Source organism: Anopheles ziemanni, chromosome 2, assembly GCF_943734765.1.
Source record: "Anopheles ziemanni chromosome 2, idAnoZiCoDA_A2_x.2, whole genome shotgun sequence".
In the NCBI taxonomy this organism is placed as follows: Eukaryota; Metazoa; Arthropoda; class Insecta; order Diptera; family Culicidae; genus Anopheles; species Anopheles ziemanni.
The window spans coordinates 26979971-27047630 of NC_080705.1; the positions used below are offsets into that span (position 1 = coordinate 26979971).

General features: G+C 45.7%; 11 protein-coding genes across 13 annotated transcripts; 5 read left to right on the forward strand and 6 right to left on the reverse strand.

Annotated features, from left to right (window-relative positions):
* Positions 1–264: 264 nt before the first annotated feature.
* Positions 265–18637, forward strand: LOC131281313 (protein obstructor-E). Its single transcript, XM_058310643.1, has 4 exons — positions 265–352; positions 17569–17943; positions 18023–18416; positions 18484–18637. Exons 1-4 carry the CDS (start codon positions 265–267, stop codon positions 18635–18637), a joined length of 1011 nt encoding a protein of 336 aa, XP_058166626.1.
* Positions 3551–7932, reverse strand: LOC131281210 (neprilysin-1). Its single transcript, XM_058310513.1, has 9 exons — positions 7239–7932; positions 6600–6727; positions 6332–6449; positions 6064–6269; positions 5649–5939; positions 5059–5562; positions 4822–4984; positions 3904–4220; positions 3551–3823 (listed from the first exon to the last, which is right to left on the reverse strand). Exons 1-9 carry the CDS (start codon positions 7930–7932, stop codon positions 3551–3553), a joined length of 2694 nt encoding a protein of 897 aa, XP_058166496.1.
* Positions 18638–19897: 1260 nt separating the features above from the next.
* Positions 19898–23090, forward strand: LOC131293305 (sodium channel protein Nach). The gene is made up of 10 exons (XM_058321385.1): positions 19898–20091; positions 20186–20383; positions 20498–20612; positions 20690–20895; positions 20977–21109; positions 21207–21325; positions 21442–21596; positions 21681–21850; positions 22705–22819; positions 22978–23090. The coding sequence occupies exons 1-10, from the start codon at positions 19898–19900 to the stop codon at positions 23088–23090; spliced, it is 1518 nt and encodes a 505-aa protein (XP_058177368.1).
* A 1453-nt stretch (positions 23091–24543) lies between these two features.
* LOC131293307 (dnaJ homolog subfamily C member 28) lies at positions 24544–30604 on the forward strand. Its single transcript, XM_058321386.1, has 3 exons — positions 24544–24602; positions 29465–29525; positions 29590–30604. The coding sequence occupies exons 1-3, from the start codon at positions 24544–24546 to the stop codon at positions 30595–30597; spliced, it is 1128 nt and encodes a 375-aa protein (XP_058177369.1). The 3' UTR covers positions 30598–30604.
* LOC131282824 (translocation protein SEC62) lies at positions 25401–28566 on the reverse strand. The gene is made up of 5 exons (XM_058312365.1): positions 28333–28566; positions 27479–27617; positions 26646–27316; positions 26289–26578; positions 25401–25540 (listed from the first exon to the last, which is right to left on the reverse strand). Exons 1-5 carry the CDS (start codon positions 28366–28368, stop codon positions 25441–25443), a joined length of 1236 nt encoding a protein of 411 aa, XP_058168348.1. The 5' UTR covers positions 28369–28566; the 3' UTR covers positions 25401–25440.
* Positions 30605–30740: 136 nt separating the features above from the next.
* Positions 30741–36561, reverse strand: LOC131282629 (trifunctional purine biosynthetic protein adenosine-3). 2 transcript variants are annotated; one of them, XM_058312146.1, is made up of 7 exons: positions 36170–36561; positions 35446–36088; positions 34486–34740; positions 34193–34415; positions 33845–33992; positions 32462–33485; positions 30741–32377 (listed from the first exon to the last, which is right to left on the reverse strand). In XM_058312146.1, the coding sequence occupies exons 1-7, from the start codon at positions 36362–36364 to the stop codon at positions 30795–30797; spliced, it is 4071 nt and encodes a 1356-aa protein (XP_058168129.1). In that variant the 5' UTR covers positions 36365–36561; the 3' UTR covers positions 30741–30794. The 2 variants fall into 2 exon arrangements, with proteins under 2 accessions (XP_058168129.1, XP_058168128.1); XM_058312145.1 differs by having other exon boundaries at positions 30741–33515.
* Positions 36562–37401: 840 nt separating this feature from the next.
* LOC131288779 (myb-like protein J) lies at positions 37402–39827 on the reverse strand. Its single transcript, XM_058317959.1, has 3 exons — positions 39465–39827; positions 38985–39307; positions 37402–38896 (listed from the first exon to the last, which is right to left on the reverse strand). The coding sequence occupies exons 1-3, from the start codon at positions 39519–39521 to the stop codon at positions 38125–38127; spliced, it is 1152 nt and encodes a 383-aa protein (XP_058173942.1). The 5' UTR covers positions 39522–39827; the 3' UTR covers positions 37402–38124.
* A 577-nt stretch (positions 39828–40404) lies between these two features.
* Positions 40405–43519, forward strand: LOC131288891 (ovarian-specific serine/threonine-protein kinase Lok). Of its 2 annotated transcripts, none has more exons than XM_058318106.1 (5): positions 40405–40665; positions 40894–41057; positions 41128–41496; positions 41568–41748; positions 42117–43519. In XM_058318106.1, exons 1-5 carry the CDS (start codon positions 40473–40475, stop codon positions 42716–42718), a joined length of 1509 nt encoding a protein of 502 aa, XP_058174089.1. In that variant the 5' UTR covers positions 40405–40472; the 3' UTR covers positions 42719–43519. The 2 variants fall into 2 exon arrangements, with proteins under 2 accessions (XP_058174089.1, XP_058174163.1); XM_058318180.1 differs by having other exon boundaries at positions 40405–40614.
* A 2366-nt stretch (positions 43520–45885) lies between these two features.
* On the forward strand, positions 45886–47586 carry LOC131287115 (short/branched chain specific acyl-CoA dehydrogenase, mitochondrial). Its single transcript, XM_058316172.1, has one exon. The coding sequence runs from the start codon at positions 45990–45992 to the stop codon at positions 47268–47270; it is 1281 nt and encodes a 426-aa protein (XP_058172155.1). The 5' UTR covers positions 45886–45989; the 3' UTR covers positions 47271–47586.
* A 976-nt stretch (positions 47587–48562) lies between these two features.
* LOC131294956 (protein valois) lies at positions 48563–50023 on the reverse strand. Its single transcript, XM_058323011.1, has 3 exons — positions 49590–50023; positions 48972–49516; positions 48563–48901 (listed from the first exon to the last, which is right to left on the reverse strand). The coding sequence occupies exons 1-3, from the start codon at positions 49953–49955 to the stop codon at positions 48694–48696; spliced, it is 1119 nt and encodes a 372-aa protein (XP_058178994.1). The 5' UTR covers positions 49956–50023; the 3' UTR covers positions 48563–48693.
* A 2635-nt stretch (positions 50024–52658) lies between these two features.
* LOC131289855 (RISC-loading complex subunit tarbp2-like) lies at positions 52659–54177 on the reverse strand. Its single transcript, XM_058319195.1, has 5 exons — positions 53936–54177; positions 53718–53838; positions 53320–53638; positions 52983–53126; positions 52659–52911 (listed from the first exon to the last, which is right to left on the reverse strand). Exons 1-5 carry the CDS (start codon positions 54090–54092, stop codon positions 52663–52665), a joined length of 990 nt encoding a protein of 329 aa, XP_058175178.1. The 5' UTR covers positions 54093–54177; the 3' UTR covers positions 52659–52662.
* Positions 54178–67660: the final 13483 nt, after the last annotated feature.

Consider the following 67660-nt stretch of genomic DNA (forward strand, 5'->3'; position numbering starts at 1 on the left):
AACCCTTACGGACGCGGGCAACGAAAGACTTCAACGACAAAACAAGCGACGAACCACCGACGCCACCTCAACTTCCACCTCCAGGAGCGCGTCCCAGATCGTGCGGACCGGTCGGTGGTATAACCACCACCGTCCCAACAGCCACCCCCAGACCACATCCCCTCCTCCCCTCCCCCCACCCTACTGGGCGAAGGTCCCCCACCGCAGCGCGTTCCTTCGACGAACTAGGGCCCCGGCTGTTGATATTTCAAACAATTTATTTTAATGCTTATTAGTCGTGAGGCGACCGTCAAGATGAAAGCAGTGGCCAAGTTCAGTTTCAGTTTCCTAGTGCTCGTCAGTGTGATCTTCGGTGAGTTTTTCGTTTTCAATTTTCACTACATTTGTGAAGACTTTGGCAGACGCAATACCTAGCGTCCGCAAGTGACCATTATATGTTTCCGATGTTGTGCAAAAAGCGACTCAAAACAAACCCAAACCAATTATGAAAAGCAGCACCAGTGGATCTTCTCTTCTGCGCTACTTTCACGGATGTGGCAATTGCTAGTGGAGCCCCTTCGATCGACAGACTATTACTTCTCGCGTTTGCGATAAGTGGTTTGAAATTGCAAAGAAACAATTGTGAATGCTTTCTCCAAAGGGGTAGAAAGAAACATAAGAAGAGTTATTTTTCGAGTTCAACGTGTGAAAATATGTAGAAAAACTTTAAATCTTTTATTAGTAAAATCATATCTCATTTGGTGTTTAATCATCGTTGTGAAACTAGTGTGAGGCAAGAGTATCTAAATTACAACTCAACGCTAAATGAAATGTTACATAAAATTACCGTCTGTATTACCAATTTCATGATTAAGTCAAACTTCAAAATTATTTTTTCGAAAGCAAAACGAACCACAAAACTCGCCACGAAATGCAACGAACACTAAACACAATGCAATCAGTTTGCTTGCATCCACCTCGAATCGCATATGGTTCCGCAAGGCGCTCCCAATGGGCTTTGTGTGCTTTAGAAAGTGAACTCACGGTTGCCGTGTGTAGCGATCACGGGCTGTGACTGTTAGCACCACGGTTATAAACCACCGTCACCAACACCTAGCACTGGCCCGCTGTCGGCATCTGGCGACGAAAAAGATGTTGTAAGAAAAAACACATAAACCCATAGCCGAAAAACGCGCAAACGGATCCTCGCGAATCTAGGGGAAGGGGTGGGGACAGGAAGAGATTGCCAGAAGAGTGGTAGATCTGTGGTAAATGCATCTAATTCCTTCCGGTCCCCTTACCGCACCCTTTCGCCTTTCTTAGCTCGTGCACTTATTTGTACAGACTAATGGATCCTTTAAGACACCCACCCAGAGAATGGGCCCCCTATTGGACTCCATTTTCGTGCACGATTGGTTTCAGTATTGCGACAAAGCACTTTGCACCCAACAAAGGTGCAAACACAACTCACACACACACACACACACACCCATGCCCATACATTGGCTCTAATGGACCCAAGTCATTCGTGAGGCTACCATTTGGAACGGGGCGATCGCGAGCGTTCGATAAGCAATAGTTTGCCCAAGCAAAACAAAAACATTCCCCAACCAGTAAGCCCACCAGTGTACCGAAGTCGCAAGGTGTCGATGGTATGGCTTAAACGACCTGTACACTTCCCGTGTTTCGAAGGCCGGCTCTAAGGTGCGAGGTGGCTGTAGGCTTTGGCGAGCAAGAAGAGCAAAGCCATTTGAGCGCAAACCATCACAAGGACAACCTCCCAGGGCGGCCAGATTTCCTGCCTGCGTAACCTTGAGCGCGTGTCTGACACACACACACACACGCGCGCGCGCCCGCCATCCAAGTGGATACACTTTCGCTTTATCACGGGCGGTTTGCGCGAAAGGTTAACGCACCGCACCGCGTTGGCTACAATTATTTTCCGGCTTGCGCACACCGCCATAACTACCAGCCTCCAACCGCCCAGGCTCTCCCGCTCCCTCGCCACCAGGGCTCGCGGTGCCACGATTCAGTCGGTCAGTCATGAAACCGGCCGGTTTTCTTAGCCACGTTTTGCTTCAATGCTTCGCGCAAAGCGCCGCGAGAGCTGGAAGATGGAAAATTCCGAGAAGGTGGTCGTCGAGAAGGTGGAAGGGTGTTGGTTTATCTTCTTCTTGCATCCGAAAACCGGCAATTACCGCTCGGTGGAAAATGGCACGACCTTGATAGTGATGATGGGAGTTTTGCTTTCGGGGAAGTGTCTGAACAAAAAAAATATCTTCTTACTTCGCACCACAACCGGTTCAGAACATATAAAACAATTCTCGTCTGTCAAGTTAGGCGGTGTCCAATATTTTTCATAACAGTACGTCGGATTTTCTTAGTCTTAGTTTTGATTGAAAGTTGTATTTTATTGATCAAGCACAGCCGGAAAATACTGGTAGCCATTTTTTTTGACCAGCTTCAAATGTTTCTCAGAATTTTTTTTTTAATTTTCGTCGAGTTCGTTCTATGGCGGCTTGAATCATTCGTTCAGGACTAACCGAACGGCTTAGACAGGATCTATTCTGATCCTCAAACCAGTTAATCTAACTGTGTTTCTAGTCTTCCGATACAACAATTACGTTAAGTTCCCAGAATCAGAAAACATTCTTCAAAATAGTGTATGGAGTTGCTCCTTCTAAGATTATTTTTTCCATCTCCACCCAAAACTTTCTCAGCTTTTATCATAGCTGAACAATGAATGAAATGAATAATTAAACAAAATGGCTTTCAGTTGCATGTATGAACATAGTAAAATGTTGGAAAAATATGTTGACGCTTTTCAAACCTGGTTTCCCATTGAGGAATAATTAGTTTTCTCAAATACTTTTCCATCGACGTCCAGTAGGTAACACATTCTAGCTTAACTTCACTTTACTATCTTTGCAAATAATTTATAGTACAGATGAGTGTATGCGTGTGTGATTGTGCATGTGAGTGTATGTGTTTGTGTGTGCTTGTTTTGTCGCTTCATAGATATTACAATCAGGCCCCCGGGCCGGAACAGTCGAGATTGTGAGTTTAATGACGGCCCGACGCCTCCCACGGTTCACATAAACATCATCTGTGCGCTAGCCTAAACCGTGCGTGATATGGATATGGCACACCTTACTCCAACGGAAATTCTAAACCTTGTCTAAAGCTTGCCGGCACTGCCCATCAGGTAACAGGGTTTGTGATAATGATTACTTGCGCGTTCTTAACCTACATTCCTATCTACGTACCGCAATGCAAAGCTAAACCTTCCTTCCCTTCGGGATGATGGCGCTCCAACTGCTCGGACTTCAGGGGAGGGGGGGACGCATTTTCCGTCCGCACTTACCTAACTCGACACACTCGGATCACTGAGAACAAACATAGCTCAACTAGTCAACTGTTGATATGTGCCTTCCGTACGAACTAATGATAATAATAGTTACCGAATAATAATATTAATACACAATTAATAATAATTATCATAATGTTATTACAATCAAAACTACACCTAAAGACCAGCTTTTGATTTTCATTTTTCTTGCGGTGATCTGCTTTACCACACGCTACATTTGCTAACCGGGTTCATCGGTGAGCCCAGGGGACAGTTGTACGCTTCGGCAAAGTCCCGCGAGTTCGAGAGCGGTCCGATCACGCGGATAATCCCGGGCGAATGAACCGACGAGCGGATCTTGGTCAGGGCGTCCTCGGGCCGCATCGAACCGCACCAGATCTGGGCGTAGTTCAGGAAGAACAGTTGATCGTGTGTCATGTTCAGTCCGGGCAGGTCCGGTTCCGAGCCATGGTGACCGACCCACTTGCGGTAGGCCTAAAAGCGAAAACATGCCATAAGAATTACTGATCATGATCATGCCAGGAAACGATCCGGGCCTGTCGAAGGATACTGACCCGATACGACTGCTTCAGGCCACCGTTGTCCGCAATGTTCTCGCCCTGCGTCATCCGGCCGTCCATGTACAGGCCAACCTCGTCTATCTTGTACCGCGAATACTGATCGATGATGCACTGAGCCCGCTCGCGGAAGGTCTTGATCGTCGCATTGTTCCACCATTGCATCATGTTGCCGTCTTTGTCGAACTGGCGGCCCTTGTCGTCGAATCCGTGCGTGATTTCATGCCCGATCACTACCCCGATGCCCCCGTAGTTGAGCGACTTCGGGAAGTTCTGGCTGTAGAACAGTGGCTGCAGGATACCGGCTGGGAACACTGGGGAAGAAATATTCAGAACCACATAAAAAGCTGATAAGAAAGCTATCGCTAACCAACGATAATATCGACGCTAAAAGACTGCTAAAGTTTTAAAGGATACCAACGAAATGTTGGAGAGGATAATCAACGTGTTAGCTAGAGTTGGGTATTCAACAATAAGATGCGTAAAACAGAATGACTCTTTAACGTGAGTTAACGATTCTGAATCACTAAACGAAGGCTTCTTTAAACTTTTTTGTCGAAAGACACTGTTAACTTTTGAGTCATACGAATCGTGAAGCAATTGAAGCGCATCTCCGGTAAAATATTACCATGAATGTATCTCGTCGAACAGTTTACTGCTATCGCTGCAGCTCAATGGCCTATCCTTTTCCGTACTTATATGATACTGTAGTCTTCTATGAACATCAAGCCGCTGCAGTTAATTCAAATGCATTATCGTTGACGAGTTAGTCCAAAGGCTATGTATTACAACAACGCCAAGAATCATATTTAGAGAGCGATTGATTGCTAACTAACGTTAAGCCTACCAGGTGCTCCACAAAACCCTGTAGTACCAGATGCTGCTTTGACTAAAGCCTTCCTTACGTGTCCTTACCGATATCGTTCTTGTTGGGGTTGTAAAAAGCATTTACAACTGCCGGCTCGGTGGCCCATTTGTTCTTGTCTACTGGTTTGCGTAATAGCTGCAGATTTCGTTCGGCTTCCCACTTCAGGATGCTCAAGATATTTTCCAAAAACAATCCACCGTGGATGGTGAGCTAAAAATAAATTGTTTCCCAAATTAATTCCGTAAGTGACATTAGGGTATCTTCCTCGCTTCCGCCTCGCTTACGTTAACATACTCCTTCTCCAGCTCGTCCGCGTTCGTTAGGATGTTTGGGTAGCCGATGCGTTCGTTCATCGCATCCGCCTTTTCCTTCGCGACCGCCCGCGTCTCGTCGTCCATCCAGTCGATGTCGGCCAGCAGCTCGTTGAACGCCTCCCGGATCGTGTGGATCATCGTGAGGGCCGTCTCCTTGCTCTCCTGATTGAAGTTGTCCCGTATGAAGAGGGCCCCGACGGCCATGCCGAGCTTTTTGTTTGTCCACTCGACGCACTGTGACCATCGGTTCCGCTCCGACTGGATCCCGAGCAGCTTCCGGCGGAACTCGACACGCTCCTTCTGATAGTCGTCGATCATGTGCGTCATTATCGACATCACCAGCCGCCAGATGGCGTAGTTGTGCACGATGCGCCGGTCCGTCGCGTACAGTATCTTGCCGAGCTCGACCAGGTACGGCATCGCGTAGCTCACGATCCGCTCGTTCGGATCCAAGTGCACCGTGCCGAGAGTTGTCTGCGGATGGAATGGAGGGGGAAAACAAGAGGCGTACGATAACAGAACAGCCACGCAAAACCTGATTTCCCACGCGGCACACGCACCTGAAGGTACTCCTTCCAGTCGATCTGCGGCACCCGTCGCTGCAGCTCGGGCAGGGTGATCTTCGTGTAAATGGCACTTGTATCGTGTCGATCGGCCTCCGGCAGCGTCGCGTTGGCCAGCCGCACCTCGAACTCCACGATCCGCTGCAGCTCCTCGGCCGCCTTGTCCTTGTCGGCGCCCATCAGGATGGCGATCTGTGTCATGTACCGGTGGTACGCCTTCATGTCGCCCTCGCTGCTCTCCTTCAGATAGTAATCGCGCGACGGCAGCGCCAGCAGTAGTTGATCAATCTGGCAGGCGACAAGAAAAAAAAAACACACACACACGCACCAGGATAAATAATGGGCACCGGTTACTTGATTGCCATAAATTACACCAACTCAAGTTCGGGGACCGAACTCGTGGGTCTACTACCTGTATGATATTCATCGAAGAGTTCTTATCGTCCGCACCGACGTACAGCTCGACCAGTCCCGGCTCGTCGTACTCGCCGGTCAGCTTACCGAGCAGATACTCGATACTACTCTCCGGGACGGTCCAGTTCTTCTCTATCACCGGCCAACCGCCCAGCTTTCGCAAGGACTTCCTCAGTGCCGTCACGTCCAGTGCACGGATTTGCTCTGGAGTAATAAAAAAAGGGCCATAAAGAAATTCAGTAGCACTATGAGGGACACTCACTTACCCAAGTTCATACAACTTTTGTAGAACGCTTTCGCTTTCTTGGTCGCCCGGTTGTCCTCCTTGTTGACCGGTTCCTCCAGGACGCCCTTCAAAATCGCCTGCTGCTGATCTGCAAGCACCTTTGGTCGTGCACGGGAGCAACCGGAATAACGTGGTGGTTACAACGTACAGCAGGTAAATGCGTTCCGAAGGAGGCAGGGCAGAAGCAAAAAAGGAAATCACTTTAACAATCATCAATCATTCGCGACCGATCCCGCGACAAAACCCACCTCGAACGTGCTGATAGAGCTCCGGTCCTCCGGTATCACATGCATTTTGTTCCACGTGCCACAGGCAAACTGGAAAAAGTCCTTGCACGGATCGGCCGTCCGGTCCATGGCGGCCAGCAGGGACGACGCTGGAACAAGAGAAAAAGGGGGATATGAACAAAAACGGACAACCACTACCACTGCTGGTGACCTCTAAAAACTGTGAGCTACTGTTGGTTCATCACTCAAACATTTCGCGCACCAGCAAATCCCATCACGGGGACCATAACATTTTCTCATCTAGATCCTCCCTAATTTCATCAAAAAGCGATTCAATTATGGAGGTTATTTTCCATTCCAAGCTCCAAGTCCTATGGTGCAACCTTGGGGTGCATCATAACATCGGAACCAAGTTATGGCATATCCAGACATTAAGGGATTCTTCCTTCATCCGATGTGCAATGCAATAAACCACCACTACCGGTCTCTAGACGCATCGCTGTGATTAATGACTTATTTAACGATCCAACCCGGGACTCCATTACATGGACGCCTTGCACTCTGGCAAGCGAATGCTGCACACCGGATGCAGTTCGTTCATTTATCTTCCATTAGGGCCGACTCCCAATAACCCTCCCATAGTATGAAATGTATCCTCACCTGTCCTGACGCACTCGTCCGTGAGGCAAATGTTGCTACCAGCGCTGGCGCCACTTCCGGATGATGCATCCGTCCGTTGGCAGTCCGGTCCTCCGAATGCTCCAAACCCGCCGCACCCACCCGCACCCTCCATCTGTCGGAAGCGGCCAATGAGATACACCAACAGAATGCCGAGCAGCACTCCGACCACCAGCATTGTCCCACCAAGGACCACCGGCCGTCCGAAGACCTTCGAAAGTCGCGGCCCAAACAGACCCCGACCAGGTGTTATACTCCGCGGAGGTTTCTGACCACCGACACCACCGGCCCCCGTCCTTGCCTGCCGACTATTCCGCTCAACGCCACCTGTAGTGTGTGTCCCCTTCGGGAGGGTGCTAGTTTTCGTGGCCACACCTGGCCCACTGAAGTTCACCACCACCGGCACCGGAACGCGATTGTTCGCGCCCGTGTCCTTGGCCGCCATCATCGTCGTACCGGTGGGATCGCGGGTTGCGATGGTGTTGGCATGACGCAGGAGTAACGGTCCGGACGCCTCCAGATCACCACCGGCCGGAGAGTGGACCAACTCAGAGGCCACCAGTCCTCCCTCTTCCACATCTGTCCTTAGCAGGTACCCGTTCACCGGATCCGCCGTAACGGTTGCCGATTTATCGCCATTTCTCCCGCCCACATGCAGCTCCTTGAGGGCCGCCATTGTCCCCAAGACTACCCTCCTTCTGCTTCTTCACACTGGCTATTATCACTACGAGGACCCTGGCTCCCGAACAGCGCTAGCCTCGCACCACTATACACTATACTACACTTTGTGCCGTGCTGACGGCGGAACGCGAAATGGTACCACACGCGAAACTGATACTGCTCGACGTGCTCGAACGTGCTCGACTCAGCTCGCGTTGCTCGCTCACTGCTCGCTCACTGCTCGCTCACTGCTCTCCCGTTTTCTCTCTCGCGAGCTCGCCGGAACGAGCGAACTCACGATCTCACGCAGCGTTTTCTCGCGCTCCGTATCGCTGTTGTTGTTGTTGTTGTTGGTGTTGTTGGTGTTGCTGCATCATGCTGGTTCCCGCGCTTTAAACGCCAAAACATCGGCGTTCGATATCAAAACACCAAGCGTGACCACACAGCATACGGATTCACTTACACTTTATCACACACAGCGTAAAATCCCGGACTACTTTAATCCCTCACTGCAACACACGTGTTCCACAAACCAGCGATACTCTTTTCGGCCATACGACCACCACCTTGGCCGCCAAAGAACATGGTTTCGTAACCACGCGGTACGATGTTTTTGGCTGATGATGATTTAGCTTTGCCTTAGTTAAGAGAGTTAAAGCCGTTCAGTCCACTTCTCGCCCAGCTTCCGAGCACAATGTACACGAAGTACACCGGAACGCACACCCGACGGCCTGTTGACACACTGGAGAACACAATCCGAGCCTTTCGAAGCAGCTGATCAAACTCCGCGACCAACCAGATCCAGACTGCTCAGCAAGACGGCCAGCGTCGTAGCCACCATTCGGGTGGCAGACGGCCACAGACGGGACGTGTAAACGGGGAGGCGAAGGAGAACGAGGAGTAGTAGACAATCGTTCTTATCGTTACGTCCCGTTCAACGTCCAACCCGACCGTGGGGGCCCGTCAGAAGGCGGCTAGCACTCCGGGATTGTACCGATCTGTCTGAAGTGGAGCGGGGAGGGGGGAAGAAAAAAATGGTGATTTAGGTGATTGCAACATGCGTCATTCTAATGATACGGTTCCAATCCATAACCCGCTACCCCCAGACAACGTGTATCAATATGGAGTGGATAAAGAGTTCGATGAGACTGTTATCCGACCGGGCGAATCGGAGCTTCCATCGGCTTATCGCCTGATGAGATTTTACACCCGTTTTTTTTATGATCTCGAAAAACCGGTTTCTCATAGAACTGGAAAAATGATACTTTAAAAAACACACACACAAAACCGTGGCCACCGTGAAGGCTCCACTCCCTCTCCATCCGGTGAGGTATCAAGGACAAACAGTGTGGAAAAAATAAAAATGTATGAGCCTCTGTCATTTATCAACCTGTTGCTCATTCATCGGAAAATCATCCTTTCAGTGCTGTTCAGTAACATTTAATTTTTACTTTTCCGTGCTCCATATGGCAGAAGCAGAAGAACCCACCGTCGGAAATTGTGCACGTCACACGGCTCTTCAAACAAAAAAAAAAAAACATCCATCATAAAGCCACAAACGACACGGCCATAAAGCGTGACGTTTTAGATAGTGAATTCAATTTCCTTGAGGGCCTCGTTTCCTGTTGCCTCTAACATGACCACCTGAAATAGCGCACACTTTTGCGCTTCCTTTCCCTAGTGCCGTCAAAAGAGCCGTTTCCGGCGGGCGGAAATTTAACGTCAGCGCATTTTCCACGTTTTTTTTTTCGTTTTGGCAAACGGTATCACTAGGTCACTGGAACAGGTGCCGGGCGGAACTGATTGGAAAACTCGTTCTTAGGATTTCCAGTTCCATCCCACTCCCGGAGGATAGGACTGGGTTTTTTCGTGCTTTGGATACTCTCTACGAGGACGTTGCACAGCACCGCAGGCAAACTCATCAACTTTTGTCGACAACCACGCCACACTGAACCACTTTGGCACAGAACCGTTCTGGTTCTGAACGTTCGCGTGTTAGCGAATGCTCGACCTAACCTAACTTGTGTTCACTTCCGCGAACGTCGAAAATGACATTTCGTTGGAAGCTCGTGTGAATACCTCGGGATACTCGGGAGTCCTTGCTTTCTCACAGCATACTGTTCACTTCTAGCGCCATCCTTATCCTCACACACACTCACTTCGAGCGACCAAAACATGCAAGCTTTAGTACTCGTCCCTCCGGTCGATATTGTTTCAACCTGTTGAATTCCCAACGAAAACCCCAATCACCGAGACGAGCCTTTTTGCCCGCTGGAGGCTCGCCGCACACGGACACTACGAAGGGAAGGAAAATTCCTTTATTTTCACCACCCCAAAATACGCCAACTGTCACGGCGGGCGTGTTGTGGATGTAGTGGTCTTCGCATACCACCAACACATTCTTCCGCGAGACGATGTGCGTTTTGGGAGGGAGGTGGAGGGCACTACGCACAACGTGCTTCTCCTAACGAACGAACTTCTTAATTGAGCCCTTCCGCTGGAGGGCAACTTCTGAAGGGTATGGAGCGCCTGGCGATACCGCGTGAGACAACTTGCCGACAAGGCAAACACTTCACGGCCAGTGAACGCAAACACGATGGGTGTTTGAAGAGTCGTCCAGACGCGCACCAGTTCTCTAACGAGCGGAACCAGCGTGTGTTATCCGAGGCGTTATCCCGAATTCGCCCTCTGGTGGGTGTCCTCCTAGAGCGCGTTGTTTACACACGCCACACGCCGTCAAACAGTGCTGAGAGGACGACGACTGCAGTGCACATACCGCGGCCACCGGATGATGACAAAGTACCACTCTCGTTTTCATCCCGAAACGCGACCATGCGCACTAGTGAGGACCTATAGCTGCCATCGTTCGCACAGCATAATCGCTGGCCCAACTCGTTAGGACACAACACAACACGGATTAGAATCTTGCGTTTGGTCTGCTGCCCTCTGGCGAACGTCGGTACACAAGCGTTAAATAAGTTAGTAGGTGCTACGAGTCTGTGGAGCCGAGTTTGAAGCATACAGTGTGGATTCCTAGCGACTGTTTGAACTTCTTTCCCCGGTACGAGCTGAAGAAGTAGCCACAAGGGTCGAACAATTTGTCTAGGGTTAGTAACAAAGACCTCCAAAAGGGTCCACTCAGGTCAGGCCGGCCTGGGCTCGGTTGGGATTAAAGTGAGTCAATCACATAACAACGCCATCTCACAAATGCCCCTAAACTACATAACAATACCCCCCGTCACTTCGGGTACAGCACACGTACGTACGCAATCGACATCAAACGGAATATGGCAACTATGGGAATCACCGCCAATAATGGACGAAAGCGAGCCGGCCGCTCCGTTCACTGGCCAGATTTTAGCACCCGACGCCATTATCACACACCATCCCTTTAGCACGTCCGATTAGCAACTTATGGCCGGGGGGCTTGACACTAAGCTAGTGTCATCGCGGCACACAATGCCACGCGCGGCTGCCATCGCCTCCTCGTCAGTGATTGAGTGCTCGGCGTGCCCCCATTGTCCGCCTGTCACTCTTCGGCTGGTCTCACATTCTTGAGAATCAAGGAAATTTCCGGTAGGAGAACTGAGATGAAGACGTACTTGGCGTTGTTCTTGGCTTATGCTAGCTAATTCACACACGGTAGCGAATGTAACGTCTTACACGTCGTCACCTCAGCAGCATCGATCCAAGGCCATGCGTTCCAACGTGCAAATGGTTTGGACATGCGAAACTAAGCAGCGGTTAAATAAATTTCCGGACAAAGTGTCCTTTGGTGGCTGCAAAAAAACAGAAGGGGATCTTCGCACATTCACCTCGACTTTCTGTCAACAAGAGAGGACACTAATGAGCTGTCAGGATATAGCCTCGCAGGAGTTTGGTAGCACAACCACACCACTTTTTTTAATGATCACACACGATATGCACTATAAATTCTTTTTCCCACCGCTGAAAACGACCAAGAAGATGCACCACTTACTCACTTTTTCCACACGAAGGACGAAAAGAAGGTGAACGGCTCTTTGTTAGCTCTGGTCGTTAGGTGACATTAGACGCCCAAGCAAACAAGACGACGATAGAAATTGGGGCTTTCGGGGGTGGTGGGGGGCTACGAGAAAAACGCAAACATTCGCACAACTCGATTTGGTTTCACGGGGGAGGTCTGCACTGGTATTTCACCCTCGTATGATTTCCACACGAGCACCAAACACGTCCCAAAAACGACCCGATCGAAAACTGCGTTCTCTTGCAAGCCACCAGAAAACTAGAACATACAAGCTACCGAACACAGCCGCTTGGACGAAACACAACCAGCACGGCGCAACGTCCGAACACGACAGGCAAACAAAATTTGTACTTCTCGGGATGTCGTTGTCGTCGTCGTCGTCGACGTTGTCGCCGTCTTTCGCGATTCAGAAGAAAACGTTCACCGCGGCCTCCACCAAATATAAAAACGCACCCCATCATTTAACGCGCACGCTTGTATTAGAGTATTGGTGTTGGTGTATGTGTGTGTGTCTGTGTTTGCACACCCGGTGGGTATATCCTTTGGCAACATCGTACCGCTCGAAAATTGTAGTAGTGGTGGTACTAGTAGAAGCTGTCGAACGCGTGTCCGACGGCATCAGGTCCACTACTCACGGCTCATTAATCTTCACGCGAGTCCACCTCGGAGAGGCAGCATTCCGGTTTTATCCCCCAGTTGTCTCACTCGCTCGCCTCTTATCACTATGTTTACCTATCCTTGTCTCTTTCCATCACTGCCCCACACTGGTACTATTTCTCCACCGTTCGTTAAGTAATCACACATTTTCCTTGTCTTACTCATCTCACTGGCTCTCACCTCACTAACACTCTCTTTAGCTACTTCGCGTTTTTTAAAGTCATCTAAGAGAGTTTGTTTCTTAAACCGGCTGTTCACAGAAAGGAGATGTTTTCTAATATGCCAAAAACCAACATACATGCAATCTAACGCTTTGCTTGGAAAGCATTCATATCGTGCCGAATTTATTCAAACCCCGTTGAAATTCACAGCATGAAGCAGTGGGTTGCTAGGCGACCATTTTTATTCGAACACCAATGTTCTGTTGGATTGTATAGCGACTATGCAATGCGGTTAGGCAGTTTTCCCTGTTTTCTAAGGATCTTGCAAACAATTGATTTGAATAGAAATCGAAATACTCTTCTAGCGGTAGACTCTCGAATGATGACGCCCCGGCAAGCAAAGAGAGTGTACTTTCGTAGGCGAAGGGTACGTTGCGGTAGGCTGAAACGTGGGGAAGCGCGGTGAGGTGAGCAAAAGTTTGCCTACACGAGAGAGAATCGAAAGATGAGTTGAATTGTGCAGGAGAAATACAGATGAACAGCGTACTTTTGGCCGATCGGCGCGAGTAAAAAACTGCCAAAGCAGGCTTTGCCGCGCAGTCTAATTTTCTAACTTGTCCAGTCTGTGAACTTACAGTTCGGTCGCGCGTTTTAAACAGTAAAAATTGTGATTTTGTGTTGGTGTTTTCAGAAAGAAGAACAAATGACCATCTTCAGGTTGACTTACGAAGCCCCAGCACGTTCGATTCAAGATCCGTATTGGAATTTACTCCAGCGGAAGTGGTGGAAAAAATAAAGTGTTGGTGTTTTACGCCAGAAGCAACTAGCATCAACCCCGTGGAATGTGCATTTCCAAATGAGTTTTTGCTATCCGATTGAATAAACGGATAACAATTCAAAACAAAAAGTATCCTTTTGTGTTTTTTTTTGTCTACTGGCATACCCAAAATAACGAAAGAAACGACCGCGCAAAGCGCGAACCGGTAGAAAGAGCGTAAGCAAGCGAGAGAGTATTTCCAGAGAGCACGCTGTAAAAGCTCACTCTAGCCCGAAAAAGTAGTACTTTCGTAAGTTGGAACTTTCTCTCCCGTTTTTTTGCAAGCCGGGGCTCCACACGTTTTACGCATTAAAATTTGTATTGAAACATTCCCACCCAAATGGTCGAGTACTCCCTCCCTCCACACCCGACCGGTTCTCACAAAGGCATGATTTTATGAAAATCTACACCTTTAATGATCGGACCCGATGGCGAAGCAATGAATGCGGTACCAATAGGGACACACACGTTTTACTACAATGGGGGAAAAAATAACGATTTCCCTCCATGTTTGCACGGTCCCTTTCTTCTGCTCTAAGAACATGACTCATACCGTACCAGCATTAGATCCATTTTTCCAACATTGCACCCGGCTCGTACTTTACATTTCACATGTGCGTATTTATGTTTTACAACCCCAGCTCCAGCTTTTACAACCGATCGGAAATAAGATGTCCTCAGTATCAAAGGATGCCTGACATGGGACGCAGACGGGCCATCGGGACTGTGGAGTGCAAATATTAAAGATCGTTGCTTGTCGAGCATGGAAACGGTGTGAGCCCCTGGTTACGACGTGGCAGCCGGTCAGGGGTTAAGGGGGAGCGAGGGAGAGTGTGTTTGGGAATAAAATGTTTCATGGGGTGCCGAACAGGAACGACGCACATACCATATTGGCCTTAAGCGGCCAGGGGTTGTACGGCGCGCCGGGAGGGCAAAAACAACGATGAAAGGGTATGGTTGCGCCTCAAGGAGCCCTCGCCATTCGACGACAGTGATTTCTTTTGAGTGAAGGTAAAGAAATTACACAATGGAGTCCATTCAGGGCGGCTTGCTGTTTCATCCTTTGTGAAGGATTACTTTTTAAATATTTGTTTTCCGAACCATTCCGTCTGTAGCGATACGAAAAAATATGAAAAGGCTATCTTTAAAAAAAAAAGAATTCGTTTTACAAACATTACACGCTCGTTACAACGTCAGCTGCATTAAACAAACCCCCGAAATATCAACTGAACAGCAGGTTCCGGTCGCTTGACCACCGCTGCCACGTGTTACTGATAATCGTAAGGTCACTGTCACGGTTAAAACATGTTCTCGTCACACAACAGCGATGACACTTTTTCGTATATACGACCAACGATGTCCACTGCGTTCGCGCCTTCTAGCATCCAATGGACGGTGGTTTGGCTATTTCACGACCCGCAACCTGCACCACCAGAACAGAATGTGAAGGAATCGCTGGCTACGCTGAAAATCATCTGTCCCTCTGTCACAGAGTTACCACAGAGTCTTGATCTGCTTGAAAGTTATTTTCGACCGAACAGCATCACAAATAATTGGCAATGAATTATGTATCGATGTTGTGCACGGTACAGGTCGATCCAAGACCATGAACTTGCAACAGGTTTGACAGGAAGAAAGATTAATTTAAAAATAAATTCAAACATGTATTACACTGAAACAAAATGGGGGTGGGTTAATTCGGAATATTGTTGCCCAAGCACCAAATGATTTCAAAAATTCGCCTTCATCGAAAAATTCGCCTAATTTATTATTCAGTCTTCATTTGCTAGCAAAACCCAAAGCGAACGGGTCACGCTCGTGGCAGTGCCAGCGTTGGTTATCAAATAGATTTTCGTGAATTAAAAATCAGTGAACCGGTAAAACGATGCCCAAAACCGGTATTTTACTCGTAAACTCGCGCTTGCCCGTAACGTTGCATCATTCACACACATGGCCATCAAAGGCTTAAAACACGGATTTCTGTGATTTGCTGAACTGCTGCCGCTTCGAGGAGGTCTGTATTGAAAAAACCGATACGTTCCAAACCAGGGCCAACAGCGTCGTCTTGTGTCCTTCATCATTGCGGTGATTATTTACAACTCACAGAAAAGAATGGTAAAACTGCAATCTTTCATCTTTTTTATTTAACTTGCTATAGACATGAAGGGCAGTTAAATAACAAAAAAAAAGCAAGAGTGTTTACTCCAGATCCAACAAAACAACGTCATCATTAGCAAAACGAACGACCATTACTCAAGGAAGACGTCTTTGCTCTCTGACTGACCACAACCGGTTGACCTTTTTTACGATCATTTGCAATTTCAGCAGAGCGCCTTAAATGTGTCACAAGGTATGGGCGGGAAGGGGATCCGGCCAAACCACATGCTTGCCATACTCCGACACGAGGCAACGGTGTGCATCTGCACATTTCGTGGTGCATCGAACTACAGGCAAAAATGAATGACAAAAAATTTACTTACAATTTGCCTGTCATCGTCAAATCTGAGGATGGCCGAAATGGACACGAACCGCGGCGATGAGTTGCCCATTTTTTACGACGATTTTATGGGACATGTTTTATTTGCTGATACCTGTCACTTGTAGCAGCAAAAGAAAAATAAATTTGTCAGCTATAATGAACGGTTAATTGGAATGTTCCCACAACGTGCTTCTTGAGTGTATCAAATGTGTGCAATAATGAGCGTGTCGTATGGCTTCCTTGAGTTTGTTGTGAATGAACTTATCGTAAAAAAGTTAACGATCTTTTTATGAAAAATAATAAAAAAATGTCACACAAATTTTGAAGTATTTTCATTCACAAGAACGCTAAAAAAATAACACATTGCAAATCAAAAGAACACTTCACGATCTCGGACGCTCGTTCACTTTAATGGTTGGGTTGGTGATAAAGATTAGTAATTTCATTTTATACGACACTAAACAATTTAAATTATTTTTCTTTTTTCCATTTTCGGTACCTTTTAGTCACAAGTAGATATATTGAAAGGTCACTTTTGCTTCTATTTCGGTACCTGTGTGATCCACTTCCTATATACTTATAACATAAATACGAGTATATATTAGAAAACACTACGTTGGAACACGAACCTTTTGAAATGCTGAAAATGCACCGAATTTCACTGCTGCAGTTCGATGATCATCTGCGACCAGTTTTTGTCAACCACTTCCGAGCACGATTGCACCGTAATTGTCGGTCACCCCATGGTGACCAGGGGGCGTAATGGCCATCCCCAATGGGCATGGCTATTTATTTTTACCACTACATCCAGTGAACAGGCGCTCCACACATCTGTGAAACCGCGGAAATAAGGACTCACGTGGTGCGGCGTGTACAGATCGTTTAACGATGCCGTCGCAAAACACGAAAATGATTGAAAGTGAAATTTTGTAACATCGTCATAACCCGGGGCTGGCAACAGTCGGCGACGGGGGAAATATTTTTCTATTAATTAAGTTTTCTTTTTTCATTTTAAACCCGTTGGCACACCCGTGTTCTCGAACGAACACGCAAAAGAACCGCAACCGGTTGCCAATCGGTGGTCGGTTGGCTGGACGGAGGCCAAGTCTGGAGCGCACCGACCGCATGGTCCTGTTTCACCGTCAGTTAAGATTGACATATTTTTAGAAAAACCTCTCGAACACGCTGAAATTGTTTTTCTTCTTTTCCCGCACCGATGTCTGGGGCGGAAAGCGATTATTTAGATTTATTACAGCAGCACCGTGAAGCGGCGGCACTCTTTTAAATATATTTCCACTTTATTGGCAGTTATCTGCAGCAGAGACGACTTTATAAATGAGTGATGGTTTGATAGCACAGAAAAAAACGTCTTTGAAGGGCAACGTTTCTTCCGCCAACGGTTATCAATGTTTTTAATGATAATTTGATTTCAAATTCATTTTTCCACCTAACTTGCGCACGGCCGTTGTAAAAATTGAAACATATTAATTAATTAATTGCATCCATTTCTCCCGGTCGGTTTTAATTGACAGGGCTCGCCACGGCACAGACGCAACTCCGAAGGCAGTATGAGTTGAACCGGCGAACTCCCGGCAGTGCGCCGGCCGTCCGCAATCGGGAGCCGGTCTCGGACGCTCCGGCTCGCAGCCCGGTTCGCCAGCAGGGCCCGGTACAGCCGGCTGCCTCGGGCACGTCGGAAGAAACGGACCCCGAACTGTCGGAGAACTGCCCGGAACCGAACGGTTACTTTGCCGACGCGGAGCAGTGCGACAAGTACTACCAGTGCCGCGACGGCCAGATCACGGAGAAGCTCTGCCCGGACGGTATGGTGTTCAACGATTACGATCTCGAGCAGGAAAAGTGTGACCTGCCGTTCAACATCGACTGCAGCAAGCGCCCGAAGTTGCGTAAGTAGACCGCTCGCTTCCGCTTTTATTTATAGAAAAAATAGACCTCACTGGATCGTTTTGCTTCATCCTATTTTAGAAACGCCCATTCCATCACTGCACTGTCCACGCCAGAACGGCTATTTCGCCAGCGAGACGGGTGCGTGCGATAAGTTCTACTACTGCGTGGACGGCATGTTCAACATGATTACCTGTCCGGAGGGGCTGGTGTTCAACCCGCGCACCGGCATCTGTACCTGGCCGGATGAGGCCCAGCGCACGAGCTGCACCTCGGAGGACGTGTTCAAGTTCAGCTGCCCGAAGGTAAACGAGAGCGAGGCGGCCACCCATCCACGGTACGCCGATCCCGACGATTGCCAGTTCTTCTACGTGTGCATTAACGGCGAGACGCCGCGCCGTAACGGTTGCCGGCTGGGGCAGGCCTTCGACGACGTGGCCAAGCACTGCGAATGGGCCCGCAAGGTGCCGGATTGGTAAGAACAACCACAGCACAGAAACCCCGGCTAGGACAAACAATAACCATTTAACTCCCTCACGCAGTGCGGATTGGTACAAGGATCGCCTAACCGACAAGCAGCTGGACGAGCTGGAGAACCCACCGACACCGAAGCCGAAGCCAGCCAACAGCCCATCGAAGGTATCCCGACGACGTCCGTCCAAGCGACCGAAGCAACCGGAAGCCGACGTGGAGTAGGGCCGGGACAGTTGAAAAGGGGTAAAATGGGGGTTTTCGTGAACCGAGAATCTTTCCTTCCAGGGCCCCTCCAAGGGGACAGACCAGCGGGGGAAGGGCTGGCGGGGGAGGGTTGCTGTGACTTGTGGTAAATTATTACTCCCGAGCAGGAACAGAAAAGGAGGCGCGAACAAAACAAAGAACACTCTCGGGGTGACATGTTTGAAATTGCGAAATGTTTTAATAAAGTGTTTGTTTTTAAAATCCCTTACCGGACGAGGAGACAACATTGTATCACGTTGAGGAACGAAAAAAAAACGAAAACCTCACAACGGATTGAGGAAATGAATCGTGCCGTTGAGACATCGATGCGCTTGAACGCAACCCATGGATAGGTAAGTATTAATGAATGGGCCTTATTACATGGATTTCCACTCAAACGCAGACAAAGTGAATCACGAACCACACTCCATGACGAAAAATGAGCTTGGTAGAGAACTTGTTTTTTTATAAAACTTATGCGTCATTTCCGGTCAATTCGATTCATGTCAAGCACGTACAATTTTTAAAAGTTGTAATTCAGAATAGGGTTGGTTTAGCTGAATGTTTTATTATTTATATGATGCCAATTCGTTGGTTCTTGAGAATTTGTCACAATTCGATCTAATTTCTGTCAAAATTCAGACAGGATAAAGATATCTATGTTATGAAACATCCACTCCATTGCTTGATTGTCGATTTGCTGAACCTGGAGCATATTAAAGGGCAAAAAGGATTTGCTTTATTTTGGTAACAAATAATCAATTGTCATTTTTTACCATAAATATGTCCAAGTATCTAAATAAAATTACAGCAAATCTGCTGAACATATTTCCTTAACTCTTTCGTTCGAAGAATTGCGTAAACAGTGTCCCACACTGTACGCAAACATAAGTTACAACCAATAGTCATTGGACCACTGTATGTTACAAGATTGTGAATCATATCTATGGTTTGTCAACCGTTTCGTAAATATTTTACATTTTTCCGTAAAATGCAGTCAACATACGTGTCCATTATATTGCCTGCTCCATTTCATGGTTGAACATGTGCGCATAAGTTTTTTATTGAAATTTCGCCGTGAAAGACCGTGCGTCTCCATAACGTATCTAAGCACATCAAACATCATCTTTCTACAAGTAAAAGAAGTGAAAGTTGTTTCGATCTAAACATCATCCGAAAACGAAGAGTTTTCCAACGTTTTCTACAAAGCATAAGTCCTACAAAACAAAAAGAATCACCATGCGCCAAACGCTAGGGTCGAGTGTCACGGAGGAATACGGCCGCAACGTGCAGCAGACTGCCCCCAAGGGACCGTTGGGATGGCTTGTGCGGCTTTTCAAATCCATTAGCACATTCGTGCTGATCTTCCTCGAGCAAGGGGCCGTCCACGGTGTTGCACACTTGGGAAAACCCTTCCTGCACATTGTGGAAAAGTGAGTACGGGATGAGAAAACTGGGAAAAGGCCACGGAGGTTGGTGTGAAGTGAGGCTATGACGTCACTACAATTCCTTCCGTTTTTGGGACAGAATTTTCTGGTTCTCGCTGGTCGTCATCGCCCTGTACTTCTCCGTTGTGCTGAGCTTCGTGTCCTGGGAACGCTACCAGAGCCATGCAACGGTCGTTGCCATCGAGAAGGACCACTACTACTGGAACACGTCCATGCCCAGTTTGACGATCTGCCCCATGAGACGCATTTACAAACCGTATCTGCAAAGTTACTGCAAGTATGTTATTCAAACACCGCACTGGTGTTTGTCTTTACACTGAGTTACAATACAATTTTTCAAAATATTTTCGTGGAAAAAACCACAAAAAACCCCCCGCTTATCAAACGGAAGTAAGAATGGTATAACAGATCAGGACGAACAGGCGGAACTGTTCGAGTTCCTCGAATCGTTGGCCAACTCGTCATTCTTCAACTTTGAGGACATCAAGCACAGTGAAAAAGTCGATGTAAGTTAATACCCTGGCGAGGGGATTTTTCCCAGATTATATAGCCTGTTTTTGCCACTCACTTCGCCGTGTGATAGAGCCTTTTGGAGATGCTACAAATACGGCCGGAGAACTACATGAACCTGATCTATAATCTGACCCGTGACCTGACCCGCATAGACGACACAGAGTTGCGTGTCCGGACCCAGAGTAACCTTGAGTTTCTTCGGACCTACCAGACGCTGACTGAGTACGGTATCTGCTACACCACCAACAGCTTTATTTCGTCCAACTTAACGGCTAGGTAGGTTTGTGCCAGTACTTATGTGAAATTCGTGTTTCCTTGTTCTTAGTTTGTTCTCAAACTAACGGAAGTTTATTCAAGCTTACTATTAACCGGAAAACAGCTCCCAGAGGATGAATTCTACTCGACACGAATCGTGCACACCGTACGCTTTGGCAACCTTTTCGACGGAGATATTACGTACAGTTTTATCGGCTTTGAACCACCCATTTCGGTAATTAGTTACTTTTGCATATGTTTGCAGGAAAAAGGGGGTCTTTTAAAACCTCCGATTTTACCCGTTTATACCTTTTACCTAAACCCTTTTATAGATTTTTTATCACAGCCCCTACGAAACGCTCAACATAGCCAAGTTTCAGCCGATGACGTCCGAAGCGCACGAGTACGAAACGTTTTCCATCGAAATTGTCACAACGAAGGATTTCAAAGAGTATGAAACTGCTATCGGCCAACTCTTTGCCGGCCTGAGATTGGAAGCTTGTTACAGTAAAGCACCCACAAACTGGTTTTCATATCTGTCACATTTCTTCCTTGTTTTCTACGCAGAGATACCACCATCTCCCAGCGCGGCTGCCGGTTCACCTACGAGTCCAACCTGACGCACTACTCGATCTACACCAAGGACATCTGCCTGCAGGAATGCCGGATCCAGATGGCCTACAAACTGTGCGGATGCATACCACATTTCTATCCTAATCCCGGTTAGTGATTCCTTCCGGCACTCAGTGGCTTGCAGTGCTTTCGGCAACGCATACATTCATTGCAATCTTTTTCCTCCCTCCCAGCTGGCTCCAATATGAAGAAAGTGTGTCACTACCGGCAGTTGATGAAATGCTTCCCACGCTACCAAAAACTGTTCCTGGAGTTTCAGGAGGATAACAACGACAACAAGGGCATTCCCTGCTATTGCGAGCAGAACTGTGTCGGTTCGAAGGTTATCATCGAAAACAAACAGGTACAGCTTAAACTACGTGTTGTTAATTTTATAAATTTAGTTTTTTTTTTTTAAGAAAGAACAGAAGACGGCCTGGCCGTATTGCTTAAATTTAGTTTTTGATATTAACGAAATTCATCAAAATATTACGTTTACAATTATATTAGGATGTGTAATTGTAGCTAAGTGCCAGGAAATAAAACGACGTTTTTCATATTCTCTTTAAAATCCATACATCCATAACTGCACTAATTGTACGATTAGAAAAACATAAAAAATTTAACGGAAAACAATTACAACATACTGAAAAGTATGTTCTATAACGGTTTTCCCGGACCGCAACATAAAAATTTGAAGAAATGAAGCTTAGAATTTACACTGAAATAATAAATAAATTTAGTTTTTTAGATATAAATTCTTTGTGCAATCACGAAATCAAACTCATTGGAATCTGATGTTTCGCAACAATGTATCTTTAAGGGTTCACACAACACGTTGCTGCTCGGTCAGAGTACTTGCAATTCATTAGGGAAATCAAGTACCTCGTGCCGCGCAGTGGACGCATTTGTCGCTTCCTGAAAATAACTCGCCAGTGAAAATATGCATTTGAATCTGTGAACAGGAAAGTGCATAACGAGATGTAACTCGATGAGCTCAGAAAACCTCCCGCACGCTATCGCGACTAACAAACTAAAATGGCACGAAAAGCACGTTCCGGTAGGATTTATCTCGTGCACTTCACCATCGGGAGATAATGCAACCACTCAAACACCCATCGCCAAACTCACGTCCTTCACACTGTTGTTTAACACCCCCTCGTATATGCTATTGCAATTGGTTTTTCATTTTTTCTTTTTCATTGTTTTTCTTTGCAGGTCCTCAAACAAACGCAAAAGCTCATCGGAAGCATCGGTGGACTGGTCGTCATGAAGCGGTATCCGTTGGTGCGCTTCAGCCGCCAGCTACTATTTACCTTCACCGACCTACTCGGTCAGTAGAGCTTGCTGTCTCGTTTGCTTTTCCTATAATCGACACCCACGTGTCGGATGTCCGCTCCGCAAACCGGATAACCGCACGGAAGTGAAATTGATTTTCAGCTTTTAATTCAGATTTTCTCCCCTTCTGTCCTTTTTTTCCTCCATTTCCAGTGTCCATCGGGGGGACGGCAGGCTTTTTCCTCGGTTTCAGTGTGCTCGGAATGGTGGAGATACTTTACTTTTTCACTCTACGCCTACTGTGGTACATTGTTGGGCGCCGTTAAAATGAAGTTTGGTTTAAACTCAAACGAACCGGCCCCGGGGAGTGATACCCACTCGAACTTTTACCATCCGCACACCGCCCTGCCATCGTTGGGGCACTGACCAATGCTACACATGACATGCGTTTTGAAATAAAACTCTTATCTCGGTCTGCCATTGCGAGCTAACCATTGAAAAATACTCACGCGTTTTTTTTTTCTTTCGTTCTGGATGCTGTGACACTAGCGAGCACCGTTTCCCATTCTCATCTTTTTCCCGCTCGATTCACGCTTTACAAAACATCCCCCGAACTACCATCGCGATCGAAAAGCCTCCTGTGGGTAGTTTTCATACCATAAAGTTTATTGAATATAACCGTATCTAAACTTGCACACTACGAAAAACTAAAGATTTCCGTATAATTATTCTTGTCGTTTGCACTTCCGTTTACGTTTCTCTCTGTTACACCTCTGTTTGATTATTTGTTTATTGGTTACTTTCCCATACCCACATGAAATCACTCGAGTGCCTGCTTTTAAGCCCCCGCGGGAGGTCGGGTTCTACAAAGGGGGACTATGTTCTCTAAGAGGGATGATTTGTGTTTGTCTTCACTCGGGGAGAGGGATATTGACTACGGACAATAAATTAATAATTTGTTTCGTTTGTTTCAACGCGGATTCTTATGGATGGATTCTAGCTTCCGGGTATACTCTTTCCAGAGTGCCGGTAGTAGAAAATAACTTTAAACCGTTTATTAACACAAGCACACACACACACATCCGGGACGAGGATGCGTGCGATTCACGTAAGATTAACGTTCAGCATCTCCATCGGTCAGTTGTGTGTCCACCGTTTCGCGGTTTGTCTATCACTGTCTCGAACTTGGTGGCGAAGAGGATCGCCAATCGATTCGCGAGTGTCGGCTGTGTTCAAACTTTTTTTTGTTTTCAGTTTTAGATTGTTTGGATGGGTTTTTTTGTAGTTGTAACCCCTAGCACGACGTCTCCTAACCTTTCCGACTTTACAAAAATGCACAAATGGTTCGATTGAAGAAAGAAAAAAAGGCAGTTACAAAGGCACCAAAAAATCAACCAAAGCGCGGAAGTGAGGTCGTGATAAGCGGACGCACATAACTCACTGCTAGATGGGGGGAATTGTGGGGTTGGCGAGTGATAATGCGGAGCCGGGCCGTCGCCGGGACGCTCTCGGGTGGATTTTGAGTCGACTTTTTGCTGTTTTGTTTCGGATTCGCTAATGCATTTTTGATGGATTACGGTAATAGAGGCGAAGCCGTTTAGAGCTATTGAAAACGTTTCACAATTTGGGACTGATCGTATCGATTGAATGTGTGATCTAGCTTTTCCTGTTCTACACTAACATTTTAACTTCGTCCGGCTTTACACACTATGATCATTATAATTTACTCGCTAAATATACACTCATCCCTACCAAACACAACATCAGTTGCATAAAATAATGTCTCTCCTAGCTGCCTCGGTAGCAAATGCCATAGTGTGTCCAGATCTTCAACTCATGTGACAAGTATAAAGGTAAGATTTCAGCCTGTAATAGTGTTAAGGACGTCACGTCATCAAATTAGTGTTCATTAGTTTTTCTGTTCAAATCCAGCACCGAACGCATCATCTGCTTTGGCGAACGGCAGTACAAACCACATGCCACAGTCCAGTGCACTTGTGGCCACAAGTTTGGCAAAATTCTAGTTACCACATCCCAACAAAAACACACAATCACTCCACGCGCTGCCAAGATCGTATTCTACCAACGATCATTCTTAAACCTCGCCTCGCCTGAAACTCAGCTGCTGATAGGAAGCAGTAGCCGAAGCACACAGACACAGCGGGCCCCTCCTGCTGTTGATACCGCGTGTGCCAGCGCCGGGGGGACCATTATCAAATGTTCGGTAATAACTTTAGCCCAGCGCGTGCTGGACCAATCGCTTCACCGGAGCCGGCTGCAGCTAGCAGCCTACCGACTAATCGGCCCCGGTGCCGGCTGCAATCCGCGCTCGCGCTAGAAAACAGGGCGTCTGGGTAGTCGTCAGGCATACACCGAAGCGGCCGAACATTTAGTATTTTTAATTCCAGTTATGAGCCCGTTCATAGTTTGTATAAAGATCCCAAAAACGGTTGTGATGATGATGATGATGATGATGACAATGATAGCGATGTTGGTGATCATGTTGAAGTGTGCCTCAGTGTGTGTGTTTCTTCGTTTTGTTTCTGTTTTCCGGCGCAAAGTAAATACTACCACGTGGCCTGTTTTTTGAGTTATTTGATTTTTAATGTTTTCAACAGAAAATCGTCTATGAGAGCGTGAGAGAACGATCAGTAGGTCTATTGTGTTGATGTTTATTTAGGAGGTGTCAACCTCGTCCGGTTCCACCATTTCGAAGTCTTTCCCCGTCGAGGAGCGTTGCGAACCTTCGGAATCGCTCTCTGATGGTGTAGCGGAGCTAGAACGGTTACAGGAAAGAGGAAAACATTGATTGCAGACCAGTAATTTTGTTTAACACATAATGCATTTTGCTGAACAAAGGACGGAAAGCATCAAAAATTTTGCAAGACTTTTCCCAACGGAAAGCACATATGTAGAATTATATGAAAAGGAAATATCAATTAATGATTTGGAAACTATGCCATGCCATTAAACATATTGGTTGTTTAGACATTTTTCTAAGAATGTGGGATGAATTCTATAATTTTTACTAATTGTATTCAATTGTTCAAAATATATTAATAGAAACTTTGAATCGTTTGAAGCAGAATAAAACATATCTGACACAGCTCATAGATACGCAGACGATATATATAAGCTCTTGTGGATCAGATTGTTCTGTGAGTTGCAAATTATATTGCAATATAGAAAAATAAGTTTAAGAAATAAAATAATGGTAGCAATAAGCTATAAATATGGTAAGAAAACGTTTCCTCGCTGCGAAAGCAAACCCAAAGGGTTGCAAATATAAGCGAAAAGCAATAAAAAACAACAAATAGAACCTCAAAAATGAAATCAAAAACCCATTAAAGATTAGATTTAAAATTTCAAAAATACACCTAATACCAATGATGGTTTAGTTTTACTTTTATGCAGTGAAACAAGATTACCATTTGTACAGAAACAAATCAGCACAAGATGAACAAGACAACAAACAGTTTCGTTTTTCACCACCCTCTCCCGCTCATTGCATTCCACAAACTCACTTTTTCTCTTCATAGATCGTCTCTTCCACGGTTACGACTGGCGGGGCAGGAGGAGCAGGAACCGGTGGTGGCTCTTTACCGGCTCGTCTTCGTAGGCCTTCGGTTTCCGCCTTCGGCGTCTTTTTGCTGGCGCTTTCCGCGTCTGTGTCACGTTCCTTCACCTCGTCGATCGTCGGCGGGATGCTGGTTCCGGTGGGTTCCTCCTCGTCACCGCTGTTCTTATCGCGTTTTCGACTTTTTTTCGACTTTTTACCCTTATCGCTGCCCAGTTGGCCATCTTTGTACTCGTGCTAGAAATTGTAAGAAGTTGTCAGCTGTTGCGCAAACATTTCTCGGGAGTAAATCGTCTAGACTCACATTGTACAATGGCCAGAAGGAGGCGAAAAAGCCGACGTCCTCGGTTAGGTTTGGCAGAAGCCAGAAATGATGCTTTCCTCCGGTAGCTACCCAGATTAGACAGAAGATAATGCAACGCAGTACGACCAGGCCGAGGATGAACACCAAAAACCCGGCCGCCGCTATGCTCAGATAGTAGACACCCTTTCGCAACAGCGGTGGCCATAGCGGAAACAGACAGATCACGATAGCGCCCACCACCAGCAGCGCCCCGAAGATCCAGTAGTGCATGGGAATCGGATCGTACAGCCAAACGTACGCCTCGTGTCCATCGATGAACAGCTGTTCCGGGTGCATCTCTAGCCGGATCTTACGCTTTCTCTTTTCTGCCACCTCCGCTGTTACCTTCTCCACCTTGCTGCCCTCGGCATGGCTGCTCTCAGCATCGGTGGCGCGCTCGTCCTTTACAGATGCTGCTCCCTTACCACCTCCAGCGTCCTTGCCGTCCACTGCCTTCTTACTACCCTTCCCGCGCAGCTCCTGCTCGCTAACCGGGACCTTTCGGGCGCGGTGGAAAAATTTGTGAAACAGCATATCCCCCATAAAATCGATTACGGCTTGCCGGTGAGGGAAGAGACAGTTGTCTCCCTGAGCAAACTTTGACGCAAGCAGTGCATCGACAGCTTTGATGGCTAAAAGTAAAAAAAAAAAAGATAAAATACGTCAACAACGAAATGCGACAAGATGGGTGATGGAAACAAAACAAAGCAATTATCGTACGGCACACTACGACGCCATTTGACTGTTCGCGTACTTGAGACAACAAAGTACTAAGCGGAAGGGGATTCACCTACCAGAGAAATATTCCACGTTGTGATTCAAAAATTTGGTCTTTTTCGTCGGTACGTTCGATTTGAGCCATTTCGCCACCTTGTACTCCTCTTTGGAGGCTTTCTCGATATCCTGCTCTGATCCTCCGGGTCCGGTGTACTCCTGAAGGGATGAAAAATAGTAAACAAAATATGTGCATCAACGTCAACGACACGACAGCACCAATTGGAAGTAATTGAGCAAACGATTATCGTCGTCATGGAGCGCAACAATTGGATAGTGTAGCATAAAAACGCTTCCACGATGCTGCCACGAAAATAATATCAAGAGCAAATGCGGCACGCGCGCCCGAGATAAGTATTTGTTCAGGTGATGCACTGGCCTCCTTCTTCTTCTACTTCCCAACAGTTCTCGCACCATCACTCAACCGAATCCGAGCCAGTGACCTCTTTTTATTCTTCTGCGTAGCAAAAAAAAACCCTCGGAGCGACCAACGGCGTCTGGAGAGGCCCCGTACAAATCCACACCCATCTCGATTTGTTCACGATCAATCAGCTTACCAGCCGACGTAGTAGGCCAAATCAATTAGTGTAATAATCGGGCGGGTTTGACGTAGTATAGGCGATCGGCGACAAGAAAAGGGGACGTAAACAGAAAAGTAAAAGGGGTTAAACGATGGAGAAAACTTTCTCCACAAGTCCTATCTGACACGTTGACCCACTGTACCACTCTACGGGTTGATGGCTGGCCAAAGAACACGTTTGGAATTTACACAACATTACGCGCTTATCAATCCGCCAAGCAAAACACTAAATAAAGCCTTGACCTTTCGTCGCACAAGCGTTTGGGGAGGGTGAAGACGATCCAAGCCACTTACATCCTTCCGCTTCTTGGCACGTCGCTTTTCTGCCATCGTGTCACGAGAACCGACGTCTGTTTGCTAACACGAATCTGATATCGCTTTCCGATAAACCTCCTGCCCTATAAAATTGTTTTGTAAACTGTGTTGCTGTAGCCACTTTCCACGTCTACTTCCACGAAACGGCCAGCTCGCGCAGACCGAAAGTTTTCTTTCACTCCGACGTAGAAAGTACTGTTCCGTCGTCGTCACTTCTTTTTTGCCAATTATCAAGGTGGAATGTTCGTGCAGGTAAATGTATACTCTCAACTTCAATTGACAGTGCGGATTGTTTACCACGCCATTAAGGTCCAAAAAGAATGAATGCCACAAAAAAACAACTTATTTGTGATACTTAAAATACCAATAACTACCTTTTTTAAGTAACTATAGCGTCTCCAATAATTCTAGATAACTTTAAATTCCGATCAATTCAAATGTTTTTGTAAATATCGTTACCGTACCAACTGATGTCAATGTAAGAAGAAAGAAATAACCTGCAAATATGTGCGATCCTTTTTATTCACTGTCAACTTGTCATTTTGCATTCGAATCGAACCGGTTCGTAAAAAAGAAACTCGTTCGAATAATTCGAATTAAAAGTTTGAGAACATTTACAGCATTTATCGAAAAAGTCACCAATTTAATACGCAAATCTTTCGGTTTAGCAAACAATTTTCACAATTTTCTTGTAAGTAAGTATTCCAGTAAAAATAGTGGAAAACAGCACAGAAAAGGACCCTTCGTGAATTCGAACCGATTCACTAGCGAATTGTCAGCTGTTTTTTGTTATTGTTTGAAACTTCTTGCAAATCAGTCTTTTTGGACTTTAGTTGGTCCTTAAACTGGGATTGTTAGTGTTACGGCTATTGGAATTCTTGGTTCGTTATCAATTCTAGTAAAACTAAATTGTAACTTTACATTTTTTTTTAACAAAAACACGTCACTCAATAAACCAGCTTTCAAGGTCACAGCGCCGGTCTGTTTGTTTGTTTTGATGTTGTTATTTTTTTGGTTTTTCAACAATTCCTATCGTTTTCCTTCCATTAGGGTTCACAAAACGGTCGCTGTATCGCTATACAATGTATGCTTACCGACTATTGCCCGGTAGTGTTCGATGCAAAATATGTTTCGTTCGAATGTTCCACACGCGCCGAGGTGAATTATATAACGTGAGTAATACGAACTTTACTTCATAGTCATCACAATCTATTCAATCTTGCTTTTGCCTTGCAGAAATGCTATCGCCTTCTTGGCGTTTCCGAGCAGTCCGATCAGAACACGGTCCGCCAGGCTTATCTGACGCTGGTGAAAAAGCTTCACCCGGACAGTGGCCACCCGGAAGCGAGTGCAGAAAAGTTCCAAGAGGTAGATTCAGCCTTCCGTGTACTGCAGGAGAAGTTCGCCAAAGCTCGCCGCGGAATCGTTGAGGACCTGCAGGAACAGGTCAAAATCTTCGACATCAAACACACGGCCCCCCAGCACCGGCAGTACCTTAGCTTCGATGGCATTGGTTTCGGTACGCCGGCACAACGCCAGAAGCAATACCAAGCGGTCCGTGCGGTGAAGGCACAGGAGCGCGTCCTTGAACATCGGCTCTCAAAGGCGCAGGCATCGGAAACTGCTCTAATGAAGAAGGGGGACTACTTTAAGAAGCATGAAATCAAAACCAAATACGGCTACGACCGGGTCATAGAGGACCTGATACAGGAGGCGATGTCACGCGGCGACTTTAGTAATCTTTCTGGTTTCGGCAAACCTTTGCCGGATCATCAATCGCAGAATCCTTACGTCGATTTTACCACGCACAAAATTAATAAAATTCTGCTGGACAATGGCTTCACGCCGGAGTGGATTACACTGCACAAGGATATTCGAGAGGCGATCGGTGGCCTGAGGGACGATCTACAGCGAGCACGCGCTAAACTTGGTCCCGTTCCTCTTACTGTGAATGAGGAACAGCAGTGGGAAAAGGTACTCGAGGAGCAGCAAGACGCCGTCTTGCGTGTGAATAAAATGATCGACAAGTTCAACCTGATCGTACCGATGCTAAGCAAGCAGATGATCCGCCTCAATCTGGAACGGATGAGTGAGGAGTTGCTCCAACAAGGGCCACAGAAACTCCCTTCATCTAGATCGGCGATAAAAGAGCCACCGACGAATCGCTATGACGTGAAAAAGGATGATAACGAGCCAACAACTGCGTCCAGTTTAGCAGGATTTATTAGTTCATTGTTTCGGTAGAAATATAATATAGTATTTAAAAAAAGGATAACAAACGTTTCAACAAAGGTGTTGCAGTCCGCCTAGAACGGTCCTCCTTTGAGAGTTTCTAATTTCGGGAAATTCATCACTCATCTTTCAATTTGACAAATTCTTTGCTTACACGCTACCTGTTCAGTTGGTCATTTTGCTAATCGTCAACATTGGTTATGGTTGTCCTAATTCCATACCACCTGACCTTCCCCGCTGAGAGTTACTGTTTGATTCGCTACCAAACGAAGTGCCTCCGGATACGCACGATGCTCCGCCCGGTGAATCCGTTCCGTAAGCGTTTCCTCCGTATCGTTCCGTAGAATGGGCACGCGGTGTTGCAGAATGATAGCACCGGTGTCGACTCCTTCGTCGACAAAGTGTACCGTGCAGCCAGACTCCAGGTCACCGGCCGCGAGTGCCTGCCGTTGCGCATGGGTACCCTTGTGTTTAGGCAGCAGGGCCGGATGGATGTTGATCAGCTTTCCTTTCCACCGCTTAACGAACGCTTCCGAGAGGATTCGCATAAACCCGGCCAGACAAACCAGTTCGATACGCGCTTCGACCAGCGCTTTCGAGACGGCTTCGTCGAAAAGTTCCCTCGTCGCGTAGTTCTTGTGTAGGATCACCTTCGATGGGATGCCCGCCTTGGCGGCACGTTCAAGGCCAAAGACGCCATCCTTGTTGGAAACCACCAGCACGATCTCACCCCGAATGCCGAAAGCGGTGTTGCGCGTTGCATCGATCAACGCCTGCAGGTTACTTCCGGAGCCGGAAATCAGTACGGCGATACGTTTCTTCGGCAGGGTGCAGGTAACCTTTGCCTGCTGGAGCGTCTCCTCGAACCCGTGCACAATCACCCGCCCACCGAGAGGATCAGTTCGCCTCACGATTGTACCAAGCATTCGACCTCCGAACGGTTCCAGGCGCTCCAGTACCGTGTCTCTATGTTCCGTGGGCACAACGAGCATCATCCCGATGCCGCAGTTGAACGTGCGCAGCATTTCCTCCGCCGTAACATTACCCGCACGTGCCAGCCATCCGAAAATGGGAAGCACATGCATTTCGGCCAGATCGAGAAAGGCGGCAACGTCGGCCGGTAGTACTCGGGGAATATTCTCCGTAAACCCACCGCCGGTAATGTGCGCCAAAGCTTTCACAAGGCCATCCTCAGCGAGAAGTGGTTGCAATTCCCGAACGTAGATCTTCGTGGGAACGAGCAGTTCCTCGGCGAACGTTTTACCGGTCGCACTAAACGGGGCCACATCGTTCAGGGTAAGTCCGTTGAACTCGAGGATCTTATGCACCAGGCTGAATCCATTGCTGTGTACTCCACTCGATGGAAGCCCGATGATCACATCCCCCGGGCAAACGGTGTCCACTTTCGGCAGCATCCGGCTTTGTTCGACAATCCCGAGTGAAAACCCGGCCAAATCATACACACCGGGGGCGTACATACCCGGCATTTCTGCAGTTTCTCCACCGAGCAGCGCACTTCCGCCCTGCCGACAACCCTCTGCGATTCCTTCGATCACCTGTGCGGCCACCGGGACATTCAGTTTCCCGCAGGCGTAGTAGTCAAGGAAGTTTACCGGATCCGCACCGTTACAGATGATATCGTTGACGCACATGGCCACCAAATCGATTCCGACCGTTCCATGTCTATGCGAGTCCTGGGCGATCTTCAACTTCGTCCCGACACCGTCCGTACCGAGCACGAGAATGGGATCGTTCAGCTCCCTCAGTGCAGCATCACGCAATCGGTACAACCCTCCAAAGCCACCCAACCCTCCCATCACACCAGGGCGATTGGTAGACTTGGCGAATGGTTTGATCTTCTGCACCAGATCGTCACCGGCCGTTATGTCAACGCCACTGTCCTTGTACGAAATCGATGACGCTGTTTTCGCTGATCCACTCGATGGTTTGACCGGGAACTTGTTACGATACGGTGCAGCCGAACGCTCGATCGCTACAGAGAAATTGTGCACCACAACCTGCTGTTCGGTAGCGCTCTTCCTGGGGGTTACTTTTCCCAAAAGCACCGCCCCTTGTCCAGCCAGCTTTTCCTTCCACGTTCCATCGGTTCCATCGACGATCAACACCATTCCAATGCCGCAGTTGAACGTACGCAACATTTCGCACTCGGTTACGTTTCCGGCGGCTGCTAGCCAACCGAAGATCGGTGGAATTACCACCTCACTGAAGTCCACCTCCACTGCGAGCTCTTTCGACAGGACACGGGGAACGTTTTCCACCAGCCCACCACCGGTAATGTGCGCCAGTGCACGCACCGTATCCGTCTGCCTTAGCAACGGTAGCACCGGGGCCACGTAGAGCCGCGTCGGGGTAAGCAGTTCATCGCCAAAGCTCGAACAATCATCCTCACCGAACGGAGCACGATCGGTCAACTTTGTGCCAGTCGTTTCGAGGATTTTATTCACTAAACTAAACCCATTACTATGGACGCCGCTCGACGGGAGTCCGATTACGAGATCGCCGGCCTTAATCCGATCCACTCGGGGAAGAATCTGGTCCGCTTCAACCACTCCCACGCAATATCCGGCCAGATCGTACTTTCCCGGTGCATACATTGATGGCATTTCGGCCGTTTCTCCACCGAGCAGGGCACAGTTTGTCTCCCGACAACCCTCCGCGATGCCCTTCACGATGAGGGCCGCCGTTGGAACCTCCAGCCGACCGCACGCTATGTAGTCGAGGAAGGCAAGTGGTTCCGCACCGGCACAAAGGACATCGTTCGCACACATCGCCACCAGATCGATACCGATCGTGTCCCAACAGTTCAGCGCCTCGGCAATCTTCAGCTTTGTTCCAACACCGTCCGTGCCTTGGACGAGAACGGGATCTTTGTACCGGACCTGTTTTCCATTTCGATCCTTGTAGGTAACCTGCCGAAATCGAGATTGGATATCATATGTCGCTTTAGTAGTAATTCATTGTAAAACAGTCATAATATACGGGTATGTCATTGTAACGCAGCGTGTAACGCATTCAATAAATTAATTTTTACAAAAAGTGAAATCTTTACGAATATCCGTTTACTGCCTTGGAGAGTTCATCTTTATCGATTAATATTTTTTCACCAATTAAATTTGTTTAATGAAAAATTGGCGATAAATCAGAAACTGGGACGCAATAATTATTTTAAAAAAACTAATTCGGCCTTTGCTTCACTACTGCAGAATTTGTTTTCATTGCTCTGTTTTTATCTACTTACATCATTTAGACGAAACAGTCCCCCGAAACCTCCAAGCCCTCCAATAACGCCGGGCCGGTTCGTTCCACGGGCGAGCGGCTTAATCCGTTGTACAAGTGCATCGCCGGCATCGATATCGACGCCGCTGGATTTGTATGAAAGACTCAGACTGCAACGAAAGAGACCGTGCGTGAATTACCTGGCCACAAACCCAACCACCTGTCTGTACACTAATGGCAATGAATGAATCTGTTTTTTTTTTGTAAGTACACGAGTACATGTTCCAATTATTATTCCCTGTGAACGTAAGGGAGTTTATTTTCGCAATGGGTCAACACACACACACGAAACTAAACCGGATGAAATTACTGTTTGAAAGCTTTCTGCGCAATGTCCAACCGATGCTGCGAACCCTCAAAGTTGATCGTGCTGCAGGCTGCCGTGGCGAGCGCTGCCGCCTGTTTGAGGTCACTGTGGAGGACCACTCCGATCAGCACCCTGCCGCCGTTGGTAACGAACTCGTCGCGATCATTTTTCGCCACACCGGAGTGAAAGACCAAATGTTCGGGACGTGCCGCGACAGTATCAAGGCCTGATTTAAGCGGGGAAAAATGGTACGTTAAATAACACGGAAAAAATCAACACAATTAGAGGGCTCTTACCTTTAATAACGCAACCCTTGGTGGATGTTTCCGGATAGCCTTTGCTTGCCATCACCACACCGACCGCGGACAGACCGGCCCGGAACTTTAGGTTGATCTCGTGCAATCGATTATCGCACGTTGCATCCATGACTTCGTACAGGTCGGTCTCGAGGAGCGGAAGGATGACCTGCGTTTCCGGATCGCCGAAGCGGCAGTTGAATTCGAGCGTTTTCGGTCCGTTCGGGGTAAGCATCATACCGGCATACAGGACACCTAAAGGTGAAGCAATAGAGTCGGAAAACAGTAAAGTAATTGTGTTGGAGATATTCGTGCAGTATGAGATGAATTTCAAAATTGTTACCAACGTATCAAAATGCATGGGGAACCATGGCAACCGGTATGAAAATGGTCGAAATGCTGCAAAATACTGCTTATGGATGAATGAATGAACCTAAAGAATTATTTTGTCATTGAAAAAAAGCTTGTTGATGCATTTGCTTACAAAACAATCTAATCTCCAGGGATACGACATAATAAACAGATTTAAGAACGAAACAGAAAAACAACAGCACAGCAAAATACGATCGAAACAAACTTGAATTGTACCGTTTGTTTACCAGAGTATTACTGTTACTACACGATCATCGCTCGATTAAGTGTATAACAGTCTTTTTCCTCCGTCTTATCAATAAAACTAATGGGTCAAAATGCACACAGAGTTTTGCAGCAGAGCGAGTTGGAAAATGGTACGTCATCTCGGCGCTCGGACCAGTGACGAAAAGTATCGTGAACTCCCCGGAATACTTGGATGCCCTACAATCGTGGTGAGTTGTTTTCGTTTTGATTGCTCGATCCATCCTGACCTCTCGAGGACGTGGTTGTACACGGAGAGTCCCTTCTTATCGCTAACCGAGTTCGATTTCATTAGCAACAAAAACAGCAATCGAGAAGCAGCGGTTAGCTACGGCAACGACTTACCGTTGTACTGGATCCCTTCCTCGCGCAATCCATCGACGGCTCGCTGCAGGACCTCCCTCACGACAAGCTCGAGCTGTGCTGGTTTGATTATCGGACAGGGGCAGTAGGCACCCATTCCGCCCGTATTCGGTCCCCGATCCTGATCGAGCAGCCGCTTATGGTCCTGCGCCGGCAGCATCACCCGCACCGTTCGTGAATCGACGAAGGCCAGAACCGAGACCTCCTCGCCGGAAAGTTTCTCCTCCACAACGACCACCTCACCGGCGGCACCGAACTTTCGCTCGCCCAGAATATCGTCCACGGCGGCGCACGCTTCGTCGATCGATTCCGCCACGATCACACCTTTCCCGGCGGCCAGCCCGGCCGCCTTTACCACCAGCGCCTGGTACGGTGCTTGCCGGATGAAAGCTTTCGCTTCGTTCGCTTCGGTAAAGCTGGCGTACCGGGCCGTTGGAATGCCGTGCCGATGCATGAAATCTTTGGACCAGTTTTTATCTGCCTCGATTTGCGCACCACGTTTGCCGGGGCCGAAGCATTTTACTCCGGCCGCACGCAGCACATCCCCCAGCCCGTCAGCAAGCGGATCTTCCGGTCCGACCGCGACAAGATCGATCTGGTTCCGCTTGCACCAGGTTACGATGGCCTGTGCAGGAAGTAAACACCAAATTAAATCCGTGCAATTACAGACGAACACATACACACACCTAACCTAGTTGTAACTTACATTGAAATCCTTCACGCTTACATCCGACACCTGATGAAGCTTCGGGACGGCCGCAATGCCGGGACTGCCGGGAAGTGCGTACACCGCAGCAACCCGATCGCTGCGCGAAAGCTTCCAGCAGATGGCATGCTCACGGCCCCCACTTCCAATCACCAGCACCTTCTTCTTCGATGCGAAATCACCAACGCTGGCCATGGTTTCCCTGAGAGGACAAACACGCGACACTCGATGCCGCACACTAATTGAGGTTGATTAGAGCCCAAGGCGTCACCCAGGAATGAAGCTAAGTTTAACCCGCGAGCACAGATTAACAGACGATGGGACGTTCTTCAAGAATCAATTGTCTACAGCCGAGTCGCGTCGTTTCTTGCCGCTGTTGATCGTTCGAGTGATCGCACCACTTTGCCGACAGCCCGGCCGTCGCACGGTAACTTAATGCCTACCCATCGTGCCGTGTTCAGCTTCCAAAAACGAGTTCCAGAGCGAGCTAGGCAACTTGTCTCACATTTTCTTACAATTCCTTAGCTTGTAATCTCTTTCTCTCTCTTGGGGAGCATTTGTGAGATGATCGTCTGAGCAAGTCGCTCCACAGCATCCTAGCGCATGTTTAGGTTTCCTAGTGAAGGTAATGAAAAAAGGAATTTGGTAGTGCAAAAACTATAGCGTAGATGAAGGTGACGATCACGATCGTCAATTCTCTCCACGTGGTGCGTTCAATCAATCAAATATGTTATCCTTACTGCACTTTAAACGGTAGCGTTCAATGTGTATGATGGTTTAACGCGTTCCATTTCCATGGAAACATGTTGAGCCGGTGATCAGCCGGTGGATCTGCAACCTTCTGGCTAAACCACCTTTTCATTATCATTAAAAGAAAAAAAAGCACCTTTTTCCTTTAAAGGCACAAAACTTTTGCTAAATACAATTACAATCACATTTTGACTTTCGCTTCTTAAAATTTATCTAGATTTTCTATAGGAAGATAATGAAATGTCTTGAAACCCGATAAAAAAAACTTGTCAGTAAAAACTACTATTCCCAACCCTTCGGATGTGCCTAGTAAGTATGGAGCAAAAAGGAAACAAGTGAAACTAACGACCGATTTAGAGTATTCAGTTGCACCATCATCATTGTTTATAAACGCATATACTACGTACATAACTCATAAAATATAAAAACATGAAAAAAATATATTTTATATGATTGTTGAGGCGCCAATGCATGTATGTGTGTGTGTGTAACATGGAAACACATATCAACATTGTGTCCTTCGTCACTCCCAGGCACGGGACTTTTGACTGGCTACTTGTTGCTCGCGGATTGCTCGTCATCTTTTGCCTTTAACGTTTCCTTTTCTTAAAACCTAAAACCGCTCTTCATTAATCTGGGTCCGATTCTGCCTAACAACAGCCAATTCGTTCCTAGTGTTCCGGTCCCACGTGCATACACAAACAGCAAAGAAACTTAACTTATCGCGAATCATTTTACAACTTTCCGTTATGATACAGTTACTTTCAAACATTTGTGGAGGGGTAGGAAAAAGTTTGCTACGGAAGAGTTTACAGAAAAAAAACCATGTTAATAGGTTTTGCCTGAGTACCTGCACCGGAAAGGGTATGTTAAATGTAAGAGAAGCGTTCGTTAGCGAGCCTTATTGCGGGTTTGTGGTTAAGGTTAGGAGCAAGACAACGTTTTCATCTTGAAAGATTAGAAGAAAACATGGGAGAGGTGTTTGAATAGAATTGCCAGTTTTTCAGCGCAATGTTTCCACAAACAAGTATGGTATGGTGTAAATGTTAAAAATGAAACCGGGAAACCAACTTTATCTTTCGAAACTAACCTATTTTTTATCGGCATGCTGCATGCGCAGGTCGAGATAGCGAAGGTAAGAGGGAAAGTGCCATCTTGATCACTGACCCGGCCACCACTACATATCCTCAACCATCTTCAGCTAGCTACCGCCGCACGTTGAATCCTTGAGAACCGTCCGGTCCAGCTGGTAGACGCAGCACGTGCTGATTGTTGCTTATGTTGGCTCCTCCGTGCCCGACCAGATTGGCGTTTGCCTGTCCATACCCGCCAGTGGCACCAACACCGTACGGGTGGTTCGGGTGAACTCCGGGTGGAGCATGTCCGAGCAGCGGTGCCCCACCGTTAACTTCGGCGAACGATGACGGCCCCCCCTTGGGAAAGAAACCCGATCCACCGGGTACGTTTCCCCCATTACGACCACCGTACATATGTTGGGTGCCCGGTGCAGAGTTTATATGCTGCCCAAAGTGTTGCTGATGCTGGTACGGATGGCCATTGTGCTGCAGATGATGGTGATGGTGTGGAACGTGCGGGAACGCACTTGGGGGATGATGCAGTGGGTGGTGTGGACTGTGCATGGGATGATGCTGGCTTTGGTTACCCATATGAGGGTAGTACATTCCGGCGGACTGACCAGCTCCAGGTGGTGGCGGTGGACCGTTTTGCATCGACGGTGGGAACGTTCCAATGGGCGCCTGTTGCCGATACGGTGGATAGTAACGGTAGGCGTTATTCGCACTGCTATTTGCGGGGTTTCCAACTACACCGACACCACCGACCCCCACTCCACTGTTACCTCCAATCCCATTGTTGTTGCTATTATTATTATTATTATTATTGTTAACATTGCCTATTCGAAGGCCGTTAGTGCCGGTAGAATTCGAAGTTGTCGTCGTAGCTGTTGCTTTCTTTGTCCTACAAGAGAATGAAAGGTTACGTCATTAGACGGTGTGGGATTTAATGATTGACATTTGGATGCTTTCCGATTCCTGCCGATACATACTCCGTTTCCTCTTCATCGTGTGCCGACCCGAGAATACGTAACCGCGCTTTGGCGTACTCCTCCTTGCGCTGGTCGAGCGATTTGATCTGTGTCTTGGGTTTGTTGTCTACCGGACTTTTGCCATCCGTTCCCGCGCTCGACTGCGGACGCTTCAAGATTTGCATTGGTCGTGGCACCATCTTCGGCCGCAATTCGTCTTCCAGCGTTTGCGATAACGTGTCCTGTTGACGCACGGCACTCGTGGAGGCCCTACTGTTTACCTTCGTGCTCGTTCCTGTCGTGTTGTTGGATGTGTTTTTCAATATCGATATGGTGCCGGGTAACTGGACGTCCATCGAGTCCACAAGATAGCAGCGACCGGGGGTGAGAAAAAGCACACACAGCGTCAATTAGTGAACAAGGTCACAAGGGGTGATGAGTTGAGCGGTGTGGCCGCCCTACCGCCGACGGCTGAGCAGTTTCCTTCTTGCTACCACTTACCCGTTCCTCGTCGATCTCTTCCCAGCTGTCAGCAACGTCCGGTTTTTTGGTGGACATGGTCTAAAGCAGGTACTACTGTTTCTCCTGCCAAGGGGTCGTGACTATCGCGATGATGACTTCCGAAATGCAGCAGCAGCAGCAGCAGCAACACAACGCACCTGATCTGGGAATGCGTTCGAATCGTGACTAACTTCAGTGCGGACTGCAACGAGACGTTTTCGACCACCACTTTCAGCACCGCCACCTCCACCACCAACAGTAACACGATTTACTTAGGTAGCTTTCTCCAAAGGCAAAATCTGTTTGCCAACCAGGGAGTCGAAATAAAAATGGGAAATTATTGGAAAAGAAGCAGCAAAATTCTCTGCAAAAATTTCTCGACTGACTCAGTGTCAGTGTCAAAAGTTCCACGACGATGCACCTACCCGGTTCGGTATTCGTTTGGTAGTGGAACGATAAATCCGGTTCAATAAATTCGGATGCCTTTCACAATTTAAATTTCTTCCGTTTTGAAAACCACAATCAATTACTCATAAATATCAAACTGTTTTATAAAGTTGTAGATCAACATATTAGCAATGTTTTAATCTTTGTTGAGTTGTGTTTTTCTTGGATTCATCGGTGGATATCGTATCAGGCTGAAGACTTCAAAATAAATAAAAAAAAGCTTGATTTCCACGATAACATGCATGGGAAATGTAGGACTCAATAGGAATTTATTACATTACGCTTGAGAATCGGCCTAAAAGTCTGCTGTAGGGAGTAAGGACCCCGAAATTCTAAAAGCTTAACCACGAGTTCCTTTTCAGTAGTTAACCCAGCACATCATGGTTCCATGAAAATAGTACCATCCCTAGCACTGTAGCAGGCATTGCTTTCAAGGACCAAAATTTCGTTTATCCTTACCAGTTGTGTTCCACGCGCGGCAGAGTGACGGACAGCCAGAAAAAACAGGATACTACTTCAAGAACCAGTAACTCCGCACTACGAGTGGTATCGAGTGCTAAGATGGCCAACAGTGAAGGAATTGATACGTTGCCGGTGACCCAAACACAGCTGTCCCATTATACACAAGACTTGGAGAGTCAACCAGTCGAACCTTTGTGCTATGGCCGGTTACTTGGCAAACTAGTGAAAACCAAAACCCTCGGTACTAAAGCTCCCATGTACTACGTTCCTCGTGCTCCGTCCATTGTTTACGGTACCACTTTTCCGAAGTTTAATCCGATCTCCTCCTTTCACACCTTATCCTGCTGGACTATTCATGGATCACTGTGTTTGACAGACCTGTCCCATAAAACCATCCAAACCTTACGATCGGAAAATCATATCAATTCATGTTGCATGTCGCGTTGAAGCACAGGATTTACGATTTCCTGAAATTCATTTTTTTTTTGAGGTTAACTTTCATTATCATATTCTGTTTCAGATATTTCAAACAGTGAATACCGCGTCGGACGCGACGACAATCAGTGCGATTTGATTTTGAACGAATCGCTTTTGGACAAAAGAGCACTCCTCCACCGTGTGTCGAAGGTTCACTTTGCCATCCAGAAGGATCTGAATGATCTATCCAGCCCCACGTTTATCACCGTGAGTTGTCTGACCATGCATTTCAAACAGCACATCTCTCAGATTGCGATTGACATTCCCCACCTTGCAGGATGCCTCGCGCAACGGGACCTTCGTTAACGGACGACTGATTGGCACAAGGAAGAGAATGGTTCTAAAGCACCTGGACGTAATATCCATCATTAATCCCCATGTGAAGGCTTTCGTATATCACGATCTTTTCCAATACGCAACGCCAGAGGTTAAAGCGAAGGAATTGCGCGACAATTATCACATCGGTAAAAGACTCGGCTCGGGAGCCTGTGGTACGGTGTATTTATTGCATCACACAGTCAGCTGCCAACCCTTTGCCATGAAGCACGTTATAAAGGACCAGATAAGCGAAAGCACCCGTCCCAAATTCCTTAACGATCCCATGCGGGTGATGAATGAAGTTAACATCATGAAAAATCTCAATCATGTAAGTACCTGAAGATCCGTCTAGGCACTTGTTGATAGAAAATTTGAATATTTGATACCTTCTACCCCCAGCCGTGCGTTATTAAAATGCATGATATAGTGGACAAGCCAGATTCGGTTTACATGGTGCTGGAATACATGGAGGGTGGTGATTTGCTTACACGGATCATCAGCAATAAACACCTTACTGAGAAAACGGCCAAATTATTCTTCCTCCAGATGTGCCATGCCGTCAAGTACCTGCACGAGCAAGGTGAGTTATCCGCGTGGAAAAAGCGGTGGCCCTACTATGTCTAATTTTACGCAGTAGCCGATGAGCTTCGGTTTTCGAAACTGGAACTACGGCGTGGATTACTGTGATCCGTTTTTTTTCTAATTCTCTTTTGTCGCTACCTTCGTGTTGAGATAGCTGTCAAATTCTTAAAATTTACAGCCGCAATCCGAAAGGTGCTGCACGAGTTCAGGTATAAATTTCGGTCAATCTTATACAGTTTGTATGTGTTATTGACCTTCGAATTTGATTCTCCTTCTATTCTTTTTATATTGACAAATTAAAGAAACAATTCAAAATATTATTTCCTCGCAGCTGTTTTAAAACATTCTGTTCTCTTCTATTTGCAGGAATTACTCATCGTGATTTAAAACCGGACAATATTCTACTGCAGGACGATCAAGAGTACACCCTGCTTAAGGTATCCGACTTTGGATTAAGCAAGTTTGTGCGAAAGAACTCGGTCATGCGCACATTGTGTGGCACTCCGCTGTACGTTGCCCCAGAAGTGCTGAAAACATCCGGCAAGGGCGCATACACGCGCAAAGTGGACATCTGGAGTTTGGGCGTCGTGTTGTTTACGATGCTAAGCGGCACACTACCCTTTTCGGACGAGTACGGGACCCCCGCAGTGGAGCAAATAAAACGAGGCAAATTTGCCATGCGTCATCCAGCGTGGCGGAAGGTTTCTTCCATGGCCAAGAAGCTCATTTTTGACATCCTGAACGTGAACCCCACGGCACGACCGTCGATCGACACACTGTTGGCGAGTACCTGGTTGCGCGATGAGGAGGTGATTTGCGAAGCGGAGCGACTGATGCAGGTGCCGTTGCGTGCGGGAAAGGTCCCCGTGCCGCTCGTTTCCCGTACCGCTCGGAATACTCCTTCCGACGTAGAGAACAACAACGCTGGCCGCCAAATGGAACCGCCAAGCAAGCGGAAGAAACTATGAAACGCGAAACGGAATGGGACGCTGCGATTAGGTCCGCAGGAAGTACAAATTTCCAGTTCAGGGAACCGTTTTTATATTTATAGTACCGATGGTTTTACAGTTTCGACGGAATCGTCCTTTTTTATATCTGTCGATTGACTTTAACCGAATAACTAAGTGTCATGTTGGATGATTTTTACACGTATACTCTGTGCATTTTGAACTTACATTCCCTGTCGATTCCACGGTACATCATGTGCTTTAACTTACCTGCTACCTAAATAGCGTATGTGAATTCTCTCTGCCAAAGTATTACCCACCCAGTACGGCCAAGGATTCTACAGAGATTCTAGTGGCGTGTTCCATTCCGTTCGCTCTGAACCTGACTCAACGGCTATAAATTCGTGTTAAACTAAATTTTACACATTAAGTTCAGCTTAACGGTAATGCTCTCTCACTATTGTTTCGCACTAATGTACATTACACGTTAACTATTTTTGCCAGGCGCCTTTCGTATACGCGTTAGAAGAAACGGACCTCTGAACTATTATGACCATGACTACAGTCAAGCGACTGAATTTCTTTTTCACAGCATATCGAATTAGTTGAACTTTGAAACTCAAAATAGGTCGTGTGTTTCGCTAACGTTAAGTATTGATTTGATTCAATATCAAAGATTTTATACTTGTTAATAATTGAAAAATCTGGGTAAAGATTTTTGTTTTGCCCCAAGTTAATAGGATTTACGATATACAAGTAACATATTGAAGAGTGAGTGTTTGTCTCTTTTTATAAAAAGAAAATAAATGTGATTGAATTGACTACAAACTAGTGTTGTATAGTTGCTGACTTGCAAGAAAAATGATGATCCATCTCAAACCACAATGTGTTTACATTCGATGCAGTATTATCTTATGTTTATTTTATCTTGCAGTGTTCATACGGCAGCAAGCAAAAATGAAGCCAACGCTGCGCAATGGTTACAACATAAGTAAGACAGTTTTTCGCTGGCTTATTCGAAACTCCCATAGACTCATGCAAAACATCAACCCTTAAATTTATCGGGATATCGAACCATATTAAAGTACACCGAAAACATCGTGCTAAATATTCACCTCATAATGGAAACGGATTGCTTGAGGGAATAGAAACCGGTTCCTGAGATTTTGTTTTCTTCCCCGGTGTCTGACGTCCTTTTAAATAGTGCCGAGCCTCCAATCATGTACGACCCAACGTGTGCTGGTAGTTGTGCAAAAGGAAACACATTTTTCGAACAGTGCGAACTTGCGGACAAAATATGGACAGAAAACGTGCTCCTGTAGCATAAAAAGAGCAACCTGCTAAATTGCTTTTACAATTACTCTAGGTATTTGAGTAAAAAGGAAATGAAAATTTTGTTATTTAAATTCCAGTATTCAAAAAAAAAAAAAGAAAAGGCCAATCGAAACATTTGCCGCGACCGCAAAAGCAAATCGCGCATCTTATCGCGCAACGAGAGGGAACGTACGTTGGTGCTAGAAATTGGTCTCGTGGTGCTAACTGCACCTCATATGGGTGGGGAATGTGTTTGTCCGTCTTTGAACTAGAATCTGCCTCGGAAGCACATTTCGTCCCACGGGGGACGGATAAGGTGAGAGTATCTGTTTGAAAGCGAAATGAAATGTTATTTAATTCAATCAAGCGTATAGCACTCGGCAAAGCGTGGCGGCAACGTTTATCACGAACTTTATTATAGACCGTGTACGGTACTTGCCGTTACCGATTGGCATTGGTTGTGAAATTACATATGCAAACAACGGCAGACCGGTGCAATGCTAATATTTATGTTTGTCGCACGAGATGTTTAATTCATACGGCGGTAGTAACAAATAGTGTATAATAGCAATAGTAATAACAAGTGCAAACCTATTCATCCAGATGTTCTGCTACATTAAGTGTGAAAGGAATCTCTCCAAATAAGTTTGCGATTTATATGTCCAATTTTCCGTACCAATAGCATTCCACTCGAATCATCATGAACGTTCAGATTCAGGATTTGTAATCTACGAACCTTATTGATGGCCGCATCTATGGGCACCGAATCGATTCTTTTAAGAAAGAGTGCCAAAATGCCACGAGTGGTTAAAATTGCTCTAAAATGGGAATCTAAACCCGATAAAGATTGATTTGCATTAATCATGCCATGAAAGACTGCCATGGCAACGAAGACTTTCCTTTCCCTGATACCAATAGTCCTCTTAAACAGGGATACTTTGCAAGGGATAGAATCCATTGCCAAAAGAAAGTCAAAAGTGTTGTGTTGTGATCAAAGTATGCTTATTTTTTATCTCTTCAAAATGTTGTTTTTTATCCCTAGCCTCCCTCTTACCGCGCACTTCGTTCGTAAGATGCTCGCATGATTACATTTGAACCGGCCCGGAACGATCGTTCAAGGTTGGGGCCGATCTGCGCGCACACACGCACACACCTTAGCACAGACCGTCTATCAGCAGCGCTAAATTTCAATCCATCCATTTCCGCCATACCTCGGTCCCCTTATCTTAGCGTGTCGCGGCCGCGACTTTATTTATTTTTTTTTAGTTTTCGGTTGATTGGGGGGTTCAGGCCAACATCATCGTAAAATACCGCGCGTTGTGCTAATGTATGTGTGTTTTGGGATCTTGCTCCTAGCCCTTCCCGGTCCCAACTTGCCCTGCCGGAAGCTAATCTGCGAGCGTGGGTCAACACGCTCGCTGTGGAGCCCCACAGCCGGGCCCACCATCGAATGAGACGGAACGTCGGTACGTTTGTTGCTTTTGCCTCCTGCCCCCCGAGACTGTTTTCCCTTAATATTCTAATCCAGTCGACGACAGCACGTTTGCCAAACGCCGATCAAACGAGCTGTTGTGTGTGCTAGTGTAATCGACAATGACGGAGGAAATGTTAGCGGACGGAGAATGGTCGATTTGAACCGAACCCCCCCAGATTGTGGCGCCTGGGGAACGGATGCGGGGGATGGGGGGTGCTGGAATTATGTCGTCTGTGGTTGGAAGATGCGTAGATGGCAACCTACTCCAGCAGTACACGACCACATTGATGGATGGGGAGCGAGCGCGGTTAGTAACCCGTTTTTGTTTCGCACATAACGGCCGACGTGGTACGAACGACTTGTAAAACGACGGGCCGGTGCGCCAGTTGATTGGTGAACCTGTACGTGGCCGGTTGTAGGTTTCTGCCGCAGAACTCAAATCCCCCGTCCACAGAAGTCCTGCATTGAGTTTGATTGGAAGAGATATCTTCTCCTGCTAGCAAGATGTTCCAGAACGTGCTTCGCCATGCGGTCCGCTCGGTGGCATCGGTTGGTGCCCGTGCCACGGTGGCAACGCCCGGCAGTGCGAGCGCCTACTCGAGCTCCTCGTTCGGTACGGCCCGCGGCCCAACCGGTCCCGTGACCTTCCTCAGCGAGGACGAGATGGTGATGAAGGAGACGGTCGCGAAGCTGGCCCAGGAGCAGATCGCACCGCTCGTGAAGAAGATGGACGAGGAGCACCAGTTCGACCCGTCGGTCGTGCGTGCCCTGTTCGACAACGGGCTGATGGGCATCGAGGTGAACGACGAGTACGGGGGTAGCGCGTGTAACTTCATGACTACCATGCTGGTGGTGGAGGAGCTATCGAAGGTGTGCCCGGCGACGGCCGCCTTCGTCGACATCCACAACACGCTGGTCAACTCGCTCATGATGAAGCTCGGCACGGAGGAGCAGAAGCGCAAGTACCTGCCCAAGCTGAGCCAAGAGTACAGCGGCAGCTTCGCCCTGTCCGAGCCGTCGGCCGGATCGGATGCGTTTTCGCTCAAAACGACCGCCAAGAAGGACGGCAACCACTACGTGCTGAACGGCACCAAGATGTGGATCTCCAACTCGGACCTCTCGGGGGTGTTTCTAATCATGGCGAACGCGAACCCGTCCGCCGGATACCGTGGCATCACCACGTTCATCGTGGAGCGCGAGTACGAGGGCTTTACCGTGGGCAAGCGGGAGAGCAAGCTCGGTATTTGCGCCTCCGGTACCTGCACCCTCCACCTGGACAACGTGCGCGTACCAGAGGAGAACATTCTGGGCGAGTTCGGCAAGGGCTACCAGTACGCGGCCGGTTTCCTCAACGAGGGCCGCATCGGTATCGGTGCGCAGATGATCGGGTTGGCGCAGGGTTGCCTCGATGCCACCATTCCCTACCTGCTCGAGCGCAAGCAGTTCGGCTCGGACCTGTACTCGTTCCAGGGCATGCAGCATCAGATCGCAACGATCGCTACCGAGATCGAAGCCGCCCGGCTGCTGACATACAATGCCGCTCGGCTGCAGGAGGCTGGCGTGCCGTTCCTGAAGCAGGCGGCGATGGCCAAGTACTACGCGTCGGAGGTGGCCCAGCGTACCACGGTCAAGTGCATCGACTGGATGGGCGGTGTCGGCTTCACAAAGGACTTCCCGCAGGAGAAGTTCTATCGCGATTGCAAGATCGGTGCGATCTACGAGGGTACGACCAACATGCAGCTCAGCACGATCGCAAAGGTCATGCGAAAGGAATATCAGTCGTAAAACGACACGGAGCCGGTACAAGGGAAGGTAACGACAGAGTGAAGAACAACCGTGCATTATATACGTGGAAGGAGAGCATAGATGAGAGTTTGGCAAAGATGTCGCGTTACGTAACCCCGTGGAGCTCACGCAATTACTGCGGGCAAACGAGAATATTCCGCTGCAAACGAAAAAAAAACAACGAAAACACTACCACAAACTCGTTTGGCTGTGTTCACAGATAAACTGTGATCGAATGTAAAAAAAAAAAACTCAAGATGGCCTTTGCATCCAAGTAACCGCGAGAAGATTGGAGCGAGTTTGGCGGTTGGCGATTCTTTTTCCCGTCTTCGGTATCGTCTACGCGATTGTGTGCGTAATGATAGTAAAGACTTCTGCGCGATAAGCTGCACCGTACCGCGACATAAGGTTTTGTTTTTGCGTACATTTTGGTAACAAAAATAACACAGGGAAAATAGTGAAGCAGGAGGAACGGAAGAGAGGTGGCAAAATTTTATCACCTGCAAAGATAGTACGCTCTGAAAAAGGGTAATAAGAAAATCCAGCAGTAGGCATAGCTTAAGACGAGCTTTTGCTGCTCATAGCAACGGAGTGTTTAAAGTATGCCGACACGTGAAATTGATGCATTTATTACGATTATGAAAACAATATTATTACTACCATTTAAAAAGTGGCAGGGAAAGGTAGAAGAAGGACGTGAGCAAGGACAAACTTGAAACGACCGGGACTAGGCAGTAGGGACCGCTGAAGCAGTTGTATTCCAAGGGGGGACTATTTCGATGGGACCATTTCGAAAGGGTACGTCTGCTTTTGCTCAATCTAAATCAGCACAAAAAAAAACCTGAAAAAAGGCATGACCTTTAAAACCCTTTGACGATTTAGGCCTCAGCATTTAGTAGTAGTAAGCTGTTAATGTTTCTTTATTTGCGTACGAAATAAAAGATGTCCAGAGATTTATTAGCTAAAGTGTGTTAATTCTTCTTCTTCCGACTGAGTGGGGAGGTTATAATGGGGTGAGAACTGATCGTTGGACGACAATTGAGCAATTGAGACATCATTGGAGTGAATTGGAACGTTCAAGGGAGTGGAAAATAAAAAAAAAATAAAGCTAAAATTCATGTTCATGAATTCATTGAAATTCTTTGTTCAGGTTTACAACTTTTTGTTATTGATTATCAAACTATAACTGTACACTTTTAGTAAACACGAAAAAGCAATAACTTCACCTAAATTAGAGTGTGCCATAGATAAACGGCTAAGTTATTAAAAAACATGTTATGAAAGCTGAACACCCTCTTTCAAATCACCATAATGTACGCAAAAATTATAGTAGCAAAAACCTATCCTAATCCAAAATTCACACTTTGTTTTTTGTTTGAACTTGAGAAACTTACCATCCGATTCATTCAATGTTTAAAGGTGATTAGATCAGCGTATCCAATTCTATGACAACCGATTTAAAGTAACTATCCCATCCAACGAGCCAGCAGCACACAGTCTTATCGGCGGAGTTTTGATCCCACACAATATCCCGCACATAGTTAGAGGCACTCTTTTCCACATGGATTTGTTTGGAATTTTCATCGAAGAATTTAGCCTCCTGTGTATTTCCCAGCACGGCAAAATGTTTCCTGTGTGAGAGAATAACAGAGTGTTGAGTATACCGATAGAACAACGCTGTACATCTTTCGCTTAACCTACCCTTGGAAGGACAATTTGTGCACCTTCCGGTCGAAACAGTCGATCGTCTCAAGGAACACGTTTGGCTGCCGGACATCGATGAAGAAAACACGGCCCGCCTCATCCCCGATCGCCACCAGTCGCTTCCAGTTCGCCTCGTCCGTCCACCGGATGACAGTGAAGGCTGCATCGTGCTTTTCATACAGTGCGGTAGCCGGTTTCGTCTCGCGAAAGTCCCACAGTAGCGCCGACCGGTCTCGGGAACAACTAACCGCCAGGGAGGACTGGGTACTGTCGGTGGCCACATCGGAAATTGGTCCCGAATGAGCATGATGCATTGTGGTCGTCGAATGTAAATCTCCCTCGCTGTAATCCCACAGCTTCAGGCAACCGTCGGTCGAACCGGAAATGGCATGCCGATCTTCGCCGCGGAAAATGTCCAGCACGGTAACCGCACCAATGTGCTCGTTCCGTTTGTCCACCTGATAGAGGGAATATCCTGGCCCACGAACCGGATTACCAGTCGACCAGAGTTCAATCGATCCCCTATCATTTGCTTGCAGGAACTAGGAAAAAACACGACACAGAATGGTGTAACATCGTTTCGTATCACTATTCTCTAGTCAACCATATCCTTACCAGCTCATTGTCCTTGGTGTAGCAAAGTGCCGTTACTGATGCCTCGTTGCGCAGGAAAAAGGACACCTTATCTTCTCGCGGGACATCAGCGGGTAATTCCCAGCCGCATATTTTACTACCCCACTGGCGGCTTGTGTACTGGTTTCCTGCCACTATTACATGGCCCGCACCGTTCGCAGCTACATGATCGAAAAACGGACATAGCTTTGCTTCCGGCACCTCCACGGCCGGAGTTTTTCGGTACTGTATTGAGTTCATGTTCGGGTATTCGGTGTCCTTTGCCAACTCCACCAAGGTATTCGGTGGACGGTAGCAGGCTGGCTCTTGGTACACCGTTACCATATCAACACGACGGCTGTAATCCATATTGAAAACTTTCGGAATGTTTCACTAGAGGAGCAAACTACGCTAGGAAAACTCGTTTGTTGGTGCTTCGTTTCATAAACGTGTTTTCTCCGCGCCTGCAAAACGTAAACAAGCGGTGAAATGTCTAAACAGCGATTATACCGACTACGATTGCGCGCAAAGTTTTACGCCGACCCTATCCATTGTGAGGCGGTACAACATTTGAATCGTACTCGAACGGTTAGGAGTGCACGTGCCAATTATGCTACTTCGCGTACGAATTTCAGGGGTACTCGGACACATTAATTTAGCTGGTTTTATAGCGACTCGTTGCTCTAAATATTCGCATATCGTATCGGTACCTCTGTAATACTTACCAGGAGTAAAACGTGTGGAATAAAACGAACCAAAGTTTGTTCCTTTTTTTTATTTATTTGATCCAATCATAATGATACAACCTCTATACTTTGCACTAAATTAATGCCCATTTCCCTACAAGCCTGGGACCGTTGCCTGCTAGTTACGTTAATTAAAGGATGTGAGTTTTGTTTCCGCCGTTTGCTGTTACTAAACGAGTAGGACTGTTGTCCCACTAATGACTGCGCATGTTTTTGTTTGTTTTTGATTTTGAATGAAGTAACGAGTTCTAACATTTCCAAACGATTGGGCCGATTGGATTGCAAAGCATGATTACAACAAATGATACTCTATCGGAAAACATCGTGCACACCACAAAGGTACTTCTACATGAAGGGCGAACAGAAGTTCCGGAATGACGAAATCGTCGGTTTAATATGCAAAAAAAATTTAAGTTTTATGATTCGATTAGTGATGAGAATAGCAACTCTTTTTAGAGATTGTTTTTCAAACTTTCACACTTATTTCGCCAGATTTTGCGCAATTCATGTAGGAGCAGCTTTTGAAAACAAAAAAAAAATGAAAATTTTAATGCATTTGAGAGGGATTATTCTCGATCTATCAGAGTTAGTAGTGGCACGACACGTATCCTGAATCAAACCGCATTTTTGGCAAGACATGCATTAAATTTCCTTTGCAGAAGAAACCTCGACGGTGGGAAATATGCAATTGCGTCCTGGTCCATTTCACGAATAATGTTGATTCAGATTGCCGGTGTTAGTGATTTTCATAGCGTCCACATAGTTCCTAACGACTGATACCCATTGTTTATGTCCGGTTTGATAAAACGGTTCCAATAATTATGCTTATTCGTTAATTAAAAGCACACACACAACAAAACGTAATAGTAGTCCTAAATTATCTATCGTGTGATGTAGAATTAACCCACTTTTAGTGGAGTGACGGAATTAGATGAGTGCTCTCCATGCTTCTTCTTCTTCTTCTTCACTGGAAAATAAAATCCACTAGTTCCATGCAAAGTATAGCTTGTATGATACGATGACATTCCAGCAGGAATGCTGACGGCGAAGTGAGTCGCTCGAAACCAAACTGGCCCACATTCTACCAACCCGACGAAGACCGCTGTGGTGGTCCCAATGCCGAGTATTAGTTTTGCGTGGCGAGGACGTTGAGATGTACACACATTTTTGCTTCCTCACGTTTGATCAAATGATCAATCTCACATTTGTCGTTAGTTCGGTTTGTTTGTATGTAAACATTGGCCTCATTTCTTTTTTTAGCATTTTGCTTTTCCAATAACTGATTGGTTTGGTTCTGCTCAATATGATTCTATCCACATAAATAACCGGTACAACAAGACAGCGATTGAGTAATTTTTTAAGTTTCCTGATAGCACTATCGTTCCCGATGCATTAATACGTAGCTTCATTTCATACACTTTTCATTATGGTTGTCACTTCCAATTGGTGTGGAAAATTCTATCAGATTGATTTAATACAAGGTTATTTATGTATTCAGAATATATATTAATATATTTATACAGTTACGCAATAAAGTATTCGAGCAAGTCTTTTATGATACATTTGAAAAATAAAACACCTGTATGAAGAGTTTATTGCGCATGAACTGTAAGTATGTTTGTTCAATTTCAATGCTACTTTAAATAGTAACCATTATGATCGTCCCATTTGTTTAATTCAAATCAAAATTTCTATGTAAAAGGTAGAAAATATATAGATAAATTTGAGAAAATAGAAAATGAGTTAGTTGAAATAAAATTATTCAACGTGAAATAAAGACTAGAGCCATACCTCATATTTTCGAGCAAAGTAACTACAATTCAAAGGTTAGAACTGTTAGAAAGCAAGCACAAAAAAACTGTCATTATGTGAGATATGGCTGGTCCTATCATTATCATTATTTTAAATTCCGTTGTGAAATTGGTTCAAAAATGGTGAAGAAAAATGTGTGCCTTACAAAAGAGCATTATATCATCCACACCACGTGAGGTGAATATGCCAGTTATTCTCTTGATGGTCATTTACGCACTTACTTGAACGATATGGGACGTGCGCTGTGTGAGGCAGGGTTTTCGCATACGTTCCAAGAATACCGCGGTAGGCGCATGTGAACGATAAGCCCAAGGTTTCCCCCCGCTTTTTTGTTCTGCTTTCCCCTGCTAGCTAACCATTTTTAGAGCGCCCCCAAATTTTACAACACTGTGTTGCGTCTTGGGCTTAAAATGTACCCATATCTGTTGAGAAAGAAAAGAAAATAAGGAATAGGGCAGTGTTAACACCAACCTGTGATTACACTAACCAGTAAGATTTGTTTCCCTACCATTGTGTACCTAAGATCGCGTCATAATTTTCAGATACTCCAGTGAGTTGCGTGCGGCATGCATTTGCGCGTCCAAGATAGTTTTGCCCGTACCGTGGCAGACGGCAACCGGCAGGGTGGACAGCTGTAACAGACACTGGTACATGCCACTATGCGTCTTCTCATCGATATCCACGTAAGTTACCTCGAAGCGTTGCTCGTTAGCGATCTCGTCCAGCAGGGCTTTGAAATTGATACTCCTATCGCTCAGGCTAGTTTGCTACAGAAGGGAACGAAAACGTAAGCCAAAGCGATATGTACGGATGCGGGGCAAAACACTGGGGTGCGCACCTTTAGTTTAGTCAACGTTTCGCCACTGCGAGACTTGAGCGCTTTGTGGAAGTGGGAAACCTTTTGGCTATGGGCGGTCGTGAGGCTCGGTATGCCGGCATCTTTTAGGCCGGCAAAGCGTCCACCAATTCCTGTGGGGCGTAGCTAGAGTACAGAAGAAAACCACACCAGAAATTATAGAAACGGATGTCGCCGTGAACCGGAAGCTTTTAGGGCCGCTGCCTTTGTTTTCCGCCAGTATTCTAGGTACGCCACACCGGGGAGGAAGCGTAATACCGCCAAAAGGAAAACCTTCCTGGGTAGGGCGAAACGCTAGCTAGCCGTGCACCATGCTTACCTCTTCGTTGCCATCGTCGTCGAGCAGCTGCATTGTTTGACTCGGTTCTAGCGGCTGATCCTGCAGGCGCTGCCACATCTTCTGTGCCGCCTGACGTTTGGCGATCTTTTTACTCTTACCCTCACCGACCTCATGGTATTTTAACACGACGCATGCTATCGTGAACTGGCGCTCGTGCGGCAGACCTTCCTCCATTTCCATCTCGTACAATGGCGGGGGCCAGCGGCGTGCCATACACATCTCCTGGAGCCAACCGATCGGATTGCCCGATGGCTCCTCTTCTCCGCCGGGTGTGTTAGTGTTATGATTGGTAAGGTTCCTTCGAAAGAGTTAAGATTTTGAATGTGGTAATCACGTGGGGAGTTGAACACACTGAACACTATAACAAAATTACATACTCTTGCGTAACGCTTATATGTCCCCCGGCCAAATCGTGGAAGTTCGATCCAGCCAGCTTATCGATCAGCGCCCGGGCAGCCGCATGTTTAGCCTCCTTTTTAGATTTTCCAGTACCCATAGCTTTCACCAGGACGGGAGGGATAGCAGAAAACGAAAACAAAGAAAATGTCCATCAATACCAAACCACAGTACGTTTCTGCAACAGCGTCTAATGTACCATCCTTGTCCTGATACGAAACACGATAACGGAACGTGGGTTCGTGTACGGCTCCCTCCACCTGGATCAAGTCATACTGCGGTGTGATGCCGCGGCGACTCAGCAGCTCCTGCAACACCGATATCGGCGTTTTCATATTGTTTGTTGTCAGCTCCATCTTTAAAGCTTCCTCGAGCGGGACCGAAAGTCCCGTAGCAAGGGCTATCTTTTTACTGCGACCCTTTTTCACACCGGCTGTTGGTGGTGGCCGGCTTATTGGTGGTTCCGTAAGTTGCTGCGGCAAGTGTTGATTATGATCGATAAGTGAATTCATATTCATCATTAATGTCTGCAAGAGGAAAAAAGGGTATTAGACATGGACTGCACTGGAGGAACCGGTCCAGCGTCCGAGGATGGTTTTCTTCTAATGGCTATCATGTTCCGGTTATTTCCATATGCAACTTTATTTATAATAGTGATTTATTCTGTGCGAATTTTAACTCTTCGATTTCCTTCTTCCTCGCCGCAATCTAAGTATCTCGCTATTTATAGATCTAACGGCAGAAGTAATATTTGATCTGGAAGTGGGGTACACCGGGCACCGAAATCTTGCAGCTGCCACTAGGAAATCTATCCCGAGCACACGCAGGACCCTAACATTCACGTCGAGACGATGTGCAACAACATTGAAACACCTGTTCGCTTGAAAAATTACCTCAATTTCAAACCACAGAACGGTGTAAAATGTAGCGCCAATCAAAATAAAGTCACAAAATAATACTTTACAATTTTACTTTTTAGAATCGTATGTGAAAAATCGAGCGAACGCAACGCGAGCTTCACAAAGTTCCGGCCGTCAAAGATCTGTCATGGTATTTTTTTTCCTGTGCCTAGTGATTGTTTTATTAGAATTGGCAGTGAAAAACATATGCTGGATTTTGTAAATAGTTCCAGTTCGGCGTCGCATCAGAGCGGATGGTTAGCAGTGCTCAAGTTTCCTGAAAGGGTTAGCGGAAAAGTAAGGTTACGGCACGACCGCGTGGTCACCCCGAGCTGGAGCTCAGGTCAGAAAAATCCTAGCTGCCGCACATCTCGTTCTGTTTGAGTCAATCAAGCGGACCACGAGTTCTTGTGTCCTGACAACGGAAGGAATTATCCCTCCCGTGGCCGGCGGGTGGACATATGGCTATTATTAGCCGGTCCTAAAGGACGAGCCCCTTCATAGGAGTTCGGACAGAGTCGGTACGCCTCTGATTACGAGTAAGGGAACAAACGTTCGACTTAGCGTAGGAGGATATACCCCGACTCGCATAGCGAAAGAAGAAGAAGAAGAAGGATTTTGTAAATGTAGAACACAGAGTTTATTTTGTTTTTCTAATTGATATAAAATATTTATCATTTCGGTTGTATGTTATGTTTGTCATATGTTTTGTGTACCATTAGAAAGTGCGCCATGTGCATGTTTTATTATCATTAAGAAAATCAGCAACCATTAGGCAGCAAATACGATGTAAACAAAAGTCTGTCATCGACACTGCTCTCCACACTTTTGTGTAGCAGTTTCTCATTACCTCCTCGACCGTGCGATAGGAACAGCGTTTGCTAAATGCGAATTACGTTGAGGCGAAGTTGAGTGGGCATTTGGCTGTGGGATCGGGATATATATAACGGACCCTACAAGTAAAGAGGCACTGGAATATACATTCAGCTTAAGTAATAACTCGAACATAAGCTCGGTAGAGCTTAACCTGTGGTCACAGCTTTGCGCAACCGCATGCGGTTGCGTTTTTGATCTGTCAAACGAGCACAGCTTTTTGCCAAAAATAATACTTTAACACGTTGCGTACCGCGTCACCCAAATATGGGTGACAGCAGTTTTAGTACAACAAAGTTTTTGACCCATAAATAAATGAAAATGCAACATACAAAGTATTATAATATTTTATATAAATTTTTTGGGAGGCTAAGTTTTTGCTTGGCCTTCGAAAACAATCGGTTTAACAAATATTATTAACAAATTGTAATTTGAAAAATTGTACTAAAAATTGTGCTAAAACGCTTGGTACGCAACGTGTTAATGATTGAATATACCACTTATATGAGCATACAATCTCATTAAAGTCTACTAGGAACAATATTTACTGTTGACATATAAAAACGCAAGAGTCTGCGGCAAGAATCAAACTCGTTTGATTTTTTAGTACAGAAACCGCAAGGTCTTGCGTCTGCGGTGACAGCCCATGACAGCTCCTATCTCTCCCATGGGAAAAAACGCAACCGCATGCGGTTGCGCAAAGCTGTGACCAGGGTTTTACTGCGATCAAAAAGGCGTTAGAAATTGCTACACAAAAAAAGTTAAAAATCCCTGTGATCTATACGGATAGTAGGGTAGCGTGTGATATCATAAAGAATGCTAGTCAAGAAGACTATATAGATGAAATAGTCAGTATTATAATAGATTACATCATATACCTAGAAGCCTCCTTGCAATGGATCCCTAGCCATGTGGGGATTCCAGGAAATGAGAAGGCGCCCAGGTGACAAAATTGACAGTTATTTTTGAAAAATGCAGTGAAATTGACCTAAATCCCATCGATGCTTGAATGTATGGGTGCGGAATTTCGTATCGCCGTGTACAGACACGGACTGATGAATGTTTTCTTCTTGTACCTGTTTCTAAAATGGCTGTGCATCAGTCAGCTGTCATTTGTGTTTTCATTCCACATCGCGACTTTGTTTCTTTCGGACTGGTTCAACGTTAATAAAAGTTTATCAACTTTATTAAGCGAAATGTCTACGCAGGACAACAGGAAAAGTGGTAAAATATACAGAAGGCGCATTAAACAGCAAGCTGAAGTAGATTTTGATCAACTTGAAGACGAGCAGGACGTTTGCCCAGGGCCGAGCCGGATTGTTATGATGCCGGCTGTCGAAGTTGGTAAGTCAAATGATGTTTTCTTAATTTAATTCTGCCGTGTTTCTGCGATTTGATTTGATTTTGGATTTGATTGATTGAGGAGAAACTATGTATTGTGAAGAATGATCAGTGAGCTCTAAGCTCGATGCATGTGTAATGTTTCGAAACCATTTTGCATATCGATAAATCGCGTATGTTCCGTGAAGTGTTGACTTTGTGCTTCATGAGCTCTTCATATTCGGTTCGTGTAATATATGCGAACGCAGTGGTAATGTGGTAATCAATGCGTTGTGATGGATTATTATAGTCGAATGTGTATTTACGTCTAGTAGAAATATGCCCACGCTCAAAACCATTAATTTATGTTTTGTTTTACTTTTAGAATCAAGCACCAGAAGCGATGAAGGAATGCACGACTTGGGCACAGAATCGGACTATGGAAATGTTCATGCCGCAGAAGAAGGGGTTGAGCGCGAATATCAGAATGCTCATGACTGCAGCAATCACGAGGACGTGAATGATTCAGGGCTATTCCGAGATCCGTTTCGAAACGGTCTCGAACGCGAGCGTTCGTCTCGAATCGAGATTTTTTCGGTATTCTAACATTCGAATCGAGTCGACAAAGTCGACATAGCTGTTCGGCAGTTGTCAAACTCAAATGGTCAACACAGATTTTGGCGTTGAATGTGGAAAAATCGTTTGTTATTAGTAGGGTTTCGTGATAAAATCTATGTAAAATGATATTATCTTCTTTTTAATGGTACGCATGTATCAATCACCGCTCCAAAAATAATAATAACAATCAAATCAAATTATCGAACATCACCAAAGGTTTATTCAATCAATTGAGCGGTAACCCTTTATACACTTTTGCATACACCTTGATAAATCTCGAATTCGAATTTGGTAATGCCGAATATCGAATCTCGAACGTAAATCTCGAACGTTCGGATCTCGGAATAGCTCTTATTGTTTACGAGACTGGGCAGTCGATCACGAGGAATCCCGTGCATCGGTTAATGAAATATTAGCCATCTTTCGCATAAGAACGGATTATGAGCTGCCCAAAGATGCGCGGACACTGATGAAAACCTCCACCAGCATTGGACAAGAAATTGAAGCGGTTGCTGGTGGAGAATATTGGTACAAAGGCATAGAGAAGGTTCTACGCAGCTATTACCGGTGAGTGTTTTGATTATCATTATTTTTGATTGAATTTCGTTGTAATTTGTAACATACCTTTTCTTTGCTATTTAAGATCAGCGACACCCGAAACGGATCGTATTTCGGTGCAGGTGTCGGTCGACGGACTTCCATTACATAAAAGTTCCTCAACACAGGTTTGGCCGATATTAATGAAGATAGAACAAATACCAGAGGCTCCGATTATGATGATAGCTATGTTTTGTGGATCATCTAAACCGAATGACCTGGAACCCTTCTTAAGGCCGTTTGTTGTTGAAGCGAATGAGCTGAGCCAACGAGGCATTCAGTTTGGAGATAAGAATGTCCACTTCAATATTCGGGCAATCATCGCCGATTCACCAGCTCGGGCGTTTTTAAAAGGTAAGTAAGTCAGCACAACTTAAAGGGTAGTATATAGATGTTTTAATTTGTTTGATTTCCTATACATAGCTGTAACCAGCTTCAACGGACTCCATGGCTGCTTGAAGTGCACGTGTGTTGGACAGTATTCAAAACAACACAGGAAAGTAATTTTTGATTTTGTTGGAGCTAACCCCCGGACAGACTCTAGTTTTAGATCCAGAGAATGTCCAGAGCATCATCAACGCTGGCGATCGCCACTTGAAGATCTCGTGAACTTTGATATTGTTGAAGATGTTGTAGTCGGAGATCGTCTACATTTGATAGATTTGGGCGTAACTCGTAAGATTCTGCGAGGTTTTTTGGACGGGAAATTTAAAAATCTTCCCCGTTGGTCTTTTCAAGCCCAAAAACAAGCTTCTATAACTTTACGTAAAATGAAGCTCCCGTTTGAGGTGCATCGTAGAATGCGTGGATTCAAAGATTTGAAAGATTGGAAAGGTACGGAATACCGATCTTTTCTTCATTACGCTAGTCTTGTAATCCTGAAAGACTTAGTGAGTGAAACGACTTTTGATCACTTTTTGTTGTATTTTTGTGGTGTTACGATTTTGTCATCTTCTTACCATTACAAATATTGGCCTAAAGCTGGCGAGTTTCTGGAAAAATTTGTGATCGAGTTTGGGTCAATTTATGGCCGTGAACATTTAACGAGCAATGTCCGACGAATGAGCGACCTCTCGATGATTTTTCATCATATTGTTTTGAAAATCATCTGCAAAAAATTAAGCGTTGGGTGAGATCGGGATTCAGATGTGCAGTACAGGTTGCTGCTCGATCAGAAGAAAAGGCCAACCGGGATGTTGCTGGCAGGAGTAGTGTACAGCGGTATCCCAAATTAACCATAAATCGTGCTGGCATATACGTGAATGCGCACTTTTTACTTCGACCAACATTTAGAGACCAATGGTTTTTGTCAAAACAAAATGCCGTAATCAAATTCAGGAAAGTGCTACGAAATTCTCCTTACACTATTTTTGGTACACAGTTCCACTTTGCAATAGAAATGTTTAATTTTGAGCTAGACTCGAGACTAGAAGATGACTCTGATTTGCTATTTTCATCTACAAACTTACTTATTTACGAAGTTAATGAGGCAATACCAACAAAGGAAGTACAAATATCAGTAACACACATTAGATGTAAGTTAGTTGCAGTTTATTCGCCGTCCCAACCTGGAACAACATTGTTATTTCCCCTCCTACATACTTTACAACCAAACTAACGAATATTAACAATAGACAGTCATGTAAATTTCTCAATATGTAACGTCAATAATAGCATTTATCACGGAAAATAGGAACATTTATTATTGCATTGCACTTGGGTAACACAGATTGTCGTTTATAATTATTAAAATATATCTATTGTTTCTTAACTCTACGGTTATGGTTTGCCTTGCATGTACTTTTCCGCTGCCCTGTATAGTTTTTAAAGCTACTGTTAGCATTTTTTAACTTGCATTTTATAAACTTCTCTACATCTATATCGTTAACTATAAATTTATCATTTGCACCTACATGTCGAAACAGTTTTAATACATTTATATAGCTGTTGAAAGCAATCTTCTTATGATCTTTTCTACCACCCATCCAGCTACATTCGACTAGAAAGCCCCTGTCGAACAACAAACGCAAAGCGTCGTTCATTCGATTTTTAGCATCACAACAAACTATTTTTATATTTAAATGTTGACTTATTCTGTTAAACTTTTCTTCTTCACAGAGTTGTCTGTCGAATTCGTCTAATTGTTCTAGAGTCCTAATCGTTGGCAGGACGATCGCAGAACTTTCGTCCCGTGATGTGCAACACCTATGGTCAGCGAGGTAATCCGTTTGAGATCGAAGGTTGCCAAGAGTATTTTCTAGTTTGGTTAATTTTTTTAGCACCGTTTGCTGGAATTCCTTACATCCATGTTGTCCACAGTTTGCGCTCGACGATACTTCGGACGATGTCGCAACGGGTTTAAGCGTCAATTGGACGGGCTGTGTGGATGGTGGACGAACAACGATGAATGATGATGGTGCAGCAGGCTTCAACAACAATGGCTGGGTGTTGGAAGGTGATGAAACTGCAGCGTTTACTTTCCCGAGGATGTTATTTCTGGAGGCTGGTTGTAGAGGCTGTGTTTTTTGAAGCGGGACAGGACGTACTAGCCGGGATGATGCTGGTAAACCAAGCTTGGCTATTATTTCCGATGATTGTGTCGACGAGGAAACAGGTGTGATCTGGGGCAACGGGGCAGGACGTACTAGCCGGCATGATGCAGGTAGACTCAAGTTTGCAATTAGATCTGATGATTGCGTCGCCGAGGAATGGAATACTGTTGGAGACGGCGATCTGATCATCGGAAGGTACTGAGCAGCCTGAGCCTGTGAAACAGGACCAGGTCTTCTCTGTGGTAGCGACACAGGAAGTACAAGACGAGCAGCACGATTTGGTGCAGGTCCACTGGTGATGTTTGGTGGTGCAGCGATTGCGGTGATGTCGGATTCCAGCTCGTCGGGGTAGATTATTCTGTAAACAAAGTAAGTTAAACGTTAACATCTTATTTTTGTATATGTTTACTTAACTATATTTACCTTTTCGTCTTATTTTTTTCCATACTACGAATTGCGAGAACACGGTACACGAAAAGAAAATATTCCAGAGCAACTGTACTAGTCGTTGAATAAAACGGATATGAACCTTCGAATATATATTTTGTTTTGATTTGATGGCTGTCAGTCCCGGAGTTGGGATGGAAGGGTTCAATTTATAATGGAAAGGATCGGATCAGGGCGCCCACGCTGGGTTCATTTTTCACGCACACACTTGCAATTTTGGTTTAATACACTGTTTTCAGGGCCAATTCGTCGGCATCAAGCTGCTCTTTGTTGGTAGTAGGCAGTCAATTGCACGCGCACGGTTTTTGTTTGGTTTCGTTAGAAAGCACTTTGGGTTTGTTAAGTTTAACTTTGCCATTATCGGTAACAACATTGACGCGACAACAACGCGACATTTTCTCGTCGCGTCAATGTTGCTACCGATAATGGCAAAGTTAAACTTAATAAGCCCAAACTGGTTCCTAACGATGCCAAACAAAAACCTTGCGCGTGCAATTCACTGCCTACTACCAACAAAGAGCAGCTTGATGCCGACGAATTGGCCCTGAAAACAGTGTAATACTGCTATTAATCTTCTATGCAGCCCCTTTCTAAGCCTGGCGAAAATTATCTAAATCGTGTTTTCTGTCACTTGGGCGGACGTACTCGCTAAAGAAGGGACGTCGGCGAATAATAATATACACAATGAGCTCAGACTACAGGATGTAATAGGGATATTTAATAACAAAATGTGGGACGAGACTAATTTATGGTACACGCAAATGAGCCAGACGAAAGGAAAAAAGTTTTACGACCTTCAAAACAAAATGGAAAAAAGAATGTGGCACCATGATCTCAACCTAACGACCAAAGAAATAAGAATGATCAACAGACTAGCAGCAGGACATGAGCATAGTAAGGTAAGGTGGGGCAGGACGCGCCCCTTAAGCGAAAAACATTATTTTCTTCTATTCCTTTCATTAAAAAGTCTCTAATTTTCAAAGTTAGATAAATAAACATCTTTTTTATGTACGAAAAATGTCAAACACTATATCAAACTAATCAATTTCATATTAAATAAGATTTTCGAAGGGCCTTTCAGTTTTTGCTCCGCTGACAATAGTGGGGCAAGATGGCCCAGCCGGTGGGGCAGGACGCGCCACTACGTAAACATGGGGCAAGATGGCCTAAAACAGACAGGAGATGGACCAAGGTTGCTTGTTGAAAGGTTAGTCTATGCAGAGGCACTAGTAAACAGTCCGATACTGAGCCCATGTAACCCACATTGGATTGAATTTTGTGGTGTACCATTCAAAAGACAGTTTGGGTATAAATTCGTTGCTGAATTCCGAACAATTATTGAATATTTTCACGGATCTGTTTTTGGCCTTTTATACAACCGCCTTAGTACAACCTTTACAATTACATCAACCTTGCAGGTAGCACTTCTCACCGCGTGACTACATTAAGCGTACCATACCAAAAACCTGGTACGGTCTAGTGACAGCTTACCAGTGACGATGGTGCGATAGAAAGAGAGAAAAATCGGTTTTTACCACCTGGGCCGCACCATTTTTTGGTATGGTACGCTTAATGTAGTCACGCGGTCACAGAGTCAAAATTTGACGTTTTGTAATCTAGATGATCTGTGGTTTGAAAACACAGTTGAATATCATAAAAAATTAACACAAATTTCGGTAAAAGAGTAAATGAGGCCCCGGCCGCCATGTTTTCGATCGTGGCTACACCTCTTGTGGACGTTTAAACTGAATGTATGCAATTGGTGATACATTAATTCGTTAAATTCAACCTACGAGTATTTGAACCGTAGTGTGTACCGTTAGTTTCGGCTACGCAATCAACCTAGGGGTGCGGTATGAGGGGGGCCCACGGGCCCCCCTTATTTCTCAAAACTATAACAAACTCTCTTTTTCGGTAGACCTAGCGCAGTCCGCTCGCTTCGCTCGCTGCGGGCGCGCCGCCGTTTCCAAATCATTTTTTCGGCTAAACTCATTGTTTCATGCTGTCCACCATGTGTGGTATAGTTTACTTACTAGTAACATGTGAAAGTATATTAACCCGCAATCAACCTAAACTGGGTGATTAGTTTAAACCGTTATGTTCTTTTAAGCGAACCGTTAGCGTTCAAAAATTCGAAACGAATGCATGTGTCGCGCTTTGCATAGCTTCAGGCGCTTAATGTGAACCAGCAGGAAGAGGAGAATCTAGCCCGGGGCCTCATTTACTCTTTTACCCAAATTTCATATGAAGAACTAAAAACAATTCGTTTCTTATGAAACTCACATGGCATGTTTAATATTAGACTTATTTAAATCAACAATGCGTTGATAATGGAGGCACCGTGCGACTTGCTCTTGTTTTAATGGTGCGTCCTGCCCCATTGTTTACATTCGGAATGCTAGGGCGTCTTGCCCCACCTAGGCCGGCGCATCTTGCCCCACTCTGAGGATCGTCCGTTTTATGTAATTTATTCAAAATTTTGAGAATTTTTAAACAGTTTCTCTTCGGTATTCGTTAAATACCATTATCAGGTAGTAAAAGAAGGCCTCGGTGTTTAAAAAATATTATATCAAAGCATGCCATACCTTACGTAAAAGTGACAAAATATTAGATCATTTAGAGTCAATTTGGTATTTTCTCGTTTTCTTTTTGAAATGGTTATTTCGTGCAGTGAAATTTACATAGTCTGTAGTAGATACGTTGATGAACATATTCTATTACTTAAATTATTTTTAAATGGCTTAATTCAGCGAAAAACAGGCCGGCGCATCTTGCCCCACCGGCGCGTCTTGCCCCACCTTCCCCTATATTGAGTTTTGCGCGATTTGCAAGTTAGGCAGCGCTCTGCGAACAGCCCAACAAACCAGACAAACACGACACTGTTCGAAGGGTGCTCTGTGAAGAACTGTCACTCATCCAAGCAGCAAGGTAGCAGAATACACAAGGTATAACAGTTTCACAGTGGGATACAGCCCTGCACGACAAAATCAAACTGTTTTGTTCTGTGTCGTGTTTGTCTGACATGTTCGATGCAGGTTGACAGAGCACCTCCATATGATTGCATGGGTTTGATCGTTTTTTTTTTGTCGTGTTTGTCGTGTTTGTCTTGTTCGATAGCTGACAGAGCGCTGCCTTATATAGCAAGAGTGCACCTCTGTAATACTTACCAGGAGTAAAACGTGTGGAATAAAAGGAACCAAAGTTTGTTTCTTTTTTTTATATATTTAATCCAATCATAATGATACAACCTCTATACTTTGCACTAAATTAATGCCCATTTCCCAACAAGCCTGGGACCGTTGCCTGCTAGTTACGTTAATTAAAGGATGTGAGTTTTTGTGAGGACTGTCGCCCCACTAATGACTGCGCATGTTTTTGTTTGCTTTTGATTTTGAATGAAGTAACGAGTTCTAACATTTCCAAACGATTGGGCCGATCTGTTTGCAAAGCATGATTACAACAAATGTTACTATTGCAGCGCTCTGTCAGCTATCGAACAAGACAAACACGACAAACACGACAAAAAAAAAACGATCAAACCCATGCAATCATATGGAGGTGCTCTGTCAACCTGCATCGAACATGTCAGACAAACACGACACTGTTCATCTCCACATAGCGAACTCATAGGAAACTCTGGTGAAACTCCTGTCAAAGTTGTATGGAGTTTCGAGTTTCCCGAGTGCGCTAAGTGGACACGCATTTGTTTCGGTCTTCTTCGATTCTTCTTAATGCGTCAGTTATTAAACGTCAGAACGAGGGGCTTTGCTAGTGCTGTCAAGAGTTTCCTACCAGTTTCCTACGAGTTTCCCAGCTGTTGCGGGAACTGAGTTCGTCAGTTCGTCGGAGCAGAGTTCGCTATGTGGAGATGAACAGACACAGAACAAAACAGTTTGATTTTGTCGTGCAGGGCTGTATCCCACTGTGAAACTGTTATACCTTGTGAATTCTGCTACCTTGCTGCTTGGATGAGTGACAGTTCTTCACGACAATTCGCAGAGCACCCTTCGAACAGTGTCGTGTTTGTCTGGTTTGTTGGGCTGTTCGCAGAGCGCTGCCTATATCGGAAAACATCGTGCACACCACAAAGGTACTTCTACATGAAGCGCGAACAGAAGTTCCGTAATGACGAAATCATCGGTTTAACAGGTTGGCTGATAAGTCCCCGGTCTAACAAAGAAAAACACATTTTTTTGTCAAAATTCGTTTTTATTATTCAACATAGTTCCCTTCAAGAGCGATACAACGATTATAACGACCTTCCAATTTTTTGATACCATTTTGGTAGTACTCCTTCGGTTTTGTCTCAAAATAGGCCTCAGTTTCGGCGACCACCTCTTCATTGCAGCCAAATTTTTTCCCTGCGAGCATCCTTTTGAGGTCTGAGAACAAGAAAAAGTCGCTGGGGGCCAGATCTGGAGAATACGGTGGGTGGGGAAGCAATTCGAAGCCCAATTCATGAATTTTTGCCATCGTTCTCAATGACTTGTGGCACGGTGCGTTGTCTTGGTGGAACAGCTCGCGCGGCACCCATTTTGCACAGAGCTTCCGCATATCCAAATATTGATGAATGATATGACCAACACGTTCCTTTGATATCTTTAAGGCCTCTGCTATCTCGATCAACTTTATTTTACGGTCATTCAAAATCATTTTGTGGATTTTTTTGATGTTTTCGTCGGTAACCACCTCTTTCGGGCGTCCACTGCGTTCACCGTCCTCCGTGCTCATTTCACCACGATTGAATTTTGCATACCAATCAATTATTGTTGATTTCCCTGGGGCAGAGTCCGGAAACTCATTATCAAGCCAAGTTTTTGCTTCCACTGTATTTTTTCCCTTCAGAAAACAGTATTTTATCAAAACACGAAATTCCTTTTTTTCCATTTTTTTCACAATAACAAAAGTTGCTTGACAAAAGACGCTCTGTCTCACAAACTAATTGACATACAGACGTCAAATTTTGACACGAATCATTTGAAGGTTGGTACTATATAAAAATAATAGAGCCCCGCTACACGACCCGAAAACTCAAAAACTTCTCGGCGAGAAGAGGGGAACAACCGAGAAGTTTACGTCAAAAACTTTTCAGCTCCGTGAGCTGAAAACTGCACCCGAGAAGTTTTTGGCAGCTAACCGAAAACTCAAATGCGTCAGAAGAAGAAGACGAAAAAGAAATAAATGTAAACATAACAAATCTCAAAAACAAAATAAACGAACATATGGTGATAAATTTACGTGTTTCTTTTGTAGTTACGGTTAGTTAATATTTTGTTATTTTATAGCTAGAATATCAATTATAAATTCACTATAGATCAGGGGTTCGCAAAGTCCGGCCCACCAACTGATTCCAAAATATAAAAGTTTCAAAAAGTTTAATGATAAAGATTAAAATATTTTATTCTACCACTTTTTATGTAACTTGAGAACATCAAAATCTTCCTGCTTCATGCGAAGAAAGTTAATTATAGTTTCATTTGCTTGCTCTGCTACAGTATTGTCCAGCAAACGGTTGCCATCTTCTTGCCTCCGCACAATACGCCTGTTGCGTTGTTGCAAGTTTTGGGTACTCAACTCGATGACCCGCGATAGGGTAGTTAGCCACACTTCAACAGATTATCCATCTTTTACTTTTTGTGTGAATTGAAATAAGATCTTGTTTGCTTTGAAGGAAGATTTTTGAGTTAACTGAAAAATCAAAAACAAAAACCTCGTTGCGCCGCAAAGTTTTGAGTTTGCGGCTCGTGTAGCGTGGCTCACAGAATTGGTACCACAAAACGCGGCTACACGAACCGAGAAGATTTTGACGTAAACTTATACGGTTTTTGAGTTCTCGGTTGGAGTTTTCGGTTCGTGTAGCGGCTCGGATATGCATTTAATACTAGCGGCGCCATTAATGTGTCAGACCGGGGACTTATCAGCCAACCTGTTAATATGCAAAAACATTTAAGTTTTACAATTCGATTAGTGATGAGAATAACAACTCTTTTTACAGATTGTTTTTCAAACGTTCACACTTATTTCGCCAGATTTTGCGCAATTCATGTAGGAGCAGCTTTTGAAAAAAAACTAGAAAATTTGAATGCATTTGAGAGGGATTATCCTCGATTTATCAGAGTTAGTAGGGACACGAGACGTATACTGAATCAAACCGCATTTTTGACAAGGCATGCACTAAATTTCCTTTGCAGAAGAAACCCCGACTGTAGGAAACATGCAATTGCGTCTTAGTCCATTTCCACGAATATTGTTGATTCAGATTGCCGGTGTTAGTGATTTTCATAGCGTCCATGTAGTTCCTAACGACTGATACCCATTGTTTATGTCCGGTTTGATAAAACGGTTCCAATAATTGTTAAGGTGTCAACTCAAGTACCGAACTATCCGAATACGTAAACACAACAACTATGTGTGAACGCGGTCTCATGAGCTTTGTATATAAGAACGTGGATTTCAATAAAACGTTGTAGTCGCATGCTAGCTGTTCTCGGCTTCATTTCGAGCACATATCACAACAGGTTATGGGCCCAGTCACCATGGAAAAAGTTATTCTTGGTATTCCGCGGTATAGCGGTGAAGGAAACTTCGACAATTGGAGTTTCCGCGTAAAAATGGTGA

Coding starts and splice junctions, on each gene's coding strand:
- LOC131289855 (XM_058319195.1), bottom strand. CDS start 54,092: ATGGAGCTGACAACAAACAATATGAAAACGCCGATATCGGTGTTGCAG. Junction 53,127..53,319: donor ACGACGATGGCAACGAAGAG/GTAAGCATGGTG, acceptor TCTGTACTCTAG/CTACGCCCCACAGGAATTGG. Junction 52,912..52,982: donor AAACGTTGACTAAACTAAAG/GTGCGCACCCCA, acceptor TCCCTTCTGTAG/CAAACTAGCCTGAGCGATAG.
- LOC131282629 (XM_058312145.1), bottom strand. CDS start 36,364: ATGGCCAGCGTTGGTGATTTCGCATCGAAGAAGAAGGTGCTGGTGATT. Junction 34,416..34,485: donor CAAGGGTTGCGTTATTAAAG/GTAAGAGCCCTC, acceptor CGCTTAAATCAG/GCCTTGATACTGTCGCGGCA. Junction 33,993..34,192: donor GCGCAGAAAGCTTTCAAACA/GTAATTTCATCC, acceptor CTTTCGTTGCAG/TCTGAGTCTTTCATACAAAT.
- LOC131293307 (XM_058321386.1), top strand. CDS start 24,544: ATGTCTCTCCTAGCTGCCTCGGTAGCAAATGCCATAGTGTGTCCAGAT. Junction 24,603..29,464: donor TGTCCAGATCTTCAACTCAT/GTGACAAGTATA, acceptor ATTGCCCGGTAG/TGTTCGATGCAAAATATGTT. Junction 29,526..29,589: donor GCCGAGGTGAATTATATAAC/GTGAGTAATACG, acceptor TTTGCCTTGCAG/AAATGCTATCGCCTTCTTGG.
- LOC131293305 (XM_058321385.1), top strand. CDS start 19,898: ATGCGCCAAACGCTAGGGTCGAGTGTCACGGAGGAATACGGCCGCAAC. Junction 21,326..21,441: donor ACAACGAAGGATTTCAAAGA/GTATGAAACTGC, acceptor TTTTCTACGCAG/AGATACCACCATCTCCCAGC. Junction 21,597..21,680: donor ACATTTCTATCCTAATCCCG/GTTAGTGATTCC, acceptor CCTCCCTCCCAG/CTGGCTCCAATATGAAGAAA.
- LOC131281210 (XM_058310513.1), bottom strand. CDS start 7,932: ATGGCGGCCCTCAAGGAGCTGCATGTGGGCGGGAGAAATGGCGATAAA. Junction 5,940..6,063: donor CTTCGATGAATATCATACAG/GTAGTAGACCCA, acceptor GTCGCCTGCCAG/ATTGATCAACTACTGCTGGC. Junction 4,221..4,821: donor CCCCAACAAGAACGATATCG/GTAAGGACACGT, acceptor TTTCTTCCCCAG/TGTTCCCAGCCGGTATCCTG.
- LOC131288779 (XM_058317959.1), bottom strand. CDS start 39,521: ATGTCCACCAAAAAACCGGACGTTGCTGACAGCTGGGAAGAGATCGAC. Junction 39,308..39,464: donor AAGAGATCGACGAGGAACGG/GTAAGTGGTAGC, acceptor ATGGACGTCCAG/TTACCCGGCACCATATCGAT. Junction 38,897..38,984: donor CACGATGAAGAGGAAACGGA/GTATGTATCGGC, acceptor ATTCTCTTGTAG/GACAAAGAAAGCAACAGCTA.
- LOC131282824 (XM_058312365.1), bottom strand. CDS start 28,368: ATGGCAGAAAAGCGACGTGCCAAGAAGCGGAAGGAT. Junction 26,579..26,645: donor CCTTCTGGCCATTGTACAAT/GTGAGTCTAGAC, acceptor TACAATTTCTAG/CACGAGTACAAAGATGGCCA. Junction 25,541..26,288: donor ACGATCTATGAAGAGAAAAA/GTGAGTTTGTGG, acceptor TAACCGTTCTAG/CTCCGCTACACCATCAGAGA.
- LOC131294956 (XM_058323011.1), bottom strand. CDS start 49,955: ATGGATTACAGCCGTCGTGTTGATATGGTAACGGTGTACCAAGAGCCA. Junction 49,517..49,589: donor ACACCAAGGACAATGAGCTG/GTAAGGATATGG, acceptor GTTTTTTCCTAG/TTCCTGCAAGCAAATGATAG. Junction 48,902..48,971: donor CACAAATTGTCCTTCCAAGG/GTAGGTTAAGCG, acceptor TCTCTCACACAG/GAAACATTTTGCCGTGCTGG.
- LOC131288891 (XM_058318106.1), top strand. CDS start 40,473: ATGGCCAACAGTGAAGGAATTGATACGTTGCCGGTGACCCAAACACAG. Junction 41,058..41,127: donor CCAGCCCCACGTTTATCACC/GTGAGTTGTCTG, acceptor CCCACCTTGCAG/GATGCCTCGCGCAACGGGAC. Junction 41,749..42,116: donor CAAGTACCTGCACGAGCAAG/GTGAGTTATCCG, acceptor TTCTATTTGCAG/GAATTACTCATCGTGATTTA.
- LOC131287115 (XM_058316172.1), top strand. CDS start 45,990: ATGTTCCAGAACGTGCTTCGCCATGCGGTCCGCTCGGTGGCATCGGTT.
- LOC131281313 (XM_058310643.1), top strand. CDS start 265: ATGCTTATTAGTCGTGAGGCGACCGTCAAGATGAAAGCAGTGGCCAAG. Junction 353..17,568: donor GCTCGTCAGTGTGATCTTCG/GTGAGTTTTTCG, acceptor TTTAATTGACAG/GGCTCGCCACGGCACAGACG. Junction 17,944..18,022: donor CAGCAAGCGCCCGAAGTTGC/GTAAGTAGACCG, acceptor ATCCTATTTTAG/AAACGCCCATTCCATCACTG.